This window comes from Crotalus tigris, unplaced genomic scaffold (genome assembly GCF_016545835.1).
Source record: "Crotalus tigris isolate CLP2741 ecotype Arizona unplaced genomic scaffold, ASM1654583v1 scf7180000017585.4430047, whole genome shotgun sequence".
Lineage (NCBI taxonomy): Eukaryota > Metazoa > Chordata > Lepidosauria > Squamata > Viperidae > Crotalus > Crotalus tigris.
Window position 1 is genome coordinate 702,272 of NW_024096493.1, and position 72,089 is coordinate 774,360.

The window sequence follows — 72,089 nt, forward strand, 5'->3', positions numbered from 1 at the left end:
GTTCACAGCACATATTTTTGGGGTGCCCTGAGGGAGAAACATCTGCTGCTACCTAGGATTGAACTCTCAACCTTCCGAATGGAAGGTGAGAATCTTTACTATGCCTCTCTCCCCCTTCCTCAACCAATATGGGGGGGGGACATGATGGTGGAGCTTATGAGATCTGGGATCCCCTTTAGTCTGCTTTTTAAGAAGGTTTGCCTGAAATACACAAATATCTCTCTCCATGTGTCCAGAACATAAATCAAGGGCTCAGCTCTCTTTGATCTAAAAGGAAATCAGAGCACAACTCAACATATCTAAATAAGGTGAGAGAATAGGCAGGGAGGTCTCCTGACAGACTTGAGCAGTTTTTGAACAGCAGGTTGTCTGAGCTACCTGATTACACGCAAGATAATAGCAGAGTAAAAATGCCGCAGCTGATTGTTGGAACCCAGAATTGGTCTTGAATATTTAAGCAATAATAATTGTCAGTACGTTCGAAGCAGCAAATGGCTCCCATGTTGAGGCTGCACATTGGTATGTTTACTGAGAAGGAGAGTTAATGATAGGCATTATATTGCAAGCAGGAAGGAAATGAAAGAACCTGGAAAATGTTTCTTTTTAATGGAATTGTTAGCGCTGAAAGGAACGCTGCAATGGGAAAGGGGGAAGATGAGGGTGAACCGACTGCCTCTAAAGTTTGTGAGGTAATAAATAATGTCATTATTACCCTCTTTACCTGTTTGAGCCACTTACACTTTCTTCAGTTGTCACTTATCCATATGTATCAAATGGGGATGGATGAGAATTTCACATTCTTTAAATTTTTTATATAAATTTACGGCATGATATTCAGGGGTGAGTGGATCCATCAAGCTTATCCCACTTCCCCCTAAACCAATGTTCACATTTCTCTCACAGTGTCCATTTACCATATTACATGGAGCCCATTAGGAAGTACCTGAGTTGTAGGCCAGAAATGGATATAATATTCCGGCAAAATGGAACAGTTAACCAGCTCTTGTAGTGCAGCAAAAAAAAAAAAAAAAAACCTTCATAAATGTCTCCATTTAGTCAACAACAGTTGAATTTGATTTGTGAACACATGTTTTTTCCAGACGTATGAAGAGACTACAGAAAACGTAGTTTTTTATTATTCAGACATGTATTCTGTCATGGCCCTCCTGAGTGATCTGGGATTTAACTTAAACTAAAGAGAATAAAGAGAAAAAAATCCTGGTGGAAATATTTCAAAATGCCCTCTGTCCTATCAGCACTAGTGGGCACCAATTGCCATCAGCACAGTTTTCTCCTTAATAGTTTTTTTTTTTTTCTGGTAGCAGCTGGCATGAGCAGAAGGGTTGAAATCTATTTTAGGCATGTTGGCCAGAATAGGATCCTCAATTATTCCGGCCAAGTCAACTTAATGGCAATAATTAAAGAACTGGCATGATCCTTGTAGATTGTGAAGGTTAAGGGATATCATGCTTCATTTCTGAATTGTTGTTTATCTCTGGATGTGAAATGATGGCTTTGATTTGCATAAATAACTCAGTTCAATCAATGGTCATACTGAAGTTGTTGAGAAAGTCCTTCCAATTGACTAGTAGGCCATTACAAATATTCCTATTCCCCAATAGTTTGGGAAAAGGTCTGAAATTTTGTCACATTTATCAGTGAGCCTCAGCGAGGGCAATAATGAAAAGGGGACTAGGCCTGACTATGGCCAACGTTTTTTTCCCCGTTGTCCTGTTTAAGGTTAATACTTCTTCTACTGTATAAAATATTTTTAATTGGCACAACACTCTTTGTGTAATTCCCAGCTCAAAATGGTAGCAAAACCTTGGCAGTGCACTTGGAAGAATTCCTGGGGTGAATTCAGAAAGTGTTTTGGGGGGATTTGCATCCTTGTGGTTGCAGCTTTTTCATCATTGTTCTGGAATGCCTATAGTTTATACTCTTCCCTGATTGATCACATCCATTTCTCAATGTTATGAAGGGGTCTCAGAAACAGGAATTTTCCCACCATGCCAACTACAAACATTTTCAGAGTAATTTCAATTAGCTGGAAAATAAAATGGGGGAAATTGTTCATTTTACATGGAAAATATAGAAAGCTAAATTCTGGGTCTCAGCAATATAATCTAACTTGGGCTTGATGACACATTCCATATGTATGAAAGAAATTTCTCCTTTTTATTTACTGTCAAATTTTCTCTTCTTGCCAATATCTGTATCAGGAAGGTAACCTAAATATTGCTTGTTTTGTGTAGCACCCATTTCTTCTTTGTTATTATTAATGTACGTAAGAGATCAAATTCTTGGACTAGTAGTTAGCAGTGTGCTCATGGATAATAATAACAGGAAGCATAGAAACCATCATAGTGATTTCAAGGTTGCAGCACAATAAAACTCTCTCAAGGATATATCTACCAGTCATACTAATAATTCCTTACAAGAATTCCTTGTTCATTTATTTATAAGCACAAGTATGTGAAGCTTGAGAACAGTGAAAAGCCCTCTGTCATATGTTAAAACCTCTATGCAAAGTGTTCAGTTGATACTGTAATGATGATATATTACATTTTAATTATAATCTATTACGGTTTATTTTAGATGTTGCAAGGACAACTGCTATTATAGTCATTTCTGGTTCCCGTCTCCAGCAGTATTAAGCACACAGAGTTGGATGTAGACTCATTCATACTTATCTGGAACCCATTGAAATAAATTAGGTTGAAAAATTTGATTTAAGTGAGTACCAAGCTCTACCATTGACTTTGCACTGAAGCTAAAACATACATTGGACCAAAATATCACAGCAAAGGAGAACTCATCTTGTAGCCCAATATTTTGTACAAAAAGAATCATTACCTGGTCATGCAGAGACCTTGTTTGTTAATTCCTCTCCTAGGAGCAAAAGTAAAGAGGATCATAGGAACTGGGTCTCAGCATGATTAATGATTTACTTGGAAGACTTAATTCACACTGGAGATTATCTGCATGTTGGAGGAAGGTATTTATTTTATCATCGTCTTTGATCACTGCATCGGTGTGTCTTCCCTGCAGGAAATTCACACAAAAGACCCACAACCTTGAATTTAAATATACAAACCACACTGTAGGGCTTTGCAGAAGCCATGGGCTGCTTCAGAAATAATCCACCTTGTTGGGTTTCAACAAGATAATTCTGATTTGTTCCCAGTTCTGGAGCATGATTTTTGAAAAAATAAAGTTTCTTTTCCTGGACAAGATAACAGAGCATTTAAGAAAGAAAGAAAGAAAGAAAGAAAGAAAGAAAGAAAGAAAGAAAGAAAGAAAGAAAGAAAGAAAGAAAGAAAGAAATGGTTCCTTTCTGGGATATGTGTGCTTCTATGTTCCATTCTTTAACTTTTGTTCCCTCATACAGTCACCTTCCCAAATTTCCTAGAGGAACTCTGGGCAGATGGCCTCCTGCATTTCCCTGTCACTGCCTAAGAAATACCATTAACCCGACTTATCTAAAAGGTTGCTATTGAGGTAATTACAGCTGGTCCTTGACTTAAGAGCACAACTGAGCCTCAAATTTCTGTTGTTAAGCAAGGCAGTTGCTAAGTGAGTTCTGCCCCATTTTATGACCTTTGCCACAGTTGTTAAGAAAATCACTACAATTGTTAAATGAATCACACAATCATTGAGTGAATCTGGCTTCCTCCATTGACTTTGCTTGTTGGAAGCTGGCTGGGAAGGTTACAAATAGTGATCACATGGCCCTGGGGTCAGTACAACTGTCATAAATACATCCCAGTTGCCTGAATTTGATCACATGACCACAGGGATGTTGCAATGGTTTAAACTGTGAAAACCGAACAAAGGTTGCTTTTTTCAGAGCTGTTCTAACTTTGAACGGTCACTAAACAAATGGCTATAAATTGAAGACTAGTTTTATTGGTGGCCTAATCGCAAGGACAGACCGGTTGGTCTTTAAATCCAAGACACCCCCTTCTCTGCCTTATTCACTAAGGCATTTTATGGAGCTTTATACTAACATTTGTTTCATTTTTATTCTTCTTTTAGTTTCCACTATGGCATCTAAGTCAACAAACTGGACCTCCAGAAGGGCAGGAAAACCAAATGTTGCATTGCAAGTGAGTGAAAAATTATCCTAAATTACTTCATCTCAACCCAGGTCCAAGTTTTACTGTAGGACAGGGGTCTTCAAACTTGCCTCTTTTATGACTTGTGGACTTCAACTCCCAGAATTCCTCAGCCAGCTTGCCTGGGAGTTGAAGTCCACAAGTCATAAAAGGGGCAAGTTTGAAGATCTCTGCTGTAGGACATTTCATTGTCCTCTTACTTTGCATAAGCTGCAGAGTACTTGCATTGCCATGATGATGATAAAAAAAAGTTTTGTACATATCATTCAAAGAAAGTCATTCTTTGATTTTCAAAGAAAGCCATCACTTCTTTCCTCGTGTTTGAGTTCAGAAACTAGAGAAAGACCAGATATTTTGTCAGCAGTTATAAGTAATTGGACATCAAAATGGCTGTATTCCCTTATAAAGAGATCCAGAAATCCTTCAACATTTTAAATAATACTGCATTCCTAATCAAAAACTAAACTTAAGTAATAAAGAGCAGGAGCAAAAGAAATGGAATTCAGAAAAATATGAGCCATTAGCATCTTTATTAACAAAAATGAGAAATTAGGAAGCCTTCTTAGGAGAAACTGAGGCTTTATAGAAGCTTATGGAGTCAGGCATTAGTTGACTGAAGTTTCAGTGTGAAAAAAATATTCCCAAATTCATGGTCATATTCAATTACCGTATTTTTCTGTGTATAAGACGCTATTTTTTCCTGCAAACACCCTGTTCAAAAATCAGCTGCATCTTATACAAGTAAAGCATCTTATATATGGAAAAATAATGGTAACCTCTGCAGCCCAGGGCATGCCTGTGTGGGTTGCCAGGCTGCTTGGTGCAGGTGTCAAGCCCCTGTGGGCTTGTCATTAACGGGAGGGGGGGCAAGATCGTTGGCTGGCCAAACTTCCGGATTTGCCGGCTCAGCTGTTCGGTGCTCTGTCAAACAGCTGATTAGCGCAAAGAAACTCGCATGCCAGAGCATCTTATGCAAGGGTGCGTCTTATAGATGGAAAAATATGGTAGGTAATTACTAATTCTGAAAGTGATGTTCTTTTCTTTTCTTTTTTTAACCTTTGAAAATAAGCTTCTGCATCATGGGAATTCACCTATCTTGTGAATTAACTTAGGGGCATTGCCTTGATATTGACATTTCCCACAATGTTTCCTGAGACATAAGATTCAGTACAAAAGCTGCAATGCAAACACTTAATAGGAGCTGCTAAAATGTTTTCATGCTGTGATGAGTGTTTTACGTTGAACCTGCAGTGTTTGATGTAGTTTCTCCTGTGGTAATATGGTTCTGATGTCTCAAGGCAAAAGCACAATTGATAGAAGTCCAAATGTCATCTTATGGAACTGAATAACACAAAAGCTTTTTCAGGGACCTCACCCTGGAAGAAGTAACATGACATATGAATAATCTGGTCCTAGTTCTCTTTTTTGGAATGCAAATCACAGAATCATCCTTCTAATAGGAATTATTCAGTGGTGGGATTCAGCCGGTTCACCCCACTTTGACAGAACCAGTAGCTATTTTTTTGTTACCCAGGCCCAGAGTGGACTTCTGGAAGTGGCATCCACACAGAGAACCGGTTGTTCACATATTTGAATCCCACCACTGGAAGTATTGCCTTATAACATATTACTCTATAGAAGATGCAAAAAAGTAAAGAAACCTGGTTACTTTACTGTTAAATTTCTTTCAGCAGCAAGAGATTGTTTTACCAGTTCTTACATTTTAGGCTTTGGCCACAGATCATCATGTGATATCTTCAGGATGATCCTTCAGTCTGGCTCCATATATACGTGGCAGAGACTGCATATATAAATTGATTTTGTTGCTACTAATAATTAGTGCTAAGGGGGCACAATGATAGAGTAATTAACAGAAAGCTGGCAGTTTGAAACCCAAGTACCATATGACAGGCTCCTGTTCTTGCCCCAGGTCCTGCCAACCTTGCAATTCGAAAGTATGCAAATGCAAGTAGATAAATAGGTACCAAATTGGTGGGAAGGTAATGGCATTCTGTGGACCTTCGCCGTATAGCCATGCCAGCCACATGATCACGGAAGCTTCTTTGGACAATGCCAGCTGTGAATTTAGATGAGACTGCCCAATAGAGTTAGACATGACTGTCAGGTGAAACATTTTAAATAACTACTGCCACTTGACACATATTGGAGAAGTATTCCATATACTGCTACCACAGGTTTTCTTAACATGGCATACCTTTGTTTGGTCAAAAACTGATGGGTTAATCATGGATGTCCTTCCTGAAAGATTCAGTATAAGGTCTTACTGGATTCTGTATAAGATCATTAGATCATATAGGCTAGATCTACATATTCGAGTTTCCAAGGTTGCATGCTTGCCTACAGCCTCAAAGTTCACAATTTGGTTCTCAGTTCTCCCATAAAATCTCACACTAACAGCAGTTCCTTGACTTTCTCTAAATATAACTTTCAGTATGCAATAAATTCTATTAGTCCCTCTACTTTTCTCTTAGGGAAATTGGCAAGAGAGACATGTGAGATTAGTTCCATTGTTCATTTATAATGCATCAAAACCATTTCAGATCTATTGACATTATGGAGCAGTGAATCAAAAGGTACCACGCAGCCATAAATAAGCATGCCAGAACCACTCCAGTGAAATGGCCTTTTTTCATTTCCTTTATAACTGTGTAAATAATTAGTTGAGGATTAATGTTTTCGCACTTAATCTCTGTCCATTTTTTTTCTTTAAAAGTTACTAAAGTAATTCCAGATGCCCATTGTTTCGCAATTTGGCAGTGGCTGAGTCAAATGGGCAAATATATTGTGGCTTTGGGTCTATATGCAGTTAGAAGCTATCACCCTCACTCATTTGCGGCCTTACTATTGAATTCTTAAGGAAGATGTGGAAAGCCGGTTGATGCCATCTCTGAGGTTTCATCCCTTTTAGCTTTGCTCTGATCTCCTATGAAAATATAAAGAACTTTAAAATAAAATAAAATAAAGGACAACTTTGTTTATTCTCCCATCTTGTATTTTATTTGGTTTTTTCCATAAGAAAAAAAATCTCATTACACGAAGAGTATGATTTCTGAAGAAACAGGAAAACAGAGAGGTTTTTTTTTTTTTTTTTTGCTTATTTACATTATATGATCTAATCACTCTTAATGGTATATAGAAAGCAAAACTTCCATCAAGGGCACTTTCTGGATTTCCTAATAAAATTGATTCCTTTTGAATCCATATTGCAAGATGAGATTAACAGGCTTTAGTGGAACCAAAATGGAGAGGAGGAGGAGGAGGAGGAGGAGGAGGATCATCTTTTACTGTATCTCAGGGCCAGGTCACCTACTGGCAGAAGAGTATTGTTGTTTCTGTGTGGATTTTTTTTTTTAACTTTATAACCAAAGGAAGTGACCAGAAAGGTCAATCGCCAAAGTGAAAGGGGTTAAGATTTTCTGGCTTGAAAGAAGAGGGTTAAATTAAAGTGTTCAATTTATTGAAAGTCTTAAATGTTAATGTTAAAATTTTGAAAACCAGAAACCTGCATATTGTGATCTTCCCACTCCTATTGGGACGAGAGCTCAACATTATACAAAATGTTTTCATATATATAACAGAATCCATAATTCAAATATTCACTGGAGAGAGGGGGAGGGAGAGAGGGAGGACGAGGGAGAGGGAGAGGGGGAGGAAGGGAGGGAGGGAGGGAGGGAGGGAGAGGGAGAGAGAAGAGAGAGAGAGAGAGAGAGAGAGAGAGAGAGAGAGAGAGAGAGAGAGAGAGAGAGAGAGAGAGAGAGATTTCATTGAATTTATTTCTGTCTGGCTCCTATCATTTTCTGACAACGGAAAAGAGTATATGGGGAATAAATCCATTCTCCTTCCTCTAAATAGTTTTCTCCAATTTCATTCACATTTTCAGACCTTTAAAAATCACCATCCTTGCGATTTTGCATTATAAAAAAATGCACAAAGTAGCGTACATTAAAAATGAAAGCAACCGTATAACAGAATTTTCAGAAGAAGAAAAAAGCAAGAAATCATTTACACAATTTATCAACATTAAGAGGAAAGCAGAAAAGTACATGGTAAAGGGGAGAACCAAATATATCAAGGGTGTGGATAAGGTTCTAGAAGGCAGTATTTTCAATATTAAGCAAAAATCAAGAAAATGGGGGCATAACCTCAAACTGAGTGGAGGGAAGTTCAAAAGTAATGTTAGAAAGTATTATTTCACAGAAAGAGTACTGGGAACTTGGAAGCAATTTCCAGAGGAGTTGGTAGTCTTCAGTTATTAGTAACTGAAGACCACCAACACGCTTGGGATAAACACAAGTCTATCATGTGATTAGAGAAAAAACTCTCAAAGGGCAGACTTTGTGGACCACAGTTTTCTTTGTTTCTATGTTTCTATATTGCATAATCTTGTGCCAGCACAGAAAAAGCTCTGCTCATGTTCAAGGACTGGCTCTAAATTTGTGAAAGTCTATCCTTGGCAGACTTCTTTAATCTTAAAGATGAGAGATAACAATTAGTTATCTGTCCATGTTCTATTACTCCCCCTTTTTATGCAACATCAAGGCCCTGCATTGTGCACCTCAAGAAGGAAGGGCACCCAAAAAGGATACCCTCACTTCATTCACAGAGCACTTTTCAGCCAAAAGATAAGCTGAGCAAATGCTGAAGGTTCCTTTTATTTCCCTCTCCATATTTCCAATGTAATAAGGCTACATTCAGAGCATTAGCAAGAAATTAACAAGGCAAGGAACTCCCATTACTTTACCCCTTTGCCATCATTCAGCCTCTCTTAGTTGGACAGACATATTGGGCAGCTGGGCTAAGGTTTCTTTTTATTTTCTCCCTAATTATTTCTTTATGGGGCAATGAGAAACAGGGTGGAGAGACTATGTCAGTTTCAGTTTCTCTGGGTGTCTTGTTTTTGTGAATCAGTCAAATTCAGTTTTTGTGACTGTTCCTTAATAATCAATCTGCAAGTTTGCCCTAAAAATCATATGCAATTCTGAAAATATAGGGGTATGGGTTGCTGTTTGCAATATGGTTTCTACAAATAATTCTTCAGTATATAATAAATGCTTTCTATGTTATAGTCAAAAGTTTATTCTGAAATTTCAAAAAGTGAGGATTCTAAGGCCCTAGTAAGGTTTGATTAGTGGATCACTTCAAAAATGCAAAATAAGTTCTCATTTGCGTCTGAGTGAAACAAATGTCTCTTCCATCTTTATTATAAAGGATACTTTAAAAATAACAAGTTCAGTTGTCCAATGTCAGTCCCTAGCATTTTTACTAGGCAGCATGGCAAGGAAGTTTTTAAAAACTTGTACTATAGAGATTCTTTTAAGAAGTTTTTATCCTTGGCACTTCACATTAATAGCCAGCCTGCCAGATGCATTAAAAATCTCACTGGCATTAATGGAGTGCATTGCTTCAGAGGAATCCGGCAAAAAAAAAAAAAAAAAAAAAGTGTTGGACAGAAATGAAAGCAAGGTCTTTGCTTATTGGCTGAGGCCACCTAGAGCTGTCCATGGTGCCAAATGGCAAAACAATCTGGATCCAGACGCTTGCCTTCAGGGAATGGAGACTAGTGCAAAGCTTATCTGAAAGTTAAAGACTGATGGGATGAGACATGCTGTTGTGCAAGATTGCATTGTAATACTTCACCATATTTGAAGAAATGAAATACTTGCCTGGCTTGTTCACACCTGTCTGGGTAATGTCATAACTAATCTTTGACCAGCCAGCTACAAAATAGATCAACCAATAGGCTTCCTGTTCCAACATTTCTTTCTGAATTGTAACACTGTTAGAGGAAGATCTGCTAAAAGAGATGGAGCCATGGGGTGTTGCTGTAAGGCTGTTCTCTTGGACTGAAGCCCTAAAGAATCTCTGTGGGAATTAAAACTAGAAAGTAAAATCAATAGATAAAATCTGCCAAATGGATTGAAGTGGTGACAATGAGACTTTTAAAACTTTTGGACAGTATTAACCATTAAATTTTCTTTTAACTTTAATGCATTATAGATCTGTCACTTTGTCAAGTCCAAACCATGCTCAGGATGGTTGAAGTGTCATAATTATATTGTTCACATATTGTGCTATATGTATTATGTATGTTAACTAATTGGTTGATTAAGTGCCTTCAATTTGATATCAACAGCCACATAGATAGCCTTTCCCCAAGACAATCTTCCTAACTTGCTGCTTCAGGTCTTCTTCAGTACACCCATAGCTGCTCTTATTAAGTCCATTTGTCTTGTTGTTGGTCATTCTTTTCTTTTTTTATTTCCACCTTTCTTATCATTCTTCAGATATCTAGATATTGACACAGTATGCCCAAAATATACTGGGCTATTTGTGCCACAAGTGTCTTGAATGAGAATGTTGGGTTGATTAGTTCAGTTATCAATTTGTTTGTTTCAGTGACTAGCCTTGTTATTCTCAGGAGTCTTCTTTAACATCAAAGTTCAAAAACATCAATACTTTCTACAACTTTTGCTTCCACTGAGAAAACTACTTTTTGTACAATTCAGATATATGCAGGTATAGACAAACCCTGGAACTGGGCTTCACTCTTCTAAGTGCTAGCCTGTGGCATATTTCTTGACTGCTGGTTCCTTCATAGTTGATTTTCTTTCTTCTGTTCAGTCATGTCTGTTTCTCAGAGACTGCTTGGATAAGTTCCTGCAGTTTTCTTTGCAAGTTTTTTTTCAGAAGTGGTTTGCTATTGCATTCTTCCTAGGGCTGAGAGAAAGTGACTAGCCCAAAGTCACCCAACTGGCTTTGTGCCCAAGATGGAATGAACCCATTGTCTTCCAGTTTTTAGGCTGATGCCTTAACTTCCAGGCCATAACTAGCTTGCAGAAGCTGTCCACCAGTATTTTCACTGTCAGTTCTAAGGCTGATGTTTTACCTGTTCTTTGGTCTTCTTTATATTTAATTCTATATTACATTTTTTTATTGAAAAGTTTTATAAAAGTTACAATATACACCCCAAAGCCCACCCACCCTAACCCCCTCCCCCCTTTCCCTCCCCCACTTCCCAGAGCTGAGTACAGGGTTACAAATATAATAATCATACTCTAACTAACATTAACCAACTATATAAATAACCAAGTCCATAATGCGCTTTAACTCCCCTTTAACATAAATATAAACAAATTAAAAGTAAACATAATAATATAAACAAGTTAATATCCTAATTATTAAACAATACAATATCCAAATTGTTAAACAATACTAATACTAAAATAATAATAAAACTAATAAAAATTTTACTATAATAAACTATTAATAATAATAATAATATTCTAAAATTTACTCATAAACTAGATGGAACTTTTTAGTCCCATATTTATTCTGAATATAATCTATCCATCTTCTCCAGACCGAAATGTATCTTTCCTGTGAGTGATCCTTCAGATAAGCAGAAATGTTAGCCATTTTTGCTAAATTTGACACCTTAAGCATCCATTCTTCTATAGGTATATTACATTTTTTGACTCCTTGACTTTCATTACTAGAGCTTGCTGATACTTTGCATTTTCAGCTGTTAGAGTAGTGTTATCTTAATATAGGCCATTGAAGTTTATTTCTCTTTTAAAGTGCCATGAGAGGGAAGGACTATTTTTTGGGGTTCCATCAAGTGGCACAGCTTCTGCAGCATCTCAATTCTATGACTAGATTAGATTGGGAAGTTAAAAAACTGGGAAAAATGGCAATTGCAAACTACTTTCATATTCTTCCAAGAAAAACAAACAAACATGACTATGTCCATGTAGTCGCCTGGAGTTGAATTAACCTCAAAGGAATCTTTAACTTTTTATTAATATAATTTATTAATTGTTTTCAATTATCAACAGTGCTATAGTCATTGTAAAGCTTATGATAGAACAGTATTAATATTTGCACATTATATCTTAGAACCCAAAACTATTAATGTCATAGTTCCAATAGATGAGACCAAATAAATCAGAACTCTGAAGGTTGGCAGTTTCCTCAAAGAACATGTTTATTGGCTACATAGTATTGGCACAGTCAAAAGTGAAACCAAGTCTGAAATTCCCTCCACAGAGTTACAATATTACAAAGTTAAACTCCCCACCCCTGTACTCTGCAATTTACTACATTTCCCAATAGAATAGTTTGGCGGGCTTTCTGATAGAATGCTCAACCCCCCAATTCAACCGACAGAAATGACTTTGGTTCCCATAGGACATATTGTTTAGACTACAGAAAACCTCCACTTCCCCCTCCCATTCTTGTGGCAACCTAGAATGAGCAAGATGGCTTCACCAGGTTTGTTGCACAGTTGACAATTTACCATTCAGTTCCTTAAACTGGATCTACCCCAGGAGTTCATTACATAATCTGTGGCAGTTATTGTCAGTTCACACATTTCACTAATATAGAATATGGGTAGGGTTTTTTAAAACTTATTTGCCATTAAATTTGACCAATATGGTTTTAAGATGTGCCTCATGATTTTGCAAGTTATTTGAATCCAACCCTTTGCAGCTTTGTAGCTTATTCAGCAAATCAAAATCATGTATGAACCCAGTTACTCTTTCTTGTCATATTTTGCCTTCTCTCAAGAATACTTTTTATCGTCATTGGAACATTAAATGGTGTCTCAGATTCTTCATCCAAAGAACTCTTTATAGATTTAAGCTTGATTGTTAAACATATGCATCTTTTATGCTCTAAAATGAAGTCCATCAGCAAAGCTATTCATTGAGATTGAAACTATTTTGGCTGGGTGCATGAAATATTTGTCTTGCCATTTTCTCTAAATATGCCTCTTCACAAAGTATTAAAAACACTTTTCTTAAAAAAAATCCCTATGTCAGTTTTCTGGCATCATTCTTAACATGATGTTGAGGTCCTTTGCATGGCATAAAAGTAATCATATTCTCTGTGGGTCAGTGGACATGTTTCATTTGCAGACTTTCAGCTGGGGAAAAAAACACTGTCACTTTAATAACTATTTCTCAAACTAAAATATGTGATGGATTGGGAGGAATTCAGTGTTTGTGAATTCCAAATTTCTGCCTACTGTTCACAAATTAAATACAAATGTGAGCAGCAGGAGGTTGACTTTTAGAACAGAGAAGTGTTGCTACACATTTAAGAGATGGCTTCTTGTCAATATTTTCTTGGCTTTCTGTGCTGTATGCCTAAATTATAGACTGGTAAGTCCTGATTTGCTGAATTCTTCTGGTCTTTCGAATGCTGGAGCAAAAAGCCAGTTATGCCAGGCTCAACTCAGTGCATGCTGTCTTAGGAAAACCTTCCCAGAATGCACTGCTTTCTTTGGCATGCATTTTATTCCCTGAACAGAGGAAGAACAGGTGCATGCTTTTCTCTCACTAGAAAAGCAAAGATGGCATTGGACTTTTGTTCCCATACAATTATATAAGGTAAACTCTGATCATGGATGTCTGCAGTAGGATGAGAGGGAGGGGGAGTTAAGATGGCATATGACATTGGGCATTGTGGACAATCCAATCCAATTACAATGGGCCTAGCAGGCATATCAAAAGGGGATTAATTGGAGAGTTATTTTCACTAGGTACAAGTTCAAATGATTGAAATGCACAATGATTATCCAAATCTAAGCAATTAAATTCTAAGTTACTTCTGTTGGATAGCGGCACAATGTTGTCTGTAATGAATACTGTTGTCAAAGTAACACACTTCTTATTCTGGAACTCAAGTTACAGGTTGGCTGAATTCCCTTGACCCAACTTTAGTGGATTACCTCTGACAGTCAATTATGATCTCAGGGACAGTAATGTTGATACACTTCTGCACAGTGGTGGGCAAGGGACAAAAACGTGTGTCATGATTTCATGGTGCAAACCCTGTGAAGTATGCAAGTAAAAAAGACAGGCTTGTATAGTGAGGTCACTGCAAGTGTGCCATGATTTTACTATCATTATAACATGCCATGGAATCCTACAGCATTAATTAGCTGAAATTTGCCCACTGGATAGGGTATTCAGGTTCAACCATGTGAATTTTCACATAACGTTAGTTGTTTTATACCAGATTGGGATAGAAGAAAGAGTGGAAAACAATAATTTAACAGTCTGCAAATAATATCACCTATATTTTATAGAACCAGAACATTGTCCAGGATTCAGAAGCATCTGCTTATGTGAATGAGGAAAAATGAGGCATGATCTATATAACTTAAACTTGTAGACTTGGGAAGGAGAAGCATGCTGTATTTTCCTATGACAAATGTGTATAATTCTTCTTCTCCTTCTGCAGACCACATAAAAGAGAAGGAAAGAGAAAAATTATAGAATTGTGAATTTGGAAGGGACCAAAGGATAATTTACTCCACCTCTCTTCACTGATCAGGAAAATCTTTGAGAGATGATTACCAAGCTTCCTCATAAAAGTCTTTGAAAATTGAGAACCCAAACCCAGCAGAAATGGGCTGCTCTAGCATTGTAATGGTATGTGGGAATTACCTTAGGAAACAGAATCTTCTTCTTCTTCTTCTTCTTCTTCTTCTTCTTCTTCTTCTTCTTCTTCTTCTTCTTCTTCTTCTTCTTCTTCTTCTTCTTCTTCTTCTTCTCTTCTCTTCTTCTTCTTCTCTCCTCCTCCTCCTCCTCCTCCTCCTTCTTCTTCTTCTTATTCCTCTCCTCCTCCTCTCCTCCTCTCCTCCTCCTCCTCCTCCTCCTCCTCCTTCTTATTCCTCCCTCCTCCTTCTCCTCTCCTCCTCCTCCTCCTCCTCCTCCTTCTCCTCCTCCTCCTCCTCCTCCTCCTCCTCCTCCTTCTTCTTCTTCCCAAGTGTAGAATCACTGAATAAATATTCTCATAAATCTATTGTACATGACGACAGTTTATATTGGCTGCAGATATGGAACTTTTCTAAATTCAGTTTCTTTCTATCTCAGAATTGCCTGCCCTTTTATTTTATTTTAGGTGACAGAATTCTTCCTTTAAAATGAAGGAAGTTAGCTTGCAATCACTTGCTTTCATCACTGTTTGGGAGAGATAGAAATAATCAATTGAAGAAATTTGCATTTTTGCCAGATGCCTAGAGTTCTTCAAGCTGCTTTAATAGATTATAAATATATATTAAAACTCAGGCCATTATGCTGGAGTGAAGAGGATATGGACTGTAGGCAAAACCCTATTATAGTTATTCACACTTTCAACAGTCTGACAGATCAAGTCTGAAGTGCTGGTTCTGGGTCAAGTCATTGTTTATCAAATGGTACCAAATAAAAAGGAGGACACAAGGGATTTTTTCCCATTTACGTACCTTCTTTTTTACTATTGTCCTCAACATTAAAATAAAAACTGCCTTGAATATTTACCTGTTCCAGTTTTCAAAAATGACAATTTTGAATGGATCCCCCCCCCACACACACAACGACAATTAGAATATTGTTAGAATACATTTTGAAAATACTTGGAAAACTACCCTTCAGAAGTTGTGTTGGAAATCTTGAGGACGGACAAAGAAGAGGAGGAAGAGACTCTTCTCCTTTAGAGGACACTCCCTGGGGCTGGCTTCTTCAGTATGGATACTGTATTTCTTGGTTTGAACTAATGTTCCTTAATCTCAGCAACTTTAAGATATGTAGAGTTTAACTCCCAGAATAGCTAGGGAATTCCAGGAGCTGAAGTCCACACATCTTAAAGTTGGTTCAGCTGAGAAAATGTGTCTAAATCACCAGCCAGACAACTGACCAGTCTTAGCATAGAAAATACAAGGTGGCAAAGGAAAGAAGAACTCATCAGACAAATATTATTCTTTGCAAGTAATAAGGCTTATTTTGCATTTGAGTGTTGGGGAAAGGGGGGTATTAAAATCTGCCATTTTGAGCTACTGTTTGCTGAAATTGCTTGCCTTGCTTGCTCACACAAGTCATTGCACATTAATGTGATTTATTATTGGGACATTTGGATTTACTGATTAATTTCATTTGAGTTTGGGTTTGGTCTGTTTTGTCTGTTTTCCATGGGTTTTAATTACAAAGGAGGCTTCCACACTGATGGCAAAATTTAAAAAAGGATTTATGGTATCATGAGTCAAATTCTGCCTTTTGTACTTCAAGAAAGTAAAGAGGGAAGACATTATGAAATATGTTTTATCACTTGCCCTCCTTTTGTAGATACCCATGAATTCAGACAGTTAGTCCTGGCCAATTAGTTAGAAATGAAACTAATGAAATGTCAAAGTCACTAATTTATTTTTTTCAGATATTGAATCATGGGTATTTGGGATCTGAACTTCCAGTTTCAAACTAATAAAACATTAAAACGTCTTCAAGATGAGCTCAACCAAAGATGGCTTAATGGATATATCCATGCAGTTTTCTTCATAACAATAAAGAAGTGTTTGGTTATTGTCTTATTTCCCATCTAGTCTACAACATTTGTGTTGCCTAGAAGAATCTCATCCAAATATTAATCAGCACTGATTCTACATAACCTATGTAATTGATGCTACTTAACTTCTTTAGCCAGACTAAGACTAACTAGAGTTAACACTTATAGTAGTTCCTGAGTTCTGGATCTGATCAAATTACTACTGAAGGACCATGTCCAAAGAATATTTTGGAGTTTCTTTGGTCAACTTATTATTATTAATATTATGACTAGTTGCTGGAAATAAAAACATATTAGAACATACTATAATAACTTCTGAAGCGAGCTGATACATTGCACAATAAAATGACTCTGTTTATTGCCATCCTAAAATATGTCTGGTATGTCTTAATCATTATTCATAAAAGTTAAACCAGTTTTATTACTATGTAGAGATCTCTTTCATCACTAAGAATATATTTTTGAGAAAATTACGAATCAGGAGAAATGCCAACACAAATTCTGTTAAGGCACTCATTGCCATCATATTTCTTGATTAATATTACTTTATTAGCTGGCAGCTTAATTTGCCTACATTTTTCATAAACTGTATGAGACATAGGATATTGGCAATTAATGGAATTTTACATTCAGCTTAACTCCTAGTTCATATGTATGCATGTATGTGTTTGCATATATGAGATTTATAACTGAGGTATACAAATCCTTTCCTGTTTTGCCAAAGGGCATAATTGTGTCACCTTTGTGGGTGGTCCGTCACAAACAACATGTCAATGTTTTGTCTGGGAATAGAAGCTCATAGTAGCAAAGTGCTGGTGTAAGTTCCCACTGAAACCTGGAATTGACATAGATAAAAATATGTTAATGGCAAGTAGATCATTGCAGAGGACTTCCTTATGTTGTGACTCCTATTCTAGTTCTTTTTATCTCATTAAACTTCACTTGGCAACTGGCTATGGAGAGCTTTGAAATTTTATTTATTTATATCCTGCCTTTTATTATTCTTACAAATAACCAAGGCAGCAAACATATTCCACAAACAACAACAACAATAATAATAATAGAGTTGGAAGGGACCTTGGAGGTCATCTAGTCCAACCTCCTGCTCAGGCAGGAAACCCTACACCATTCCAATCTCTTCTTAAAAACTTCCAGTGTTGGAGCATTCACAACTTCTGAAGGCAGGTTTTTCCACTGATTAATTGTTCTAACTGTCAGGAAATTTCTTCTTAGTTCTAGGTTGCCTCTCCTTTTAGTCCTCCTTCTATTTTCCCTATAACAACAACTCTATAAGGTGGATTTAACTGAGAGAGTGACTGGCCCAAGGACATCCAGTTGCCTTTCATGGCTAAGATAGGATTTGAATTCACAGTCTCCCACTTTTTGCTTGGTGCCATAACCATTAGACCAAACTAGACCAAAGTAGTCCAAGCTTGAATACTGAGTCTATCATAGCTCCACTTTCTGTTATTTTATTTATTAAATTAATATGCCATCAATCTCACTATCCAAAGAGACTATTAATTATTTGTTATGAAGCAGGAGCAAGGCTTATTTTTGTATGTGGTAAAAATTCCTCCCAGAAATACCTTTGTTGGTGTCTGTGTACATTATAAAAATATTATTCAGTTTTGGTCCAGAGATTCCAGTAGGATTGCTAAAGAATTTCCTAAGGAAAGTTCTTACTAGATCGCAAAAGCTATGTGAATTCAATCACCCTTACCAGCAACCACTCTGCTGGTTTAGCTTTTGGAACTCCAAGCTAAGTTAAAACTGTGTAACTCTAAACCGCTGAGCTCCGGGTGCTTCCTGGAAAACCTCTGCTGTGATAAATTGTACAGTGATGGACCCCAGCACCCTTGTTTCATTGTTCTGTTATTAAAGGACATTTTAACACAGGTGCTAGCTTGTTTTACATCTGGGTATTTGAATTCTTCCAATAAATTCTTGGATTCATCTGAAAGTATCTTCTATGGTGCTTTATTTGCATAAATCAATTAATTTTGCATACCTTAAACGCCTTACTGAAAACATGCACATAGAAGTGATCAAAAAAATTCTAACATAAAGATTCTAACTGGCAGACAATTGGCTACCAAGTCAAGTTCAGGATTTGGTTTTGATGTGTTAGACCAGGGGTAGTCAACCTTGGCTCTTTTATGACTTGTGGACTTCAACTCCCAGAATTCCTGAGCCAGCTAACCTAAGCTGGGTCAGGAATTCTGGGAATTGAAGTCCACGAGTCATAAAAGAGCCAAGGTTGACTACCCCTGTGTTAGATCTTAAGTATATGTGGCAGTCTGTTTCCTTCACTACAGGCCTGACTGATCACTGAGATGATTAGAGGAAATCAAACTGCCTTCCTGTGTGAGTTATTTGGGGAGAGGAATTTCCTATGGTGGCACAAGTTCTTAGAAATTGTAATGGGCAGAAGGAATAACTTTGAGGTAGAGGAAGAAGAGCAGGACAACACTCAGATAAAAAAAATCTGAGTCAGAGGCATAAATGTAATTTGAGACAGCATCTCAGGCATAACTCTGTCTAGTTTTCATGAAAATAAAGGGAGGAAGCACATGCAGGGAAGATTCCATTACTGTAACCCTATAATAAAAGTAATATTAGCTTATATGTTTTTGGTCTCCAAGTGCGGTCTGCCTTAGAGGGTTGGCATCAATCTTCTACTGCTTTAATTGAATTTTAATAATGGTATTGACAACCAATGTTTCTGAACACTGGCAACTTTGAGATGTATAGATTTCAACATACCAACTGGTTGGAGAATTTGGGGAGTTGAAGACCTTGAGAAGGAAGTATATTGGAACCAGTACAGAAATGTATTAAATAAATAATAATTATATACAAAATTCAAACATACCATACCATGGAACATTCAACTGTCTACTGGAAAATTAAGTTTTTCTTCCAGAATGTGCCAGTTCAGATATATATAAAGGTAGGTCCTATTTTTCTGGAAATAAATCTTCTGCAAAAGAAGTAGTTTGTAATTTGTGGTTTTCCTCATCTTAGGGAAAAGCACTCTTTCTATCCTGAAGTAGCGGGAGTATATTTAACATGTATGTGAGGAAAAAACCTTCTCTATGATTTATCTTAAATACTGGAAATCCCTGTAAAGACTGGATTGCCTTTGTTGATTTACTATGAGTAAGTGTATGTATATGTGTATGTGACACTATGTGTCTGCGTATATATGTGTACATACATACATACTGTATACACACACACACACGCACGCACACACACACACACACGCACACACGCACACATACACACCTTGGCATGTATAAACGAATTTAGCATTACCAATCACTTTTGCATTGATATCCATGACTTTTAAAATCAGATGTTCTCCCTGCTTTGCCTCTATAGTATAGTATTTGTATTATCATTCTTCTGCAGAACATTGTTTTTTAAAGGTTTAATACATATAATACAAATGAATTATTTAACTATTTAAAATGAGTGGGTTAGTCCATTGAGGTAAAAATTTCTGAGGAATTCTAAATCAAAATCACTGATTACATTGTGCAATTTCTCCAAGTGTCTAGCCTCAAAATAGATTTTTTATAGATAGATTGGGATAAATGAAAGCAAATTAGGCATCAATGAATCTGATTTTCATATTTTTTACTCTAATTTTAAATTTGCTTTATTCTATTTCCTTAACAGATGTGAGAATTATCTACATTTTTCTAGGCATTCTGCCTTAATATAATACTTTTATCTTTCATTTTCATTCTGATATTTGTTTTGAGGCACTTTATGATATGATTGCTTTTACTGTGTTAGCCAGAGTTGTAGCTTTAATTGGCCCTGTAACTTTCTAAAATGCTAACACATGTGCTGCATAAGACAGCTCTAGAGATGAATCGGTTAATTAATTAAATAATTATTTTTGTACGCGCGTCTCTATCCAAAATCTGGAGATGTATAAATCCTGTCAGATAAATAAATTTATGTTCATCTGTTGCTTTGGAAAGTTTGAATATATTTGCATTAAAAGTATAAATGGAACAAATTGGAATAAATGGAACAGGGATGGGCAATTAATTTTCCCCAAGAGGCCACATGAGAAACTGGAACTGTTGCAGAGGGCTGAATCAATATAACCTGATCTGATGTCCTCAAACTCCATCACCTCAACTCTTCAGATTGCTTCAGGGGAGGAGAGGACCACTGTGCAGGTGCAGAAATATATTTTCCCTCCTCACCCTCCTATGGCTGCCATCTAACTGAAGCAATGCACAATGACTCAGCTTCTTCTCCTGCCTCCTGTGGCATACTTATTTGCATATGATTTCTAATTTTTGATTGACCTCATGTAGGCCGGACAGGAACAGGCAAGGGGCTGGACATGCAGCAGGAGGTATAAAATACCCAGGTCCGTCCTAGCAGATGCAGCTCTCAATTTTGGTTTGTTCCCATAATGTGTAACTTTGATCTAGTGATTATGGCTCCACCAGATGAGGTGAGACCTTACTAAAGTAGTTTCTTTTGGTGGTTAGGTTGTGCTATTCCTGGTAATTGCATTTTGATCCACTAGATGGGAAGAAAAGACCTGCTTGTTCTCCCACATTTTAGTTATACATTTTAGTATATGTTTAAAATCCTAGCTGATTTTAGGATTTCATTTTCTTCCTAAAACAGATGCTTTTGCTGGGTTTGTGCTGGAACTATTTTCTGATGGTTTCTGATGGCTTTATATCAATTCTTTTCTAAACCAGTGAATGGCCTTGAGTCAACATTTCATTTTATGGATGCCTTCCTGTTGCAAACCAGCCAAACAGCTATATTGATGGGCAGTATAAATGTTATAAATAAAGCAGCCTTACAATCCTGCAACCAGTCCCACCGGATAGTAGAAATGCAGTAAAGGTCCATTGCTAAGATTATGGCCACTAGAACTGAGCTGCAAAAATCCAGACAAGCCCTAGATGGCAGATTAACCCAGATTTGGTAGTCCAAGTTATTTTTTTCCCCTTCCTTTCAATTGTGTCCAATTCTTGGAGCGTCCCTGGATAAATCCCTGGAGTTTTCTTCACAAGATTTTTCAGAAGTGGTTTGCCATTGCTTCCTTCCTAGGGGGAAAGAGAAAGTGACTGGCCCAAGATCATCCAGTCGGCTTTCTGGTCAAGGCAGAACTCAGCAGACTCCCAGTTTTTATTCTGATGCCTTAATTAGTACACTAAAGAGGCTCTCCAGCCCTGGTGGGGGTAGCATAAAGGATGAAGGTAGCCCCTCTTAAACAACCTGAGTTCTTAGCAAAAAACATTTTCCACTTTGCAAAGATATGGCTATATTTTATAGTACGGTTTCTTCACAAACTATAGTTTCTGTGTGTTTGGCGGGAGGCAAGCTTTGATGTAGAGCTCTTAATGTGAGACAATGCGAATGACATTTACTAGCAATCTTTTCTCCCCATTAATGAACGGTACTTCAGGGAGTGTAAAGGCAAGAGGCATATAATTTCTGAACTATTTAAATTGCTAATTAGATCTGTACAGGAGGTGTATTCCTAATGCAGATAATTACAACGGCTCCTAAGTGTTTGCTTTACAGTTGCTAATTACTGCAGAAGCCAATTAATTGCTGTTGACTTTTTGTATTCTTTTGCATATCACCAGTTAATATTTACATTCATAATGAAGACAAAATTGGCAAACACTGTGTCATTTTGTAATGAACAATTCCAGTGTCTAAACAATGAGCACATTATCTCATTTGTGCCTGAAGAGTACAGCTGATTAGCATATGTTCTGTGCACATTAGAACAATGTTTCTCTTTCTTCTAAAGAGAGAAGCTGTCAGTTGGGTACAGTCGCTGCAGGTGTGGTATTCCTATGGTGCTAAACAATCTTGTTCACAATACATTATAATAAGTTCCCACACCCAACCTTTACTCAAGTAGGTAATTTTACCAATCCAAAATGGTTATATTTTTTCAGAGGCCTTTCTGGGTCCTAGTTTAAGTCATTGTGAAGCCACGAATATGACCCAAGGTCAAATGAATCTACTTTTCAATCTTCTTAATGCTGTTTTAGAGACACAGGACTCATTTTATCTCCTGTGAAGAGCTCTTTCACATCATTTAAAAGAATCACCTCTGATGGGCAGAGTTAAATGTATGTGGCTTCTTGTTTTTTACTGAGTCAAAAATCCATTGGGTAAAATCCTCCATGGAACATCCATATAATTAGTCTCTGTTCTCATGTTGTTCATGGAACTGCATTCCCTGTGATGCTAAATGACACTCATTGAAGACACTTGCTTTTGAGAAAACTTACATGAGAGTGGATTGCACCCAACAATCTATCAACACTGTCTGTTAATTTTTATGGAATGCTGCCAGAAGGGGTTTATTTATTGTGTAGGTGCTTCTCATTCTGCATGTGTTTTCTGTTTCAGTTCATACAGTACATTAAAAGTTGTCAAAATTGGTTAGAGATAATAAGAACAAAGATGATGTCATGCTTTCCTGGAAAATTTCTTCTCCTTGACTAGACCACACATGTATCTTTCCCGTGTCAGTTCAATGATGCAGAAAAACTGTGACAAATCAACTCCCTATGTAATTACAGAAACTAAATGGGCAACATCCACTGACAATTACTGGGTTGTTTATGTGCATTGCTCTTTGATTTCCCTGCCCCTTCTCTTCTTCTCAAGTGCCAGCCATTCTTGTTTTTTAACATTTAGACTGCACATTTTTCAGACAGGTCCAACTTCAGTATATCCCAGATCTGGAGTATCACCATGCTGGTCCATGCTGAACTATGGTGGATTAGTTTGGTAGAAGGGCTCCCTAGATTCTGTTGTGTAGAAACCCAAAAGTTGCCCTTAAGGTAAAAGCTTTAAAAATGCAACTTAGCAACCTTGCCATTCTGATACTGAGTTATGGGGCAGGCTGTGCATTTTATACCTCTAATGTTTCATGATCTGATTGCCCTTGGCAATGCAACTCAAGGTCACCTACAATATCTGGGTGTGGCATCCTGAGCATTAAATATTGAATGTGATAGTAGACAAAATTTGTTAAACACCATCAGTTAATTAAAATTCAATTACATTGTATTTCACTGTTTTGACTAATTTCCAGTGCTATTTGATTGAGACTCCCAGTATGCTACTCAAAGTCTAATGACACAAAAGACTGTACATCCTTGATGTACAACATTAAAGACTAAGGGTCTAGCTCCAGTTCTGTCTGAAAGCTGCATGGAGCTTCTGATTGGAGGAAACTGCCTAGAATTTTGTTATGCTTTTCAACCAGTGTAGTATAGATAGCTTTGGAGATAAGTTTATTATATGATATGAATATCTGGAATTTATAGTACTGGCATTTTAGCTTGTGTTTTATGATATTTATAAACTTGTGAAGCTTTTCATCCAGAAATAAAGCACAGGAATTTATACAGCAACATAATAATAATAATTCTATCTAATGCAATTAAGGCCAGAACTGAAAACTCATCAAATGATTCAAAGTGCAGATTGCACAGAGATATAGAAGAAACAGTAGTTCACTGGAATGCCTGTAAAACTTATTAGGTGCCAATAATGAGAAATTGGTGGGAACATATAGTTGAAAAAATGGTCAAAATGAGCAGGTTAAAATATTGCTGGATTCCCAAATACAAATTGATAAAGTCTTGGCTCATAACAAATCAGATTTAATAGTGGTCAAAAAAAAAAAAAGAAAGTGTGAATAATTGATGTGACAGTACTAAGGGACTGTACAGATAATCCTCAATTTATGACTACAATGGAGCCTGCCCATTATAATTGTATATCATGATGGACATGAAGCAGGTCACCCACTTAATTTTATGATCCTTTTCTTGTGGTGATCATTAAGCAAATGCATTGTTTGCTATTGGGCTTTTTTGCCCAAACCCAGAAGCAAACATGGGTTTTTGGCAAAAATATCATAAATCATGGTCACATGACCAGTGTACACTGCAAACAGCCATAAATGCAGGCCAGTTGCTGGGCGCTCAAAATATGGTCAAATGATTGTGTGTGGGGAGTACAGCTATTTGTCCTGTTGAGGCTATAAGTAGAATATTACCTGTACAATAGAAGACAAAGCATTGGAAAAGATGACAGAATATCAAGGTTTGAAAACTGAATGTGAAAGATTATGGCATAAACTGGCATGATGATCCCAATGGTTATTGGCACACACTGGGTGCTATACCAAAAAAAAAAAAAAAAAATTGGATGGCTTTTAACAGACCTGCACATTGACAAAATCTCCATCTGTCAATTACAAAAGACCACTCTGCTTGGATCTGCACATATAACAGGATATTACAGCATCTTAAGTTCTTGGGAAGAACTGAATGCATATCAAGGCCAACACAGTTAAGAATGGGCTACTGTGACTTCACATTGTTGTAATCAGATAATAATGCAATCCCAAAATGTGTGGAGCACCACTTCAGCACTGTTGGCCTTGACACCATCAGTCAATTACAAAAAGCAGCTTTACTTGGAACAGCTTTTATCCTGCAGTGACACCTTTAACACAATCACCACAACAACATCTGCCTTTCCCAAGCCCTTGTGAAGGATTCAGTGTGGATAAAAATGCCAATCTAAACATCTGTCTGACTGTGTGACCAACCTTAATAAGTTCATTTAATAAAAAGCATCATTTTCATAACTTTGAAGTATGTTTCTGTCCCCATTGTTCTAGCTGCTAGCATATAGGCAATGAACAGAGCATTGTAAAATGTAACCACATAGGAAATGATGGAAGAAAGAAAGATTGTTGGCTGAACAAGTACTATAAAATGACAATTCAGTACACTGGAGAATGAAGACCCTATGCACAGAAAACATAGGTTCTTGTTCTCCAGAAGTCTCCATTAGCATCTAAAACTGTCCAGCTATCTCTATTTATATTTTTCAAAGCTGGCACTTTATATGCTCAGAATGACTTTATTACAAATGGTGAAATTAGCATTTCTGAGTCAAGCTTAAATGTCCTCATCCCCAGTACTCTTCAACATCTTCATCAACGATTTGGATGAAGGGATAGATGTGGAACTCATCAAATTTGCAGACGACACCAAGCTGGCAGGAATAGCCAACACTCCAGAAGACAGGCTTAAGATACAGAAGGATCTGGACAGACTTGAACACTGGGCACTAACTAACAAAATGAAATTCAATGGTGAAAAAAGCAAGGTTCTACATTTAGGCAAGAAAAACCAAATGCACAAGTACAGCATAGGTGGCACCATGCTCAATAGTAGTAACTGTGAGAGGGACCTCGGAGTCCTAGTAGACAATCACTTAAATATGAGCCAGCAGTGTGCGGCAGCTGCCAAAAAGGACAACACAGTGCTAGGCTGCATTAACAGAGGGATAGAATCAAGATCACGTGAAGTATTAATACCACTCTTCAATGCCTTGGTAAGGCCACACTTGGAATACTGCATCCAGTTTTGGTCACCACGATGTAAAAAAGATGTTGAGACTCTAGAAAGAGTACAGAGAAGAGCAACAAAGATGATTAGGGGACTGGAGGCTAAAACATATAAGGAACGGTTGCTAGAATTGGGTATGTCTAGTTTAACGAAGAGAAGGACAAGGGGGGACATGATAGCAGTATTCCAATATCTCAGGGGCTGCCATAAAGAAGAGGGAATTAAGCTATTTTCCAAAGCACCTGAAGGCAGGACAAGAAGCAACGGGTGGAAACTAATCAAGGAGAGAAGCAACCTAGAACTAAGGAGAAACTTCCTGACAGTGAGAACAATTAATCAATGGAACAGCTTGCCTCCAGAAGCAGTAAATGCTCCAACACTGGAAGTTTTTAAGAAGAGACTGGACAGCCACTTGTCCGAAATGGTGTAGGGTTTCCTGCTCGAGCAGGGGGTTGGACTAGATGACCTCCAAGGTCCCTTCCAACTTTACTATTATTATTATTATTATTATTATTATTATTATTAGCTATTACTGATCAGACGGTCCCTAAGCTACATACAAACTATCAAACTATCTATCAAACTATCTTCACTATTGTAATATGCTGAGAAAAAAATAGAAGTCAATAACTGCAGCTTAAAATTTTACAGCTTAGTATACAGTCAATCCTTGACTTATGACCACAACTGAGCCCAAACATTTCTGTTGTTAAGTGAAACATTTATTAAGTGTGTTTTGCTCCACTTTGCAACATTTTTTTGCTACAGTTGTTGAATGAATCACTGAAGTTGTTAGTAAACCGGTTGTTAAGCGAATCTGACTACCCCATTGACTTTGCTTGTCAGAAGTTCACAAATGGTGATCACATGACCATAGAACACAGTGACTTTCATAAATATGAACCAGTTGCCAAGCATCTGAATTTTGATTACATGACCATGAGGATGTTGCAAAGGTTGTAAGTATGAAAAATGGTCCTAAGTCACTTTATTTCATTCTATTGTAACCTTGAATGGTCACTAAATGAATTGTTGCAAGTCAAGAACTATCTGTATTCACAGTTTCTAGTTTAGCAACAACTAAAGTGCTTAAACCCTAGATTAAACAAAGCCTTTTAAACTTGTTCTCAATTGCCTATTTAACTAAACCATCAGGTCAATGGTTTTTCGTCCTTCACATTATGTAATCTGTACTTCATAATGTGAAGATATGGCTATGTAATCAAATTAATATATGTGTAAGTGTTGCTGGCTTTATCCCCAGTCTAGTGAGCCATCCGACATTTCATCTGTGATATATTCTCACCCAAAATGTGTTTTTGTTTGGAATTTCAATTGATAGATGAATGGATGTGGCAAAAAACCTCTACAAAATTGCTCAGACTTAGCAGAAGAAGATTTGTAATAACCAGCTGGCTAGAATTTTGTTGGCAGAGTTTGTCCATTGCAAATCAACAGAGCCAAGATTTAGTCTTCTGTTAGGTCATCTGTTTCATCCTAACTGAGCACACGCTAACTATTTATAGGCTTAAGGAAATTATTATTCCTTAGCACATCTGAAAACATGTCACTGCTGGAGTATATATACCACTCATGAAGGAAAACTCAAATGCCATTTCTTCTGACATCAGGTGGAAAAAAAATGGTTGGGAAAACATTTTTTGATTTTACTTTTCCACAAGAAAATAAACTTAAATTGCATGGCTTCCTATTCTGCATTCCTAAAAGCAGACTGTTAAAGAAACATGCCATTCAACATTCATCAATGGAGAATGAAGTCATTTAAAAAACATATTTGTGTAGTAATGAATGTATGACTAAATGGACTGTATGATATTCTTAAACCCAAGTAATGCCTATAATTCCAATATTTCAGGATACATATTGAACTAAACTCACCTACCTGTAAAAAGCTTTAGTAAACAGTCTTCTTGTTTTCATGGCAAACCAGAAGAATTGCTTTCTTCCTGATGTTCTGGAAGATGAGCTATTTTGGCAACTTCAGAATCTCTTGTGTATCCTTATTGAAATGAAACATCGGTGTCAATCAAACCCAACACATAATCCAAGATGTTATTAAGCAGTGTATATTCTTTTATTGGACTACATGTCAATTAATTTGGAACTGGATAACAGAACAAAATTACAAGAAGACTAGTGCCAAATGTTAAGTATCTTTAAGAGATACTTTAAGAAAGCAGAGCAAAAATGGAGATATAATTCAAAGACACATACATAAGACTATGGGCCAAATGAGATAAGCTGCTAAATTAAACCCAATTAAAGGGTTTAATTTTTAACAGTTTAAATAATAACTGTTTGAAAAGCAACATAATTGGAACTATAGCACACGAGCAAGTAATATATCCTTAAAAACGCTAATTTATAATTGCCTCCTTTACAGGTGCTATTAATTCTTATAAAGGAAAAAACATAGTCATAATGAAAGTTTCTAAATGTTCATTTTGAAATGGTGAAAAGAGGCCAACCTTCTTTATATTTTGCCAGTATTAATCTTGGGGTATCTTTCTTCTCTGGTCATCTGTATGATGAGCAATCTTATCTAATAGAAGAGAATATTTGTAGCTCAGGCTTGAAATGTGAGCTCGTTTATTACCCAACTAGATAACATCATCAGTTCTTATGAACACTGATGATGCTAGCCAGTTGGGTAATGAAATATCTTCAAGAAAACAATCAAGCTTAGAGAACAAAGGTTCCATACAATCTTATCTAGTTTGGCCCAAAAAAGTAGCTTAAGCAGCAACATGCAAGAATAAGACTGAAGGAGGCCAAGCTACAATGTTCAGCCATGTATTGGAACGAGCTCTGAGTGAAGTTACAGAAACAAAAATCATATGGTCATACCATAAGCAAGTGGTTTTGTACAATCTCTAATAGCCATTAATCTAATCAGTAGAGGACACTTTTTGTATTTAATGTTCCATTGTAGATGTATTTTTGTAGACAATCAGATCATTTCAAAATGTTTTGGACTTCAATTGCTATTAATTTTGTGGGAGATCTGGTGACAAAATTAGTGGATGAGAGGAATGCTGTGGATATTATTTACTTGGACTTCAGTAAGGCATTTGACAAAGTAGACACAACCTATTGTAGGTCTACTTTGTATCTACATGGAGGCAACCTTTTCACTTTCATAGGAAAACTGAATTAAAAGGGAGAAAACAATTTTAGAGAATTCTGGAAATTTCTGGAAACTAAGTGAATCAAGTATAGAAATGAGCAATAGAAACATAAATTAGCAAGTCTTTAGAGAGTAGGTAAATATTTATCACAGTTAGAACTGAAATAATTAATCTTGTGGTTAATGAGTTTAATAAGAGAAGGACTAGGGGTGACATGATAGCAGTGTTCCAATATCTCAGGGGTTGCCACAAAGAAGAACACCTGAAGGCAGGACAAGAAGCAATGGATGGAAACTAATCAAGGAGAGAAGCAACCTAGAATTAAGAAGAAATTTCTTGACAGTTAGAACAATTAATCAGTGGAACAACTGCCTCCAGAAGTTGTGAATGCTCCAACACTGGACTTTTTAAAGAAGAGACTGGACAATCATTTGTCTGAAATAGTATAAGGGGGTTGGACTAGAAGGCCTCCAAGGTCCTTTCCAACTCTATTATTCTATATTGTATTTTAACCCAGTTCCCAATGGTCTGCAGATATGGAGTTAGAGACCCCTGTTCTAGAGGACATTTTGTAGGAAACCTACACATTTCAGCTACCTATGTGAAAAAAATACAGTTCAAGGAATCCAGATCAAAGTATGTAAAAATGCAAAATATATTGAGGTCTTCCAGTGTTCTGACTCATTATTATTATGGATCATCACACAGTCAACCAGAAGTTCAGACTATATTTGACATTTTGTCTACCTATCGAGTCCTTACCAAGGACCTGGGATAGGCAGATGTGGATGTTTGATGGTATTACAGATATTTGTCGCAGGATGGTAGCAGTTCCTACTAAGGCCGCCTTTTGCAATTGACTAATGGAGAATTTGCCAATGCCAATGGTGTTCAAGTGGTGCTCCAGGTTTTTGGGGATTGCATAATAATAATAATAAAGATCAAATGAAGAACAGAATAGAGGCATGGGAAGACAAAGCACTACATGGCCAATACATTAAAAAAATAGCTCAGAAAGCAGATAATAACAAGACCTGGCAATGGCTAAGAGCAGGAAAATTGAAGAAAGAGACTGAGGGACTAATTCTGGCTGCACAAGACCAAGCCTTAAGGACAAATGCACATAAAGTCAAAATTGAGAAGACAGCAACAGACAGTAAGTGCTGCCTATGCAAAAAAGCTGAAGAAACAGTGGACCACCTGATAAGCTGTTGCAAGAAGATCGCCCAGACTGACTACAAGCAGCGGCATGACAAAGTAGCAACAATGGTGCATTGGAAGGTCTGCAAAAAATATCATTTGCCTGTAAGCAAAAACTGGTGGGATCATAAAATAGAGAAAGTCATAGAAAATGATAAAATTAAACTGCTCTGGGACTTCAGAATTCAAACAGACAAGCACCTGCAACATAACACCCCAGACTTAACAATTGTCGATAAGAAAGACAAAAAAGTCTGGATAGTGGACGTGGCAGTGCCTGGAGACAGCAGAATAGAAGAGAAAGAACTGGAGAAGATAACAAAATACAAAGACCTACAAATAGAAATAGAAAGACTGTGGCAAAAGCAAGCAAGGGTAGTACCAATAGTAATAGGCTCCTTGGGTGCAATCCCAAAACAACTGGAGCACCACTTGAACACCATTGGCATTGACAAATTCGCTATTAGTCAATTGCAAAAGGCAGCCTTATTAGGAACTGCTTCCATCCTGCGACGATATCTGTAATACCATCAAACATCCACATCTGCCTATCCCAGGTCCTGGGTAAGGACTCGATAGGTAGACAAAATGCCAAATCCAGTCTGAACATCTGGCTGACTGTGCGATGATCCATAATAATAATATCTAAAATATTTGAAGAACACCAGGTTTCCTATCTTTTTCTAAATAAATATCCTAGAACTCACAAAATCAGCCAATAAAATGACCTTGGTTTAATTGTATATGCTATCCAGGATCTTTTGGAAGGAAAGATGACTGGATTGTTTAAAGAACATAATATTATTGCAATAAATTTATATATTTATATAAACTTGGAAGTCCCTTAATTTTGAAAGAGGAAACTTCTTTTTAATGAATTGATAGGGAAAGTCAAGAGAATGAACTTTCTCCAGAATTATTGGGGTTCTTCATAGCCATAGTGTTTGGTAATGTCAGGAAGCATACTACTAAAATCACTCCTGTAGTTAATAACCAATAACAAGGATGCAGCTAAATTAAATGTAGAACTACTTCTATCAGTGGGTGAAGTGAATCCAAAGGGAAAAAAGACACAGAAGTTCTTCATTAGGTTGGGAAAAGAGGAATGGAGGGAAAAAAAAGGTCTGCCCTGAATTATTTGCTTTATTCACTTTGCTTTTGACTTCTATATTAGAAAAGGTTTGGCATATAGAACTTGGTTATAGCTTTTGTTTTGGATTAAACTTATAAACTTTAAAGATACTGATTAATAGCAATTTGCTAAAGGACCTTGTCCTCCTTGCTTAAAGAAGACAATAATTAGAGAGAAACTTCCTTGACTGAACAGCCTTGAGAATTACAAGAAAATCTCATATATACTCTTTTTCATCAATATGATTGAAAGGTGGTAGATTTAGACCTTTAAGTACAATTGAAAATACTTATTAGCTCAATTAATTTATATCAGGTTTACAACTGTTTCTTAAAGCTGATTTTATCAAATTGCTAAATGACCCATATCAAGGTTGGATAATAGCTGCTATACAATAGCTTTCAATATGATCAAGGATTCTTAATTCTCTCACAGATTTGGCCCTTGAGGGCTGCTATATTATAGGAGTGCTATTTTTCCTGTCAGGCTGAGAAAATGAAGATTTCTATACCATAACCCAATTGCTGGCCAATTGCATCCTGCTGGATTCTGTCCATTCCCACATGTTGTTTCACATTTGTATTAAGTCACTGCTAGTGTCACTCAGAAACATTGACAATTTGGAATAGTGGCAAATTGACAACATTCCAGTCTATTGATCTGTACAACTTAATTTTAAAAAAGTAATGACTATTCTTAAATATTCTTAAATATCACGCTGATTCTGACAAAGTCAGAGAGGAGGTGAACAAACTGAAGTAAATCTAGCAAGGCTTTTGTGATTTGGCACATTAGTATCTGATGACACTGTTCTCCAAAATCCCATTGATAAGCATTTTTCACCTGAGTGTTTAGATAGCAGTGATGGTAGAGAATGTGTTTTCAGGGCATGGTGAGGCCCTATGGGAAGCTGTAGAGGCTATGTTCAGCAAGTGCTCACTAAAATCAAGACTGTGTAACAACTGGACTTGGCAAGGATACCACCAAGATGAGCAACAAACTGGTCCTGAGGTGAAGAAGTACTTTCTTGGTGAGCAAGCCCTTGTTTGAGCAGAAAATATGAATGCAGGCAGAAACAAGGCAAAATCTTCATCAGTTATATGAGCCATATTAGAGGACTTAATTTACAGAAGCTTTTTTTATATGGAAGTATCTTATCTGATGTTTCATCTCAAATATATTAGGAAGGTGATGATTTAGAAAAAGCTTTTTGGAGGAACACAGACACAAGTCTAATAAAAATAAATAAGGGATCTTAACCCTTCTCTAACTTTCTTTGCCTGACTTGAGAACTGCCATAGCCACCTAGTTCCATGCAGGTACGCTATGATGCAAAATGGGATTACGTTTGCAGAAGGAGGAAATCTTTTCAACACAGTTTGCACTTTCTGGAGCCTGATGCATGTGGGGCTGCGAGCTGCAAACTAGCTCAGAGGAAAGGGCCAAGAGTTTTGTTTTCAAGGCAGGCATTTTCTGCAAGATGCTCCTTTATGGGACTCAAAGAGGGCTCTCTTCCTTCTGATGATTTATTCTGTCTGTGCACAGTCTTTCTGCATCAGCAATGGCCGAAGCTGTACTTCTATTGATTATTGTCCTCTAGGTCTCAAGAGAACCACTTGTCAACTTGTACGGACTATGATGTTTATTCCTACAATAGGGGGAGAGAGGGAAAAACAGAGACTTAGCTGCAGCAAAACATTTTCCAATGATTTAAGGCCTTAGTATTCTAACAACTCCCCGTTATAATGAGGTATGAGGCTTTCCCCTTGGAGTTTTCTGGATTTGCCCTTGAATTATTTATATCCGGAACAGATACCTCATTAAAGCCATTCCTAAGTCTGCCAGGATAGTTAGAGGTGGGGATCATGTTCACTCCAGTTCACAAAGTACCCTGTGCAGAATGTGTCACCATTTTTGAATGAGGCTCAATTCATCCGGTAAAATGGAAAGGCTTTGGACATCAACCAGAGACAGGCACAGATGGTGCTCATCTCGAAAAACGATGATAGTTCCACCAAAGATGAGCCATAGTGTTTTCCTCAAAGGCTGGAATTCATAAACATATAGATAGATAGACAGATAAAGAAAGATAAAGATAAAAAGAAAGGAAGCAAAAGAGCCCCAAACAAACAAGGCTCCCCCCTGTTTTCAGAATATATTTCTATGTGCACAAACAAGCAATATTTCTTCCAATTTTTCCTCGCTCACCCCCTTCTGTCTCCTACTTTTCATTCTCCTTTTCTCTTCCCCTTTAACAAAAAGAAACATTACATGTTTGAACAGATAACAAGGGGTGCCATTAGGATACAGAAAATTGAAAACCGAGACTGCAATAAAATTGCAGACCCTGGGGAATTAGTAATGGTTTCTTCATGTTTTCATAGAAGACTTCCTTTTTATTCACCTAGCAAACACTGTTCACAAACAACGGTGAAGAACAAAAGCCATGATTTATATTTCTGGACAGGTATACACACACCCCTGACCTCCTGCTGCCTTCCTCGCCCTCCGCACCAGAAGCAATTTATGGAGACCGGTCTAAATAAACATTAAGGAGTCAAAGCCACAAACTGACAGCAAGGAAAATCAATGGCTCCAGAAACCAGCTCGTCGGATCAATAAAAGAGATTAGGCATCACAAGCGAGTATAGGGCACTTACAGGTAAATGTGGCTTACACTTCATCTGACAGGGTTCTCTTAGCACCAGGATAAAAACTGTCATATAAACAAAAGCATCCAGAGTAGCCAGTGGAGATGTTCCTGGGCTGCAAACACCAAGCAATGACCTCTGAATGAAGGGGATTTACGAAGCAGCTGCAGGGAATTTCCAATTGCTTTTGCAGAACTGCCTTGTGTACCTAGGCCTTTACTCTGAGGCACTGCTTTATATACTAGATTAATAGAGGCCTCTGGTCTTATCGTCCTCTCTCTTTCTCTCTCTCTCTCTCTCTGTGTGCGCGCGTGCATGCGCATACACATACGCACGCGCATGTGCTTGTGTTGCTACCTCCAGGTATAAAACCTTCCACCTTGTTCTGTGAACTGGGCATGTAGAAAAATATAGTCACCAAATTTCCCTAAAAAGGTCATGCAAGCCAAGAAAGAACAGAATTCAGAGCTGGCCAGAATCAAAGGAAAGATTCCCAGCATAGCATCTACCCAGATTTATGTGGCTGGAAATATCTTTCTTTTTTTCTTGCCACACTGATCAGCAGAAGAACTACATGCACATGATTTTCCCATTGCAGGACTCTTGACACATTCTGCTTTCCTTCCTCACTGAGCCTGTAGCTCTTCGCCTTTTGATGGAAACTTGGAAAACTAAGAACTTTCACACTGCACTTGGTTGTTGTTATCAGACGGAGGAGGAGTAAGAAGAGGGGAATGAAAGGAATGGAGCTGGAATCCATGTTTGGTCCTGAATGTGACATGCATGAATAAGCTCCCTCATCCAAGAGTGTCTAAACAGAGTGATGAAGAACAGGGTAAGGTTTGTAGATTTAGATTGCTTATAGTAAGGCTGAGATTTGTCTAAGTGTGTTAAGGGATAAAAATTAAGGTGACCAACTTTTTTACAACGAAAAGGACACAAATAAATTGAAGAAAAAAATATCGTAAATAAAAGAAATATATTATTCATTGCAACAATAATACACAATACACTATAATATGATAAATGCATAATAAAAAACATTTGTAACAACAATATTTTATATTGTAATTATGCTTACATCCTGCGCCCGTGCCAAAGCACCAGCTGCACCTGCTCCGGCCCCGGGGGCAGCCCGCCATTGACACACCCTGCCTGCAGCCGCCCTGCCAGCACCACTGCCCATCCTGCACAGCCCTGTGTAGAGCAAGCCCTGCGGCTCCCACAGTATGGGGGGAGCCGGCCACCGCTGCCCCTCACACCCCCGCCTGCAGCAGCCCCTCCCCCCTGCCTCTTGTGCCCGCAGCCATTATTGCCCTAGCAGGGCATAAGATCAAAAGAAAGTTACCGTGGCATCACCGTTCCAGTCTCCTCCAGGTATCTTTGGGACTAACTAGGAGATGGTGTAGTTGGGTAGCAGGGAGGGGTGCAAAGTTCCTGCCAATTCACCTTCGCTGCAGACAACTTACATGTGCAAAGTTTGCCGGCCGGATGTTTTGGCGCGCTCAGCAGCAATTCCTGTTGGCTTTCGAAAGCCAATAGGGGGAGTAGCACAGCTCATGCAAAAGTTGAAAAAAAAAACATCAAAGAAAGGTGCCAGAATGCCGTTCTGAGTGTTCTGTGAGAAAAAAAAAAAAGCCCTGCAGATTAGTCTTCAAATATCGAAAAGGAGGACATGTAGGAGGATACTTTTCGAGGGAGGATAGAACTCACAAAAGGAAGACTGTCCTCCCTAAAGGAGGACGGTTGGTCACCTTAATAAAAATACATGTGTTGAGAGCAATTAATCCACCTGAGCAAGGTGTTGATCTCGAAGGCCTCCAAGGTCTTTTCCAACTCTATTATTCTGTATTTGGGATTTAATTTCTAAACGGAAAGATACAGAAGATACTCCCAGCACCCTAATGTGCTGGATTTATGACTGTGTGTTTGTTCAGAATAATACACTATATGGATTAGAAAGCATTTTCAGGAACTGTAGTCTTGATTTGTTTTATTGCCTCAAAGAGAATAGCACTTATTTTTACTTCCTCAAGAGTTTTGGAAACCAAAGAGATTATATCGTATTCATAAATGAGGCACACGCTTGTTTGCTTTGGATTTTTTTTTTCTTTTAACCACAACTGATTTTTGAGAATGTTGCGGTTTAGGAATCTGGCTGAGAGCCTTGGAGAAACTTCTACAAGTAAACAGCCAGTGAGGTATGTAAATTCCCAAATAATTTATAGTGCCTTGAAATAAGCCCCAAATCTTCAATCAAGGATAAAGCCTCCGCATTTGGAAGCCCCTGAAGCCATATGACCGAACAAAGCAATACTTAATGAGACAGAATGAATGTACTGATGAAATACAGACCTGCATTTCATTTTTCATTTCATTTCATTTTCAAGATGGATTACAGAGCATCGGTTTGCACAAGGGCAGTCTAGGCGCTTCCATATCTAAACATGAATGATCACAGCGATGTCTCTGTCTTGGTTTTGGTATGATGAAGAATGCCTTTTTTTTCTTCAGGTGTTTTATTTTTAAAAAACAAGTCAGTGCAAGTTGACTGCAATGGTAGGGCACGGTGTTTGTGGCTTTATTTAGCCTTTCAATAGAGGAGAACATTTGTAGCACAAGGAGGTCCTTAGTGCTCTCTGAACTTGTGTTTTCTTACAGAGGTTTCGTTACCAAACTAGGTCACATCATCAATACACTGATGATGTCACCTAGTATGGTAATGAAATGTTTGCAAGAAAACCACCAAGCTCAGAGAGCACCAAGGACCCCACAGTATTTAGCTTTTCTTTGGTGGCTATATTTTAACTTTTAGTAAAGAATAAAATATAGAATAAAAGAGGACGGATTGCTAATAGATTTTAAGATCAGTGAGGACAGCATATGGTGTATGTTGTATATCTGTTCATTTGTAAGATTGGCCTGTCCTGTTTCTGCATCAGCATATAATGCAAAATGAACAGAATCAAAGCAGAATTTACAAAGTGCTCCCTTTAAACTGCATTCTATCTTTCAAAGGAATTCTATGTGTTTTCTTTGGTATGCTGTTTCAGTCAACAATTGATTTACAACATTTGAGACTTCCAGCAAAGCAATGATGGACTAGAGATGGTTCCACTGAGAGGATCCAATAACCACAGTGGAACAAAAAGTTCAAATTCAATGTGTGGAAATCCTTTTAAAATCATTTTAACCTAAACATCCTTCAACAAACGGTAATTCTGGATTTGTGTGACCTTAGTATCTACTACTTTGAGTATTTATTGAATTAGTATCTACTATAGTAAGAATTAGTATCTACTACTCTGAGTATTTATTGCTTTGTAGGTCATCATCTTTGAGGGGACGTAGAGCTTTAGAAGACAATTAAAATAATAAAATAAAATAAAATTACAGGCCAAGAGACAAATATTTACGTTAGGACCATTAATAGCCATTCTTTTTATTCTTTTCATATTAAAAAATAATTCCCTTTCCCTTCCCTTCCTGTTCTCAAGAAAACAAATGGAACAGGCCAATGCTATGTATGTTTAATTAGAATTAAGCCTCACTTAGCTGAAACAGGGATTTTCTAGTAAGGTTTATTTCAGACTTTGTCTTATTTTTAAAAGAAAGGGAAAATACCCATCTGGAATCAAACAATAAGGTTTCTTCTCACTTATTTGTTTGTTTGTTTGTTTGTTTGTTTGTTTGTTTATTTTCCTTGAAAAGTCTCCCACACTTCACTGATTTAATAGGCTTGGTGTTTAAGGGGAGGGAAGGAAGACCTGTCTTTCCAGATTCTCCACCCCCCCCCATCTTTTCTTTAAATTAAAGAAGGGTTTTATATAGTCAGCAAAGAGACTCCTCTGCCTCTTTCTTTAATTTCTTTACCCACTGAAACTTGATCACATCTGGAGTTCTCAGCCTCTTTTGGTGTGCCACCCTACCTCCTGCACCTTGTTATAAGCCTCCCTTGTATGAAGCAGTTTTCCATGTCAGCCCCGGAGGGCACCTGATTATAGGTTTGACCTTTTGCAATTCTGTGCATTTCCCACTTAATCAGTGCTGGAATGAGTTGCTGCTAAGTAAAGCTATAGAAGCCCTTTGGGAAAAGGGAAGCCATCTAAAATAATGAGTGTCTTCCCCCTCCCCCTCCTCTTCTCCCCCCCCCAACCCTGCTTTGCCTTTTGAGCTCTATTGGACCATGATAACTGTCTTAATCTCTGAGCTACACAAAAGCATAATGTGGCATGTGATGTTTGCATTATTTGCAGGAGTGGGCGGGGTGGGACAGGAAGGTCTTAGGGTAACCCGAATGGAAAGGACGTTTTGTGGCTCCATGAGAAATCTTTCCTTTCTCCCTCCCTCCTTCTGCCACTCCTGAAGCCCCCTTCCCCCCCCCCTCCTTGTGCTTTTCTTGTTCTGCCTGATAACATTTGCTTGACTGAGAGGAGGCCTTGTGAAGCTTTTAAGCTGTAGCACCTCAGAGTTTGACAGAGTAATTGGTTCCCTGTTGCCTGGGCAATAAGACAAAAAAAAAAAAAAAAAAAATGGGTTCCTGTCTCCATTTTTGTCTTGTTACAGTAGCCCAGGTGGAGATTTAGCTATAATCTCACAAAGTGCTCCAGTTTGGCCATCAGTTCATTTCTCAAAAGCCGAAGCCTGGGCATCCAATGAGTCAGATTCCCACCCCTGCTGCCTCTACCCCCACCATCACTGCTTCCCCTCCCCAGTTTTCTGTGAAACTGAACAGTATAATAGATGTAATTAGACCTTCAGCAAAGGGACCAAGTGGAGCAAGCAATGAGATTCCTTCTTGGAAAGCAATCATTAGGTTTCCACAAGATTGAAACTACTTTTAACAAGGTTTGGGGCTCAGGGATTATGAGTCTAAAGTGTCCTTGGCTTCCCTAGGAGAAAATGCTAGCCAAAAAGCAAATCTACCATTATAGTTGTTACAAATGAAGGGCAAAGAATACTGACCATTTTGTTACACATATCACAAAGCACACTATTTCTTTATTTATATTTTATCTTTTTATCTCTTTAATTAATTTTTATTCTGCCCATCTTCCCTACAAGGTGACAGGGGATGGCTGACAAGATTATAAAACAAGTAAAAAAAATTAAAACGTTAAAGCTATGCAACTTAAACTATTATTAAAAATGTACTAAAATTGTAACTGTATGTACATGCATATGTATATACATATGTTCTTCTAAAGCAGTAAGTCAACTGCTGAGAAGTATAAATACATGTCACATTTATGTTTCTTTCCTGGGTTTTGCTCATTAAATCAGGAAGAGGATAACTTTCTGCAATGCCAAATTGTTGTTATTATGGCTGGTTGTACAATCACCCAGATGTTTAGACTGGATTTGGCATTTTTGTTCACTATCAAGTACTTCCCAAAGACCTGGGATAGGCAGATGTGGGTGTTTATTGGTGTTAAAAGCATTGGTGCAGGATGTAAGCTGTTCCAAGTACAGCTGCCTTTTGCAATTGACTGATGGTAAATTTGTCAATGCTAATGGTGTTCAAGTGGTGCACTAGTTATTTTGGTATTGCACCCAAGGCACCTATTACTATTGGTAGTATTATTATTTTAAAAAGTGCTTTATTTTGTTAGGATGACTTAACCATGTTTAAGCATTTGAACTAATTCACCTGACTAAAAGCTCTACTGCTATAATAGGACCATTTATTTTTATATCTTTGAGACAAAAAAAGGAAGGGTGAGTCAACTTAAAGCACTTGTTAGTTTGGTGCTTTCAGTAAACTACCATCACAACAAGGTTTTATAATAAGGAACTCATCAGACAAGTTGTAAATCTGATAGCAATAAACATTTTTACTTCCATGTTCCAGGTATTATTGGTTTCTTTTAAAATAAGTTGAACATGTTGCATCACCAAGAAATTTAGTAAATTTAGGAAACAGACTATTATCTTGGAGTTAATTTTTATTTAAGCATACAAGTTTATAGGGTATGAATTGTAGTGATTGCCTCCTTGTGGAACATCATCCCTTCAGAGATAAGGTTGGCCCCCACTCTGTTAGTCTTTTGCAAGGCCCTGAAGATGTGATTTGGCCAATGGGATTGGGGTCACCAGAATGGGATGGAGCTCATCAAGTAGCTCATCTAATTGTTGTCACCAGGACAGTGGGGGAGGGTATTATTGGTTTTTGTATTGGAGTTTTATTCTTATAAGCCATTCAGATCACCAAGAGTGAGTAGGGCAGTGATGGCAAACGTTTTAGAGACCGAGTGCCCAAAAACTGGCCCTGCCCCTGCTCTGCCCCCCCATCCCCTGCCCCACCTGCCCACAGGACCACTCATCACCTCCAGGGCCCACCGCAGATTGCCCAGGCAGCCCAGCAGCATTATGGCAGCCACACTTTCTGCCTGTGCCCTGCACCATCAACTGCATGATGGGGTGTGAGGGCAGAGTCTTGTCTATGCTGCCTGGCTGCCATGTTCTTGGCTGTGTTGCTCTGTGTGGGCCACACTCAGGGGCGACTCTCCTTCAGGGGGGCTGCTGGAGAAGAGGGGGTCACGGGGGAAGGCAAGGCTGGGGCAACAGCACATGTGCCCACAGAGAAGGCTCCAAGTGCCGCCTTTTGCACCTGTGCCATAGGTTCGCCACCACTGGAGTAGGGCATCCACATAATTTTTTTTATGAATAAAAAAACCCCAAAGTCCTTATGGCTATTTCACTTTAACCACTTTAAGCTGAACACTCTGGATTCAAAACAATGGGCATGATGGAAAGGATGTGGGTTCTGGCTCATAACATCTGTCGAACATCAAAACAGTCTTGATAAAGGAATGGATTCCTTTCAACTCTCCATAGCCTTCTTCACTTTAACGTAAAGTCCTTTTGGGTTTATGAGGACACCCGGAAACCTGAAAATCTGCTAGGGGCATGGTGACAAAATGACAACCTGGGCAAAGCTTGCTCATTCACAAATTGTCTGCTATAATGGATTAATTCAGTTTCAAAATATTCTTTTCCAGCAGGTAATCTGATAAGGACAATCCCAATTTAAGCACTTTCAAGCAATACACTGGGTTCATTCTTTTTATATTTTGTGAAAGTATTGTGGGGTTCAAGTCGTGCCTTGGGGGGGGGTTCTGATCCTGAAAACTAGTACTTTGTCTAGGAGCATGCCAACTTTACCTTACTGATTTTTAATTAAAGAATTTTTACAAAATTAAAAAGTCAATTCAGCAGAAAGCTCAGTTGGCCTCAAGAGAGATATTTTCAGATATCACATCAGGGATTCTAACCTAAAGTTTTGGGGGAACAATCTAGAGCATGCTAGATAATGCTCATTGAAGTGAAAGAGGGATGGTAGGAAAGACAAATCTTGCTGTATGAATGGAAGTCCACTTGCATAATTTATGGTAGCATAAATATGCCCTGTGTGTGCACATGATCACCACTCCTTTCCAGAAGACAGGTATGGATAACAGCATTTTCTGCTCACCTCCAACTCACCCCAAATATGCCTATGTTTATGTGTTCTGGCACCTCAAACATTGTTGTCCTGCTTACATGCTCCATAATATTTTCTTCTAGGCAAGGCTCTCAGGTTTGATCGGTTACTGTAGAGGACAGAGAAGATGACTTTGACTGACATAGGCAAGATTCTTCACCCAAGCAACAAACATAAAGGCTACGAGAAACAGAAAATATGTGGAGAAAGCTCAGAAGACCCTCCCTAATTCACATGAATTAAGAAGTGGGGGAGGTACCACACAATCAGACTTGCAATGTTCTGTTATTTTAGCCATTCTCAACAAACATAGTTTTAGCCTTCTGGTGAAGATGATGCCTGTTCTGATTTATTGGTAGGGCTGGGGCTACTGCCACCTCACCTAATGCTAATGCCATTGTCAAGGCCAATGTTAATGCCACTAGCACTAGTACTAATAATGCATTCCTTTGTTGCATTTTCCCAGATTTGGCTCTATGACCTTTGCTGCAACCATTATTCCAGTGGTGTTCTAATAATGTGGTGATTATAATTTTTGCATGATAAACAAAACATCATTGGCTTGAAATCTAGCAGAAATATTTTTCTTAATTACTGTTTGTCTGAAACATACCTACATTATATTATATTAAAGGAAAATCTGTCTACTAAGTGCATTGTTGACATGTTGGGACCATTTTTATTTGTTTTTAATTCACCTTCAGGTAATGTGATAAGATTCCTTTTCCCAGTATTGTATGGGTTATTTGGGAGCTGAAATGAAACATTTCTATCTCAGGTGATAGCAAAAGTGATGAAAAGGTGTCCTGTTTTTTTTTTTTTTAAATGGATGGGGTAGCTCAGGGAAAGAGAAATAGTAGTTAAAGAAAAAAAAAATCTTCCTCCAAATTTAAAACCAATGCTCCTCCATATCTCAAGCAAATGTTAGAAGGGGGCACTCATATTAATGCTGTAACAGAGATTAAAAAGAAGAGGGGGGGGGGGAAGGAAATTTTATGAGATAGATGATAGATAGATAGATAGATAGATAGATGGATGGATGGATGGATGGATGGATGGATGGACGGACGGACGGACAGACAGACAGACAGGAGAGAGGGGGTGATAGAGGGATGATAGACATATAGATGATAGATAGATAGATAGATAGATAGATAGATAGATAGATAGATAGATAGATAGATAATATACACACACATGCATACATATACTCATATATTCCGATGCTTGGAAACAGGTTTTTTTCAGGAAGTATGTATGTCCAATAAGACTTACCCCCAGAAAGGAAAGCAACTGTCATTTCTTTACCTGGCATGAACATTTGGGAAAAATCATCCACTAAGAAATCACAATAGCTTGCAGTCAAGACTGAAAACCTGGCCAGCTGCTATCAAAACATCCCAATCTAGTTCATAGTCCACTTAATAGTGCAGGACAGGAACAGCTCAGGATGCAATGAAGAAATGCGCTCAATATAATCACAATGAAGAAATGCTGGTGTTTGTTTAGTTAAAGAAAAACATTTGAAGCCCAGAACTTTTTGGGATGTCCAAATAAACAAGAATGAAGATGACAGAGTATAAGAATTTTTCTGACATCATCATAGTATATTTGGGGTTTTCCAAGCAGGGACAATGTCATTTTTCTCCCCTGCACTTTCTCCTAGCTAAAAACCGGGCAGTTGATTTACTTTTTTGCTCTTTGTAGCCTTAACCTCACAGTTCCATAACAAGTGCCCCAACTGCAAAACTAACTTGCAAGCTAATATCAGGGTTTCAGCTTCTCCATGGTTTCTGATTACAGAAATTTTAATTGAAAACAAGGGTCTAACTAATCCATCGGTTTCCACTAGTTAAAATGAGCACAGCTCTGGAATAAAATCCATTAGCAGGCTAGCTCCCTCAGGGACTATGAAACTGAATAGCTTTCTTCTTCACAATAAAAAGACTTCTTTCTCATACCTTGAGGCTGCATCAAGTCAAGTGACATTAGCGTGCAAGATCAGTGTAAACCAAAGCCTCCTGCACATCCAGCAGAAGGTGAGAAGCAACTCCATTCCTTACCAACTGCAGATTTGCATCCCGATAGGGCATTATTTTGTCATTTCCCTAGGTCAGTGTTTCCCAAACTTGACAATTTTAAGGCATGTGGACTTCAACTCCCAGAAATCTGCAACCTTTTGCCCCTAAGGTAAAGTGCTCACAGTAAAGGAGTGGCAAATGAAAAATGAAAATGAAAACAAGTCTTTGGTACACATCCAATTTTCTATTCTCAGCATCCAGATATCAAAAAGGAATATTATCCTACAATATCTTAAAATGCTTCCCCCCCCTTCCTTTATCTTAAGGTACTTTAGAATTACTGACAAAGTTCTTTTATTGGTGTTTTGAACTAGCTTCATGGCTATGAAGACGCTGAGAATACTCCTGTTTCTTTTCTGTTTTTTCATCTCTCTCTACCTCTGTCCTGATTCCAAATCCTTACTCCCAGCCAAAACAAAAAGCAAAGCAACAATAACTCCATCAAAAGAGGATGCCTTCCCTTGGGATTTCATTGAAAATTGGGAAACAAAGCAGGCTGCAGTTGATGAGACAGAACAGCCAGACACCTTTCTCAGTAACTTTGTAAAGGTAGGAGATGACCAGGCTGAGCCCGAGGCAGGGGTCAAACACATCATAAGTCACGAGTTACTGCACACCCACAAGAGATCTAAGTTCCAGCCCACCTTGAATGTCTTTTTTATCTCCTGCTCATTTCCCTTGACTGTTAGTTGGTCAGATTCTTTCAGAGAGCTTAAGCTTGCAATAAATCTTTATACTCATTTGAACTGCCTGAATCTCCTGATTTCCCTTGCTCTTGACATTATTCAGAGGCAGCCTGCAGGATCCAATGTTCAAAATGACAAAAGCAACAGTGTGACCTTGTCATGCAAGTTAGATCCCTTGCATCAAAGATACGTGATTTCACCACACATGCACCAAAGGGGCAGAATTTACATTAGGGCACCGTTTTCATATTTCCTCCCCTTTGACTCCTCTCCATGTTGCTATGTCTGGGATCAAGTTAATTGCAGTACCATCAAATGTTACCTCTGCAAATATCATAAAAATATTGCCGCTATTTGTGTCAGGGGGAGGGAACATTCCTTTTCTATCAAACTAAAAAAAAAAAAAAAGAAGGGCAGAAAAAAATGTGGGAGATATTTTCAACATAGGATGACCTGAAGACAGCTGAAGAAGGGGAGAAAATGATTTGCAGTCTCCACTGCGATATAGAAGTTAGTTAGGGTTACTTAGGAGAAAGCCCAGCTGAATTCAGTGAATGGATTTTTTAATTGAGTTCTACCCTTGTTTTTCTTCTGGTTCCTTGAAGTTTTTCATTATGTATAGAACAGAGCTTCTGTTTAGCCTTTCGAGAATACATGATAATTATGAATGCCTGAGGCATTTTACAATAGATTTCTAGGAAAATCAAAACTACCTTAATAGCTCTTTTTAAACAAAGGAGAGGTAGGGGGTTTGAGCACTAACCATTGCAGCAGGAAACTATCTGTCCCCATTAGCAAGTCTTTAATATTACTACTACGATACGTTATATTATTTCATTTACTGGTATTTCTTTTTTTAAAAAAATGGATATTACTAATGCTGTTCATCCTACAAACTGTAATCAGGGGAAAAGCTCAAAACATCTAGACAATACATTAATTCCCCTATGTAGAATTATTTTAGCCGATGAGAGTGAAAAGTTAAATTTGTCTATATTGTGTTTCTATGGAACAATGTCACGAAAACAAGCATCTGTCTTGTGTTCTGACTCATAAGCTGAAGCATCAAAACTCATTTATTCAAAAGGATATTCAGCTCTATATGGATACTGAAGTTTTTAATAGGTGTGTGCATTGACCACAAAATTCAGTTCTGACCAAGATTTAACAGTGTGAGAAACAGCCTGATTTGGTTGAACTGCTTTTGTTTAAAAAACAATAGTAAGTGTACTTCATTGCATTATATTTAAAGCTAATTTCCCATTCATAGGATGGCTCCTTTGTGGATAAAAAGCAATTATCAGAAAAGGGCAGAGATGCTTCTTGTCCATTACTTTTCCCCAGAAATCCCTGAAGTTCTGGAATTAACTAGAATTTCTAGAAAATATTTTTAGGGAAGGTGCAAAGATTTCTAATTTCTATTTGCAGAGAAGAAGACAGTAGGGATGCCATTGACGCATGCAAATAAACAAAATATGAAATGAATCTTCATATTTTCAGAAACATTTCAAATTGCTATTTTTGCATTTGCTTTGTGATGGATATATCTCACATTTAAATAATTTTATTTTCAAAACTTTGTCTTGCTTTTCTGGATACAAGAGCTTCCAAATTGGCTAACTGAATTAACATAACAGTATTCAGCAACAAACGGACAGCTTTCACGATCAAAGCATCTATTAACCTGAACCAGCAAAGTCAATGCAAGTAAGGATGAATGTTTGTTCTCCGAGCTTGTAGGTTGGTTTTCAAACATTTCATTATCAGGCTAGGTAACATCTTTAGTGGAGTTTAGGGGAAGTCAGTGTCAGTGTTCTTCTGTTTATAAGGGCTTCAGCTGTGGGTATATCAAGTGAGGGTCTTGTGATGGATCTTGTTATGGGTAAGGTGTAAGTCATCAGTGAGAAGCTTGTGATGGCTCTTGTGATAGGGAGGTTACATCAGGTCCACAAGGTATTTCCATCGACCAACACATTGACCTACAACAAGCCTACGAACCCCTCAGAATCCAAATCAACTGCATAGCCAACCAGAGACAGCACTGACCCTCAGCCAACCCATGCAAGCCCCCTCCCCACCACCAGAAGCACCTCCCAATGACCTGATGTAACTTCCTATCATAAGAGCCATCACAAGATTCTCACTGATGACTCGCACCAGACTCATCACAAGACCCATCACAAGACTCTCACTTGACACACCCACACCTGAAGCCCTTATAAACAGAAGAGCACTGACACCGATATCCCCCAAATTCCACTGAAGATGTTACCTAACCTGGTAACAAAATGTTTGGAAACCAACTTACAAGCTCAGGGAATGACCCTTCACCCAAGTTACAGATATTTGCCACTATTGTAGACAATGGAGACAAATCAGATCAGAATGGGACAACTCACCATGGCCAATTCGCCATAGCCTACTCACTGCAGCCAACCCGCCATGGGACAACTCACCATGACCAACTCAATAATGGACGACTTGACATGGGACAATTCAACAATTCAATTTAATTATTTAAAATAATTTTAAAAATATTGATTTTTTGTCATTCACATTTCATTTTGTCCATCCTTTTCAAAGCTTCCTTTCTTTAATGATTCTACTCTACCATTTCTTTGCTATTAGTATAACTTTTGTTTCACAGTGAGTTGTCCTCAGTGAGTTGGCCATGGTGAGTTGTCTGGCAGCGAGTTGGCTGGAATGAGTTGGCCGTGGCGAGTTGGCCACAGTGAGTTGACCATGGCAAGTTTGCTGTGGTGAGTTGTCCTAGACTCGATCAGATTTTCAACACACTGAAACTCATAAATATTACAGCCAATCATCAGGTTATAAGAAATTCCAAAATATAGGATTGTCAAGCAAAATAGCCTTCTTCGGATAGCCTAACAACTCAAATAATAGGCTTTCTATCAATGGACAAATTCATTTAGGATTAGATAGTATAGGTAGTTATCGACTTACAACAGTTTGTTTAGTGACCATTCAAAGTTACAGCAGCATTGAAAAAAATGACATGACCATTTTCACTTTTATGACCATTGCAACATCCCTATGTTCATGTAAGCAAAATTCAGACCCTTAGCAACTGACTCATATTTATGATGGTTGCAGTGTTCTGGGGTCATGTCCTTCTGATAAGCAAAGTCAATGGGGAAGCCAGGTGACTGTGCCACTAACTTTACAACTGCAGTGATTTATTTAACAATGGTGGCAAAAAAGTTTGTAAAATGGAGCAAAACTCAATAAAGGTTTCAGTTAGCAAGAGAAATGTTGGGATAAATTGTCATAATTTGAGGACTACCTGTATATTTGGTAGAGTCAATCTATGTTGTTTAAATCTAGATAAATCTAGTGTGTGCTCCAGCCTGTGTGTGGTATTTATATGGTGCCTGTTGTGTGTGGCTTTTTAGATGTTGATTGTGACTTTGTCAAGAGATCTAGATTTTCGAAGCTTTCTCTAGTTTTTTTGGAAACAGAACTGTTTCTGATAAATGAAGATAAATTTAAAATCTCCAAAATTATTGATGTATGGTCAGTGTTAAAGACCAGAATAGTTTATAAAACCACAACATTAATATAAATATGAATATCTTATATTTTATTCTATTGGCAGTTAGTAGAAATGTGTGTTCTCTGATAAAAGATGCAAGCAATCCCAAAAGAGTTTTTCCTCTTTTTACATGTGATGTTTTTCCTTCAGAATCCACTGAGAAATATTCTCTTGAGACGTTTGTCATGGTACTTCCCCATTCTGATTCTATCATTTGGTCCCCAGCGCATTTATGACTTTAAAGGCTGCAATAAAATGTTGAATGGGGCCAGTTATTAACCAATGTTGGTGAAATAAAATCAGTAGTACATCAAACACCCCAGGGAAGGCCTATGTAAAAAGTTATTTCTTCAAAAGGCACTGAAAATGCAGACCAGAGAATTCTTTCCATGTAATAAACCAATCAATAAAAAAAATATTTATGGTTCAAGTCCAAACACAAGAAAAAAGATCAGCAATGCAGTAATTATAAAAAAAGGCATACAAAACTGCAAGAAACGATTAACAGATAACAATGATGCAAGGGAACAAGATAGTTCCTAAAAGCTATAGTTACTGATAAAAAAAAATTGCCACTTTTCTGAAGGTTTCAGAAGAATAGTCACCCAAGTGAAGGGTAACAACCTCCTGGTTGCCAGGGCAATTAGCATTATTATTAATAATTGTAGGTATTAAATACATCATTAGGTGTATAATGTATATTCTAATAGCACAGGTGAGATGGATTCTACTCCAAGTCTGTATAAAAACAAATTCACTTTTCAAATGGGACACTCATTTATTTACCAATTGTTTTCCTAATGCTATAAGTGATGCCCCAGCTCGACCCAAGATAATCTCTTGTGAGGACCGTACAAAATGTTAAAGAAATGTCTAGGGACAGTCCATGAGAGGGCTTCCCATATACTGAATAAGAGCAGAAAGTTAAAATGTTGCTTTGGGTGTCCACATTGTACGACAACCTGAACATTCTGCACCCCCAGTAAAATCCAGGTGTTCTAACAACTCTGCAGAAGATTTAACCTTTTGATTTCTTTCTCAAGTTGAAGATCAAACAGATTCTTAGTAACATATGACAGTCATTATATTCATATAATAGTTATACAGTTATATGAAATGATAAAGGTACTATAAATCTTCCTGCTCTTAAGTTTTATATTTTTCTTCATTTCAAATAGAATAAATTCTACTTCTTATTAGTTGTTATTCCACATCTTGATTTTTGTAATAGTATAGAACTCAACAAGCTTGATATATTCAAAGGCTGAGCAGTAATTTTACACCATTTTATATTGTATAAGATTGAGACCCGTGTCATACTATTTGTTCTTCTGCACATGTTGTGAAGTTAAGCTACCATTCCACAAATTTTATACTTCCCTTGAAATTGCAATATTTTGTACTTTAAGGTTTTACAACAGTAAACTAGAAAGAGTTGGAAGGGACCTTGGAGGCCTTCTAGTCCAACCCCCTGCTTAGGCAGGAAACCCTATACCATTTCAGACAAATGTTGTCCAATCTCTTCTTTAAAACTTTCAGTGTTGGAGCATTCACAACTTCTGGAGGCAGGTTGTTCCACTGGTTAATTGTTCTACCTGTCAGGAACTTTCTTCTTATTTCTAGGTTGTTTCTCTCCTTGATTAGTTTCCATCCATTGCTTCTTGTCCTGCCTTCAGGAGAAGAATAGTTTGACTCCTTGTCCTTAGTGACAACCCCTAAGATATTGAAACACTGCCATCATGTCACCCCTCATCCTTCTCTTCATTAAACTAGACATACCCAATTCCAGCAACCATTCTTTATATGTTTTAGCCTCCAGTCCCCCTATTGCTCTTCTCTGCACTCTTTCTAGAGTCTCAACATCTTTTTTATATCATGGTGACCAAAACTGGATGCAGTATTCCAAGTGTGGCCTTACCAAGGCATTGTAAAGTGGTATTAACACTTCACATGATCTTGATTCTATCCCTTTGTTAGTGTATCCTAAAACTGTGTTGGCTTTTTTGGAGTCTGCTGAAGTCTGATTTGTATAATGTTGAGCTTATGATTCTTTCAGTCTGATATGTTGCAGTCCATAGTCAGAATAACCTTAAATGCAGTAAATCAGTGAACTATTTCGTCATTTGGCTATTGTCTGTGAGTGGAAGCATTTTATTCAATTATTGTTCCTTGAATTATGGGGTCAATTTCTTGTTTTCCTCTCCTAGGGATCCTGGATATAGGAAATATGCTACAAATAATTAATGGACAAGTGACACAAACCAGGAGCAAACTACAGACTTTTGTTCATCTTCTCATAATTGCTTAAGAAAGTCAAGCTACCACATAAATCAGATTAGACTACAATCCTTTTGTCTATCTGTGAAGGTAACTCAATTGAACTGTATGGGGTACATTATTGAATAGATACCTAGAATTCAGAATAAAAAAATACAGCTGTTTCCATTCTATGTCAATTTCATATACAATTAGTCACAAATCTTCTGTTTCATCTCTCAGTCTCCTTCTATTGATTTAAATACAATTTTGCCTAAAATACAAATTGACCCAAAATGTGCATTTTGTCAATATTTTACCCTAACATGCTTCTTTATAAAGTTGAAAACAGCAGTGCAATATTTGGAGGGGTGCTTAATTCACAAAATTACTGTTTTCAGTCCTTATATAAATCCTGAAAGTATAGGTTAAGGCTGCACATACAAAAGTGCAGACCAAACAAAATTCTCTTCCATTTCATTATAGGATTACAACAGTCTGAAGCTTCAGGTAGCAAATTTATTGGGACAATATTTTTTATAATACCAATCCAAAGATGTATGTGATATTTTCATGAGTAGCTTCCTCACATACTAAATTTTTTTAAAAAACAAAAATCTGTGTTCAGAAAATCAGCTAGGGTGAACTTATAAATTATTGTTTTAAAAAATGTATTACATTCCAAGTGCAGTTACAATGCAATGAAATTGTAATTCCATTCCTTTTAGATCCCTGAGAATTCCCCCCCCCCATATATAGGGGGAAAACTAGATTTTGTTAGAATTATTAAAACTAAATTAGAACTTCATGTGGGTTTTTCTGATATACAAAGCAAATCTGAATGAGATAGAGGTAGAGACAGACAGACAGACAGAGATAGAGGCGGATAGTGATAGAGACAGAGACAGACAAAAAGATGGATAGATATAGATATAGGTATAGGTGTAGGTATAGGTATAGGTATAGATATAGATATAGATATAAATAAGGTAGATTAGATAGATAGAAAAAAAGATGTGAAAAGAGAGAGAGAGGGAGACAGGGAGAGAGAAAGAGGGAGAGAGATTAGACCTGGCCAAATTAATTCCAATTGTTTCATGAACTTCTCACACAATTGTCCATTCCTATTCCTTTTAACTATGTGGATTTAACTGAAAGAAAATAACTTTTTTCATAGTGACTCATTGTACAAATTCAGAAGAGGATAGATATGTTTTCTGACAGCAGTATAAAATCAGAACCTACGTTTACCTTTCAGGTGATTATTTTGGAATGTATCCTCTTCTCTAATTGCAACTATCCATTATTTTCATTCTTATGTAATAATCCAGTTCTAATAATACCTCTATAACTCCTATTCTGAAGGTAATGTTGGCATGATATGGAAAAATAAACTGTTCCACATCTTCCATATGCTGGTGAATGTACATCCTTGATCTTTATTTTACACACAATGCTAACAAAAATGAAACACAACCATACTACCACCAGCATATATGGAATCTCTACTGTTACATATGCATAGTGTCTTCTAATGCAGTGATTTTCATCAATATGATCTTTATTCTTAATATATACTTCTCCAAATGAGTTGCTACCCCCACTGTGAATGCTGAAATACTTTCTCAGCATCACTGCACATTGAAACAGCTTTTATGATGTTGAATAAGCAGGGCAATCTCTTCGGAGATTAGGTTTTTAGATTAGAATAGTTATGTTTGTTGTTTGTTTTAAATTTCTTTAGGAAAGATTGGGTCGCTTGTATTTGGAAAAGCCTAAAAGAATAGTAAACTGCTGAGATTTTTTTACTGCTTCTTGCAAAAGTGCAAAGAAAGGAACTTGGTTTGTTTTGATGAATCTTTCTTGAAATTACAAAAGGTAGCCACTAATTATTTCCATAAATAGTAAGGATACATTATTTCTTTGGTAATAGTTTCAACTTTTATTGTTCAGTTTGATGACAAGAATTATTTATCTTGAAGACAACATTAGTGATATTTTCATGGATAAAGAATGTCATTCAAGGCGCTTTCTCTCTCTCTCTCTCTCTCTCTCTCTGCCTTTCTAATGAGGAATAAGAGGCTCAAATGATGAAATGAGCAACACAATATCACAATACAACCTACAGTCCTTTTCTACTTGAATCCAAACACTGCAGATAAGCATGTAAGGGGCAGAGCTTGTCCTGTGATATCTAAAACACTTTTTATCAATCTGATAAACTCTAAACCTATTGCAGATTCCTATGGTTTCAACTAAATTCCAAGAATAAGGTCCTCTTGCCATGGGATCAAATCATGGGTAGGCACGAAAACTGCAAAAATGTGCAAAATGTACAGTGAAGTAGAAAGCAACTTCTTTCCTTAGAACAATAAAGTAATTTTATTGAGAAATATTACAGATAGGAATTCCAAGGAATCCTAATCATAAAGTAATAAAATTTAAGCTTCTTCTCCAGGTAGGAAAACTTTGGAAAAAAAAATGAGGAAAGCTCTCAGCCATTATACTAATTCAAACATTCCTACTATCTAGTAGGCATCTTGATAATAACTTGTTTTAAAGATGAAATATATAATATGGAAAAAAGCGTAGAGGTATGTGAATGGGTTTTTCTAGATATATATAAGTAGTCTTTGACTTACATCTGTGATTGAGCCCAACATTTCTGTTGCTAAGCGAGACATTTGTTAAGTGAATTTTGCCCCATTTTGTGACCTTTGTTGCCTCATTTGTTAAGTGAATCACTGCAGCTGTTAAATTAGTAACATGGTTGTTAACAGAATCTAGCTTTTCCATTGACTTTGCTTGTCAGAAGATCAGCAAAGAGGATCACTTTTTTTTCAATGCCATTGTAACTTTGAACGGTCACTAAATGACCTGTTGTAAGTTGAAGTCTAGCTGTATTTATAACAGCTTTTATTGGTCCTTATTCTAAATAAAAACTGATTCCCTCTGCCCTCTGCAGGAATAATATATCCTTTCGCTTTTGTACCTATAGGGTTAACGTGGAAAGTTATTGCTTGACAACCATGTAGCAGTCAAACTTCATCACCTTCAGCAGAAATAATTTATGGTTTAATCTTACATGCAGGCATATTAAATTAGCATTACTCATCAGAACCCACTTATTAATAAAACAGGCTGAATTAGCCACTGGAGAATCATATTTGGAAATTCAATGACAATTTTACATTTTTAATAAAGGTTCTGAAATATTATTGCAGAGCAGGTGGTGTGAAGCAACGTGGTCAAATTTGACATTCATTAATATTTGAAGCCTGGAACGTGACAAAGGTGAAAATTGATACTGATTTTTCTCTCCCTCTAATATTTGGATGAGTTCTGAAAAGTAAATAAAATGAGATAACGTGACAGATCAGCTTGCACCAATTTCTTTGATTCCGCTCTCTGAACACACACGTATATTGCTATTTTTTTCTTGGTCATGTTTTGAATAATTCAACACTCATAGTCTTACAAGTTCAATGCATTACAAAACACACTCAAGCTGGGTTTCAATCATATTAGACAGAAAGCTGAATTTTTTATGAAGGATTATTTAAAACAAAATACATCTCAGGCCCCAAAGTTGTGGAAACCAAACAGTCCTGAGAGTTCACTGAGGAAATGTCAACACTGTGGAGAATTTTTTGATTTGAAAAAAAACTTTAGAGCGATCCTGTTTGATGTATATTAACCATATCGATATTAACAGCTTTCTGTTGAATTTCAAGAGTGATTGGAGACCAGCTTTATTATCAGCTGTGGAGATGAGAAAGGTCTGGATGTATCTGTACACCTGCTGAACTTGACCTGCTTTTGGGAAACTTCAGGTAACCTGGCTAATCTGCAAACTTCATTCCGGCAATGGTGCTTCAGATTCTTTGAACTTGGGACACCAAACAAACCAGCGAGATGTGGCTTGCATCACTCCCCTGCAGTTCAAACTCCACAATTCTCTTTGTGAGTGCTTCTGCAAAGTAATCTCAGCTCTACTGGCCCTGGAGGGGAAAATAAGTTGCAAACTTTTAGCAGTTGGATGGATCTTTCTGTCCTTCTATCACAGTTTTGTCACCGAAAGTCATAGAAGTTGACTACAAGATCTAAAATAGACTGGCACTCTACAAGTTGTGGACTACAACTTCTTGATAATTGTTTGTACCAGCAATTGGGAATTGGTTCAATTATATTGAAAAAAAACTTCAAGTTCTTCTTTCATAGGGAAGAATTTTTCCACAATCTCTGCTCTTCTGCAAAGAATGGGGTTAGATGAAGTCCTAATGAGAGACATCATGTTTATCATAGAATGCAATATCTGAACAAGCTTGATTCAGTTAAGCACAAAATTAAATGAGAAGAGAATCAATATGTTTACCCAAATTCTGGTAGATCATACAAGGAAATATAATAGGTCAATGTTTGGAGGACTACTTCCTGGGTTCATTCAATATGGGTCTTGGCTGAAACTCTACAAAATTGCTGCCTGCGGCCTCTGATGTTGACAACAAGGTCTAAAACAGAGTGACCTCTCAACCCTGTTGTGATTTTGAACATCTGGATTTGCTCATATGTGGTACAGAAGCTCCATCTTCCTTGCATTATCAACAGCTTCCTCTATCTCACCCCAAATGTTAAATATGGCACTTGCCCACCAAATGTTCTTTCCTCTCACATTATGCAGCTTTTCCCTTTTCAGAAAAGAAAAATGAAAACGTGAAGTAATCTTATTATAATATGTCCGTTTCCAAATCTAACAGAGCCCAGTGTATTTTTTTCATAAGAAGTTTCCTGTTCCACATTCACAAGCATAAATAAGATTTATTGGCTCAGGTCTTGTCAGTTTTCACAGTTACTTAACACTTGCAGGTTGTGAGTTCCTCTGACTAAATGTATAGAGTAAAAGGTTGCTACTCTATGTATCCTAGGAGGGAATTTCAATCGACAGCAACAAGAATGAATGAAAACCAGAGAAATCAACACAAAGAGGTTCTGCAAGATATTCTACTTCAGGGGTCCCCAACCCCAAGACCCATTATTGGGCCATATATGGAGCTATAGGTGCTTGTGCGTGTACCTGCCACTCACACAGAAGCATCCCTTTGGCCTCCCATCAGGCCACCAAGCTGGAAAGATTGTGGACCGTTGTTCTATTTTAATTAATGAAAGATATTACAGAAAGTATGAGTTATTTGAGATTTTGGACCCTAATTCATATTATCTATTTTTTCCTCACACTTAGATGCAAAAACAATGGAGGTCTCATTCAGATTCATTGAAAGTGATTTTTAGAATTGTCTGTCTTGAAGATGCAGCACTTACAAGTATAATACCAGTCTCACTTATACCAGTGTTTCTCAACCTCAGCAACTTTAAGATCCATAGACTTCAACTCCCAGAATTTACCAGCCAGTCATGGTGGGAGTCGAAGTCCGCACATCTTAAAGTTGCTGAGGTTGAGTTTTACACTACCTATATTAAAAAAGTACTATAGATCATTAGCTTGTTTAACTGTGAAAAAACATACCTACCCAGTGGTGGGATTCAAATATGTGAACAACTGGTTCTCTGTGTGGATGCTGCTTCCGGAAGTCCATTCTGAGCCTGGGCAACAAAAAAATAGCTATTGGTTCTGCTGAACTGGTGCAAACTGGCTGAATCCCACCACTGTACCTACCCATATTTAAATTATTGTACAATTAAGGCAGCCAATGTATGCCTAGCTAAATAAATCAGTGGGGCTCTTTGAATTGAATTTTTACATTGCATGCTTATTTCATTACCTGTGGTATATTACTCCACTGTTTTCTGGGAAGTTTAGGATTGCATGAATGGACCAGTTTATCCTCACAAGAGTAATTTAAAATAGGTTTTGGCTGAAATTAATCTAATTATACAGGTAGGTTTGGAACCCAAGGCAAAATTTTGTGGCCCCACAGCCAAGAGGGGGCCCAAATGATTATTTGGACCAATGGTAGATGATAAGGATAGCAGCAAAAAGGTTCTGATCAATTCTTTGGTTGACATGGACATTCTTAGACTCAAATGAATCATCATTATTCTCCATGATATCTTTTGTTGTATCTTTCCCTTGTCCTTCCTGAAACAAAATGATGCTTAAACTGGCAGATAAAGTCTTTAAGACATTGTCTCCATTGTCTAAAGCTACTTACTGTACTTATTTCACTTGATGAGTTCATTGATTTTAATGTTGGCTTTATCAGCTACGTTGTGATAAGAATCAGACTATTCCTATATGAATGGGAGTGAGTGTTCCTGTACCTCAGGCTGCCATTATAGTCACATAACTCTTGAAATTACTTGATTGGCTATTCATTGTAATGTGAGTCTACCTTTCCAGAATATTGCTTGTGTTCCTAAATTTTGTACAACTGGGTCTCAGCAAAACATATTTTCCCCCACTACTATGAAATTACTTGGCATCGGAAGGTTGACAAATACAGAACTCATTCTTATGCACATTGCACATGAGAATTAGAGCAAATTTTAATTTCAACCAAGATATAACAGCATAATTTCTTTTGGCTAAGAGGGGCAAGAATTCTTTTTATTAACCTACGCAACCTTCACTTCACCAACTGAAAAAAATACTTAGTATGCTTCAACTTTAATTCCCTAACCCCAACACTTTAATATTAATAAATCCGCGTATTCTAGCAATTAATACCCAGATCCAATAGAGAATCCAGCAGCTAAGACCAACACTTATTAATATGCTTCAGAGTCAGAAAATAAAACTTTACAATGAAAAATGTATTGCATTGGTTCTAACTTTGATTCTAACTTTCCCACATAGGAAGCCCTTTCTACAGTATATTATTAACTATGATGTAATCTTTTGGCAGCGAACTGGGCCTTGTACAAAGGTACAAGTCATGTTTCATATTGTGCTGATAATACATGCTTAAATCTTAAAATACAGTAATTGAGAACTATGGATTCGGTGGTATGGAATATGGTCAGCATTTGCGATAAATGACTATAAACTGAGGAAAAAAAAGATACAAACCATATTTTTTACAAATCTCCCATCTAATAAACATACCCATTTCCAAAATTATACAGTACATAAAAGGCATTATTTTGAGAAGAGGAAAACATATTCCTGGGTTGTAAATGGAAATACAAAGAGCATATTTACTCATAAATCCCCATAGACAATAATAATTCATCAGACGTGGCACTGTTCTTGAATTGTATAAATTCTTGTTCACTTGTCATGCTCATCTGTTATTCCCTCTGTGTCTATCCAAAGCACACCCAATAAAGACAACTTACAGAAAGATAACATAAAGATCAAAGAACATCCCAGTTTTGTAGTATTCCTAGTTCTGTTACCCATTCTTGACATTTTCCTCTTATATTAGCCTTGTGCAGAACAACATAAACTCAGAAGTAAACGAATGGTGCTGACTTCTGAGTAAGTGAGCCCAGGACCTTGGCCAAGGCTGCTTTTGTTTTATGTTTTCACTCAGAAACAAAGAGATGACACTCAAGGAGTTGCACACTATTATAATACATGCCAACAGCACAATTGCTTATCAATTGGGCCATGTTTTTTTTTTTAATCCCATGACTTTATATTTAAAAATATATTCCTTTCTCTGCCCTAGGTTCCCTAGCAAGCTTGAGAACCTCAATTTATTTCTGGATACTTCCAAGTAATTCACTGGGACATATTTAAACTGTTCTCCATGCCAAATTTCTGATCTTTTGTGCTTCTCACCTGCCCTAGATTTTACCATATTCTCCTTTTTCCCTTAATTCTCAGCCGAATGAGAATTCTCTGCCCCTCTGAAGTCTTGTGGAAGGAATACATGGCTTCACCAAGTGCCTGTTGTTTGATAAAAATTGTTGTATGTCTCAAGCATATAGAGCACAACTTTATGGGCAATCCCATTTGGCACTAATGTGTCCTCTTCTTCAAAGCCAGCATTTAAAGCTGATATCCTGCTGGTTGATTCTATGTATTTCTTCCTGTAACTCTACTGAGCATCAGGGCTTGAATAGTTTCTAATACATATGCACTGTTGTCTAAATCAGCCCCCCTCCCCACCTTTTGGGCACCAAGGACTGGTTCCATGGAGGGGAGTTTTTCTTTGGACTGGGAGGTGTGGTTTTACACGCTGCCTGGATCCTGCACATGTGTGGATGGGGCTTCACTCTTGTGTGGCCTGGTTCTTGGTGAGCCAAGGACAAGTGCCACTCTGCAGCCAGAGAGTTGAGAACCCCTGATGGTCGAAAGATCAAATTCCTAATAGAGGATTTGACCACTATAGAAAACATCTGGCTATGTACATCTGAAGAATGCCAATATAGAACAAAGCTGGTTACATACTGCCACCTGATGGTCTGTATAATTTATTTTTATTTTTTGCCATTCCCAATTTTCACTTCTATATAATAAAGGAGACAGAAAACACATATGAGTTTCTTTCAACAAATATTGATTGCATATTAAATTACATTTCTCCATTTGCCCCAACATTCTATAAAGGAACACAAACTGCATTTTCCCTTTGAAACATAACTATCAGGATGTCTGATGAACTAATTTTCAAATGCATAAACTTTGTGTTTCATCTTAGAATGTACCTAATCTCTACTGCAAATCATTTCTCAGATAACAATGTACCATTATCTGCATACAAATATAAATGCATGTTCATGTTCTTAACCAACACCTCTCTAATTTTACAAGCATTCTTTATACGTATATCCAAAAAATAATTTAAAAAAAACCAATAAGATAACACACATATATTTGATATTCTCTGATTCAAGTTGAAGCCTGTGCAAAGCATTCCATTTATTCCCCTGCATTCTTGTCTTCCATCATGTACAACAATGCCATATTCATGCAAAACATCCCATAATTCAATATATCAACTTCATATAACAATAAACTTTCTCTAAATCAACAAACACATAATGAACTTTCTTCTTCAAAGTCTCCCATTTTTACTCAAGTGTTCAAATACCAGTGGAAGTTAAGCACAGATTGGACAGCCTCAGAACTGTAAATTAATAATATATTCACACACAAATACTGCAATCTTCTCTTCCCTACAAGTACATGGTAGTGAATAAGAAACAAATATGTTTTTCCCCCCATCAAATTGTCTTTGTGTTTCAAACAAGGAGTTCTGGCAAAAAACAAAACCAGCACAAACTATTAAGTCTAACAATACTCAACTGAAACCAATACCAATAAGTTTTGCTTTGTTTCGTATATGGATCCACTAAAAGAACTAGTGAGCTTTGAAGATGTTACTTCAAAACATGTGAGTTGTGGTGGGCTACTGTAATAGAAATAGTTTAATACTTCATGCAAACTGACTCTTTTAGTCTCCCCACCAAAATTATCCAGAATGGAATGACATTTACACAGTGGTAGGATTCAGCCAGTTCACACCAGTTTGACAGAACCGGTAGGAAATTTTTTGTTGCCCAGGACCAGAATGGACTTCCAGGAGTGGCATCCACACAGAGAACGGTTGTTCACATACTTGAATTCCGCCACTGCATTTACAGTATATACTCATGAATAAGCCAAGAATTTTAGGTCTAAAATATATTTCAAAACTTGGATTCTTCATATCTGGCCTCTTAGCCACAACTATCAGCTGTTCTTCCTGAGTCCCAGAGAACCCTCTGATTAGGTCTGGTTCAGTCTGAGGCAGTGTCACCCCATCTAAGACTAGAGGTGGATAAATATTGATACCAGAAGGCCCAAGTGCCCAAAGTCACTCGGTCTTGCTTAGGTTAAATCAAAGGCCATTGTGTCCCATCCAGGCCCTTACTACAGCATCCAGGCACTTAGACAAGACACCTACAGCATCATTCAGGCAGCCTGGGATGAAGATCTTCAGCATATCAATGATACTTCACCTCAAATTGTTGGATCATCCAATAGGCCAGTGTTTCTCAACCTTGACAATTTTAAGGCATGTGGACTTCAACTCCCAGAATTCCACAGCCAGCAATGCCTTAAAATTGTCAAGGTTGAGAAACACTGCAATAGACTCATATAGAAGTTAAATAAGAGGGGAAAGAGAATCAAGCCCTGGGCATTCAACAAAGAAGGGGCTGAGAGCTGGATTTTCCCCCTTCCAATAACACTGTCTGGAACTGAGCCTGGAGGAAGCAGGGGAATTAACACAACACTGTGTTGCCCTTCCCCAACTATGAAGCTGGTCTAGAAGGATACTATGATAGATGGTATTCAAAGCCACTGAGAGGGCAAGAAAAGTAAGGATGATGGACTACCAAGATCCTGCTCCTCCAGAGGTCATCCAAGAAAATAATCAATGCTGTCTAAGTCCTATACTCTGGCATGAATCCTGACTGAAATCATTCCCTTCATCCAGAGCACTTTGAAGCTGCTACAAGACCTTTTTCTCTATAGACTTCCCTAAAAAGGGATGCTGTCCATATTAATTGCATCCAGTGATAGTACCGTATATTCCGGCGTATAAGACGACTTTCTAAACACTTAAAATCTTCGCAAAAGTGGGGGGTCGTCTTATACGCCGGAAAAATATTACTCAGCAAGTTTTCTCTTCCCCCCCCCCTCTCTCTCACTCAAAAAGAGTCCTAGGGTTATTATTAAAACCAGCCGATCAACTAAAGATATCTCTGAGAGTACGATAGGCATTATCTGGCTGTTGTGACGGTAAGATTTCCTGGAGGTTTAATCCCCATTCTATAATGCTACATTGCAAACCGTCTCCTCTCTTCTTCCCTCCCTTTTGCATCCCAATTCCTTGCCCACCCCTCCAGAACTGCGGATTGGTAGTGGCCATCCCCTGATTAATTCATTCAAAGGAAGTAGAAAGGGATGGCCCATGTAATGGGGAAGGGGGGAAAAGAATTGTAGGGTGGTTTTTTTATATAATGAAAACAAACCTAAGCATCTGCGTCCATTCGAGGCACTTTTCAGTGCTTCTTCATGCAAGCTTTTCAGCGTTTACCTCTCACTGCCGGTGAGAGTAGCTTGGGGAGGCGGAGCTTATGGGTCTGGAAGGGGAGGGGTGTCAGCTAAATTCCTCTCGGAGTTAAGAAGCAGGAATGGAGTGGGGACAGAAAACAGCTACACAATCCTTTTGCCCGAGCTTATGCAAGCAGTTTCTCCCCCCCCCTGCCTAAATAAACTTGCATGGTGCATTTGTGGTGTTATTTATGACAGATCCTGGCTGGTCAATCTGGCTCCCATCTATAAGTACTGTAGTGCACTGAGTTTTAATAACAAATTAAAAGGAAAGCATTTACTCCCCCCCCCATTACCTGAAAAGGGGGCAACTTATCACATTTATGGAAATGCAAGTTTTCGAAGGGCGAATGCCTTTCTTACTTAGCTTATTAACTGCTTCCTTTCCTTCTTCCCTAAACATTCTGGCTGTCTCCAATTTCATTCTTGGTAGTGTTGCTTTAAAAAACTGCTGAGAAGTCCTTTTGCAGGCAGGGCAATTTTCATCAAGGTGTGTGTGCGATTGACAAGGCAGAGCCTTTGAAAAACAGGCAGGCTTTCTGCTCACTCAGCTTGGAGAGGCTGTGGAGTATTCGCAGGGTGGAAGACTGAGAGGAGGAGATCCCTGTGTGCAGCCTGTTTGCTCCAAGCCAAAGCTTGCTACTGGGGGGAGGGCAATGGAAGGGACCCAGGGAGTCACACGCATGCCTACATGTGCACGCACACACCCTGAGCTACTCATTTGGACTTACAGGTGGCCAATGAGAACTCAGAAACTGTGCTCCCTTTCCCCCTCCCTCATGGAATTAGCTTGTCCATTTTTTCCCTAGGGCCTATACAGGAGTAGGCAACCTTGGCTCTTTTATGACTCATGGACTTCAACTCCCAGAATTCCTGAGCCAGCATAGCTGGCTCAGGAATTCTGGAAGTTGAAGTCCATGAGTCATAAAAGAGCCAAGGTTGCCTACCCCTGGCCTATAAGATGACAGGAAGGGTTGGGCAGGCAGGGAGAGCTGATCCACCCAATCCAAGCAGGCTTTGTATACAACAACCAGCTAAGGTTCATCGCTTGCTGTGATTGGCTGGTTGTTGTATACTGGGTACATACAGTACAGCACCAGTATCTGTACCAGTTCATACAGTACAGCACCAATACATACAGTACAGTATACAAATGTCCAATAGTCAAGACCCTATCATGGCTCCACCAGCAAGAAGAAGGAAATATGAAGCCAGTTTCAAACTTAAAGTTGTAAACTTTGCCATGGAACATAATAACTGCGCTGCTGCAAGACAATATGGAGTAACAGAAAAGATGGTTCGGGACTGGAAGGCAAATGAAAAAGCATTAAAGAGTATGCCAAGGGGTAAGTGTGCATTAAGAAGAGGCACCCCACATTGGCCAGAACTTGAAAAACATGTAGCAGACATGGTGAATGAGCATCGCCAAAACGGTTATGTAGTGACACGAAATAAAATACGTTTGTTTGCACTTCAGTGGGCCAAATCTAACCCAGATCACAGCAACAGATTTAAGGCCACTGCATCCTGGTGTACTAGATTCTTGGAAAGGCATAATATGGTACTGAGGCAAAAGACGAAAATTGCACAAAAATTACCTGCAGATCTTGATAGCAAAGTAATTAGTTTCCATCAATACATAATACAACAGCGCATTAAACATGGCTATGCATTAAGTAGTATTGGAAATATGGATGAAACTCCAATGAATTTTGATATGGTTGGAAATAAAACTGTCCATCAGAAAGGTGAAAAAACAATTTTAATTAAAACAACAGGACATGAGAAGTCCAGTTTTACAGTGGTACTAGCATGCACAGCTGATGGTGCCAAACTGAGACCAATGATTATTTTTAAAAGAAAAACAATGCCAAAACTCAAGTTCCCTGTTGGTTGTTTTGTACATGTGAATGAAAAAGGCTGGATGGATGAAGAAGGGGTAAAGCTATGGCTTGATAATGTATGGAGCAGGCGACCAGGTGGACTTATTCAAAAACGTAGTCTACTGGTGTGGGATATGTTCAGGGCTCATTTAACTCCCAGCACCAAGCAAAAGCTTGCAAGACTAAACACAGATGTGGCAGTTATTCCTGCAGGATTAACATCGTTAGTACAGCCACTGGATGTATGCCTAAACAAGCCATTTAAAGATCGCATTCGAGAACAGTGGAATGAATGGATGGTTAGTGGCGAAAAGTCATTCACAAAAGGAGGAAACATGCGTGCTCCACAATTGGATGTTTTGTGCAAGTTTGTCATAAAAGCCTGGAATGATATTGATGCAGAAACAATAATCAAGTCTTTCAAGAAGTGTGGCATATCAAATTCATTAGATGGTATGGAGGACGACTACTTGTGGCAAGATGAAGAGGAAGCCGAAGCTGAGACCACACCATCTGATACGGAATTCGATCCATACGATGACTGCCTTGCAAATGTATCACAAGATGTCATTGATATTTTTATGATATCAGATGATGAACAGGATGATTTTAAAGGCTTTTAAAGGGAAAGTATCATGCCAGCAAAACCTATAAAAATAGCTTGCAGTTATGATGGGCGTTGCTGACTCGCCAGGGACTTGCCCGGCACTTGCTCTCTCTATTGTTTGTTATCTTCCTCCTATCATCATCAGTTCCAGTTTGGTTGACAGCTTAGAAAACAAATAGCATGGCAGCTCCCATGGGTTTATTGTCTTATCCTTCCTTTCAGCTTTAGAGTGAATTAGGAAAAGTTTAATCACTTGCACTGTTTTATGTTTACATGTTTGATGACAAACAGCCTTATGTTTATAAGTGACAGTTTTCCTGCTAAGTACCTTTATGCCATAAGCATTTGAATTAAAATTACCATATTGAAATCAAATCTGATGTTTTTTAATTTTTATTTGGTGTGCGTTGAAAGAGGGGTAGTCTTATACGGCGAGTATAGCCCAAACTCTATATTTTAACTGGAAAAGTTGGGGGTCGTCTTATACGCCCAGTCGTCTTATACGCCGGAATATACGGTACCTGGTGGAGAGGGCACACTGTCAACTCCTTAAAAACCAGTGGGACCATCCTCTGCCTCAAAGAAGAATTGACCACTTCCTAGACCCAATCACACCTCCTGTCCTGGGCAGCCTTGACCAGCCAGGAGAGGCATGGATTTATCACAGAAATGGTTGAACTAATAGACACAAGAACCATGTCTACAAACTTAGGTTCAATAGTATTGAACTCTTCCCAAACAACCAAGTAAGACTCACTCCCCATAATATCCACTGGCCCTGCATCAAGGCTGGAATTTAACACAGAGTGAATCTGAGTAATTTTATCTGCCAGATGCCAGAATAACCAATCTGCCAGCAAATTCCTTACTGTAGCCCTCAAGATAGGCCCCAGAATTGCTCTCCCTAGGAGTGTCACCCAAAACAGGCCTGCTGGACACTATTTGGGGATACAATAAGGATAGACAACTAATTATGTTTCACTGCCCTCACTGCCCTCACTACTACAATCAGGTGGCATTCATGGTTCTAGCTTGGGTTTGTTGAGCTTCACTCTTTGTCATTCACCAGCAGCATTCTGGGCATCTCTAAGCCCTCTTGAGGTTCTTTAGCCGCTCCATATAGACTTAGACTAGAAGGTAATAGACCTTCTGAAAGAGCCCCAAGCTCTCTCTGGAAACCCAACTGGGTCCATCACTGGTCTGAGCCAGGATGATCTAATAGGTCCAGCCTCCCTGTATAGGAGAGTGGTACAGAGAATTGGATTTCTCTATTTTAGAACACTCTGCCACTGCTGCAACAGAAGAAATAGGTTGGATGTATGATCACTACTATGTGTCAAGCTCTGGATGAGCCTGACACATAGTAGCTTGGGACAGGCTCATACCTGCCATGAACTTCAAAGCTACCTCTAATTCTTCTCTCTGGGAAGGCAAATTGATGTTCCCCAAGGCCATAACTTTGGGGAACTCTAAGCAATCTGGTCACTGAGTCAAGAAGCTTAGGCAGGAAGGTTGCTATGTAGCACAAAGACTGGTACAATCCCAACCATCCCAACTGATCTCTCTCTCTTAGAGTCCAATTAACAAATGAGGTCACATACCCAGCAATCTGAGAAGCAGCAGTGTCAGATCCAAAACCAAGAAAGGCATGGGTGATTAATCCAAGTTGAGGTCTTCATTGTTTCAGACCTATAGACAAAATCTTGCTAGATTGGTCACCATCTGTCCATGGAATCCATGGGTTTGCAAGTCCCTCCATTTAACTCTCCATCCCATGCAAAAGGCAACATAGCTACATGGGTAAATGAGGGGAGGGGAGCCACAGTCATGTGGAATGCACACTTTTTTAAACAATGTACATACTACATGGAAATGGACAGCTAGTCAACCAAGATGGATTCCCCCTATTCTTTTTCTGCTAATCTTTAACATAGGAAAGACATATTTATGGCCTAGATCAGAGGCCCCCAACCTTTTGGGCACAAGGGACTGGTTCCATGGAGTGAGGTTTTTCCATGGACTGGAGAATGCACGGTTTTGTGAGCTGCCTGCATCCTGCGGATGAGGCTTTGCTTTTTTGTGCTGACCAGTTGCTGGTGTGCTGCAGTCCGGTACCGGTCCACGGACCGGGGTTGAGGACCCCTGGCCTAGATACCTGAACAATTTGCCTGTAGACATGGATTATGCATGGATAATTATAATGAAAATAATAATCTGTTTGTGTGTGTATGTGTCTCGCTGTGTGTTTGTATGGAGAAAGACTGATTGTATGAGAAGCCCTTATGCATACAATTTATCTTTTTCTTGATGTTACTGTTTTAATGATTCCCCCCATATGCTCTCTTTTATTAAATAAATAGAGAGAGAAAAGAATCCTACTACTATCAGATGATAGACACAGAGGCTTGGCCCTTTCACCATCTACTGATAGAAAGGCAAGGAGTGAGTGTAAACCCTTAATGGAAAATGGCCTCTTTTTAAAGATTATTTTAAACTGTAATATGGACTTCTGGGTCAGAAAATGCGGAGGAAGTGTCCCTGGCTGATCCTCCTGCCTTAGCATTTGAGATCCCTGCCTAATAGGATGAGCAATTCCATAGTAGACCAGCCCCAAAGCAGCAGCACATCTAGTGACATCTCTTAGATAGAACCCAAGAACAGAATATCTCATAGAGACACCCTATCCTCTAATCCCAATGTCATGGCTTCTGTTTCTGTCTCTCTCTGTCTCTCTGTCTGTCTGTCTGTCTACCTCTCTCTCTCTCTCTCTCTCTCTCTGTGTGTGTGTGTGTGTGTGTGTGTGTGTGTGTGTGTGTACACACACAGGATTAACAAGAGAAAGAGGAGAAGAAAGAAGAGAGAGGAAGAGGTCTTCATTTCTCAAATCCAACATAAACAAGGCCTGTGTTTATCCCAGGGGGTTAATTTGGTTGGACTTTGATCCATCACATTGTGCTGGGTGTTAATATTTTACTCCAAATGCCATATCATCTTTTATCTTTTATTTATAGTCATCTTCATATTCATTTCTCAACTGAGGCTGGCACTGCAGGGGAAGAAAGCATTGATCTTTAATGTCTTTTTTTTCCCTCCGCCTTTTTGTAGTGTGTTCTCTTTGACCCTTAAGAAACAGCAAAGGGAGAATGGGAGAGAAAGGAGCGGGCAGGGAGGGAATCACTGCACAGTTTGGGAATTCTTCAGAGGGAGCTGAAGACCAAAAGCAGCCTTTGTCCTCCCAGCAGGTGGCTTAGCTACAAATAAGAATATATCTATATGTATACGAAGAGTTTGTGCCTTTGTTTCCAGTGGAGAAATGGCCTGTGTAATCCGCACAGCAATTCAACTTTGAATACCAAATGGTGAAGAAATCAATGCAATGAACACCAGCCTACATTTACTCTTTCTTGCCACAATTTTGCAAAGTGTAAATGCATATAATTCATGGACTGAGCTATCAGAGATACAGGCATTTTGGAAAAGCAATTAACTCAACTTGATTTTCCTTTTGATTGAAACAATGGCTACAAGTTTACGTCATGTCATACATTTCTTCTTAGAAACTTGAGCATCATAGAAGACAAAATACTTGACCATGCCATCCTTTTTGATACACACTTCCACCATGACATCCCAGCTTTCTTATGTACTTGCAGGTTTAGCCACAGATGGCACATATTAGATGACATAGTTGTTCTGCTGTACTCCTTGAGCCACAGAGCCAATAAAATACTCCATAAATTAAGAAGCTGTTCTCAGATGCAGAAGGACCCTACTTCATACTGGTTTGCTTTTTAAATGGAATGGAGAAAGATTAGTTTGTCTTTTCCTTCAAGAAGTGAAATATTTTGGGATCACCTATAGATTTGCCTTTACACCAGTTCACATATTTACATATAATGATTTCACCCTTTTATTTTCCTTTATTTCACTTCTGTCCCTATGTTCCCATTGTATGGATCCCTGCTTTCATCAAATCAAGGGTGATCTACTTATGAATTTTCAAATGTTTCTGAAACAAAGCTCCTAGCAGTCCCCACCAGTCCAGCTAATAGTGAGGAATTGTTATGTTGATAACATAACCTCCATATCTGAAAATGCAGAGGATCTGTAAGCACTGATAATAAAAGTTAAGGAATAAAATGAAAAAACAGGATGAGAATTAAATATAAATACCAAACTAACAATAGCAGGTAGAACAACTAGCTTTAGAATTGGTGATAAACACATCAAACTGGTGGATAGTTTCTACCTTTTAGGGTCAACCATCAACAATAAAGGCACCAGCAGTCAAGAAATAGACCACAGTCTAACACTTGGTAAAACAGCCACAAAAGCCTTCAAAAGATATTCAGACACTATGCTTACAAAGATAAGAACTGTTCAGAATTGACATTTTAAAACTTTGATGTTGAAGGAGACTCCTGAGAATACCATGGACAGCCAAGAAAACAAATCAGTAGGTCATTAAACAAATCAACACAGAGTTTTCACTCCAGACACAAATGACCAGGTCATGTTGTCCTGCTTTGGACACATTACGTGAAGACCCAGCTGTATTGAAAAAGCTATAGTGTTGGGAAAGATGGAAGGGAAGAGAGGAAAAGGACATCAACAGCATTCAGTCACAATGGTGATGCACTGTTGGGAAACTTGAAAGAACAGCTTTGGGATAGATCGCCTTGGAGAAAATCAATCTTTGTGGTTGCTAGGAGTCAAAAACAACTTGATAGCACATGATCAATCAATCAGTTTGCATTTTACTTCTGACAGACAACATTCCTGAAAACCTTCTTTCTGGTTAATGCTAAACAAATGCTATTAACAATTAGAGGTCTTAGTTCGTAGGAATTTAAAATTCCCTTATGGCAACCTTTAAGAGTTATCCCGAGGGAAGAACAAAGAAAAGTGAGTGTTTCCCACAGATTAAAGGAGGCTATTGATGCCAACCCACATAATTCCACTGTACCGTAGGTATAAAACAATATTCAGAAATAGTACAAATCCAAGCATCTCTTCTTCTGCACAGATCAAGTTAAAAAAGGACATGGTGGGATGTACCTAACATAGCTTATAATCAGGGAATTAAATATTTGTATAGAAGAATGGAAAAATCCCTCCATAGAATAGAGAATTTTCTTTTAACTTCTGTTTGGAAGATAAGCTAAAAATGAATGTCCCATTTTGTATATAAAGGGAGATTGATATTGATTTTTATTAAGCAAACACTTGGTTACAAAGTTGAGAATATAACACAAACAAAAGATCACACACTTAAACTCCAAGATAACAATGAGTAGAGAGCCTGGCTCTGGGTTTTAAATCAGCTGTCCTCAACCTGATACAAAGCTGTTTTGTGATATCTTCCATAAAGCTGATTCATCTGAGAACACTCCATTGTTATAATAAGATAAACTTTCTCTTCATCTCTAGTCTGTCATTGCAATACCCATTTTCTTTGACATAAAGACTTTTAGAAACATAAATATCTGTATAGCCTAGCTTTATTCATGGATCACAAAAACACAGAATTTTTCTGTATGATGGGACATCAGCTGATATGTCAGGTTTATATAAAATAGAGTTAGGAATTTAAGTAAAGGTTGTCCTTGACTTATTGCAACTGAGCCCAAAATTTCTGTTGCTAAGCAAGACAGTTAAGAGAGTTTTGCCCCATTTTACAACCTTCTTTGCCAAAGTTGTTAAGTGAATCATTGCAGTTGTTAAATTAGCAACATAGTTGTCAAGTGAATCTGGCTTCCCCATTGACTTTGCTTGTCAGAAGGTACAAAAGGTGATCACACGATCCCGGGACATTGCAAACATCATAAATATGTGCAACTATCATAAATATATGCCAGCATCTGAATTTTGACCATGTGACCATGGAGATGCTGCAACGGCGGTAAGTGTGAAAACCGGTCATAAGCCACTTTTTTCAATGGTGTTGTAACTTTGAACAGACACTAAATGAATGTTTGTAAGTCTAGGACTCCTTGTATCAGTTTAACTTTCACGAGAAAGAAGATTTTAATTAAATTATATATATTATAATTTTAATTATAAAATTATATTTTAATTATACGTATATTATAATGTTTTAGTTATATATATATATTAACTATATTAATTTAGTGATAGATAGATAGATGATAGATAGATAGATAGATAGATAGATAGATAGATAGATAGATAGATAGATAGATAGATAGATATTATATTGGAGCAGGATCTCAAGTCACAATGAATTTTAAGATATTTTAGTAGTAGAAGAAGGCATTTTAAAAGCCAAGTTATCTTTGGAAGGTAAATGTGAAAGCTAAGTCCATTCCCAAAATAAACTGCCTGAAAATGGACTACTTAGTTACAATACAGTAAGAAGAAATAAGTAGCATCCATTCTGTTTACTCCAAAGTACATGACTTCGAGCCCATTGTACTACACAGGCAGAAGAAAAGGGCTTAAGAATTTAACATTGATCTTAGTATAAACTGGCCCTGTGTTTTATACCTGGCAGTCACTGGATTCTTTCTTAACAGCTTTCCTACTTCTTGCAATAAACACACTTTATCTGCTCTTGTGTCCTTGATTTACTGCCTGCATGTCTTCTGTTGAGAGAATCCTACCAGTGAAAGGGAAATGATGATACAAACACTGTTTACCTGAAAATGTGCTTGCAGCACTTTCAACAGCCTCTGAGTTAAAATAAGAAACAAGTAAAAATGGTAACATTGTCATGAAAATGTAGATGGCACTTCTGAAAACAAAGTGCTGTTTCAATAGGCAGGAGGTGGTGGTAGAATTATAATTTCTCCTTCATAGGATGGCTCAAGGTGCAAAGAGAGTAGCAATTCTTCATTTGATTTTAAATAATAGTAAAGTATAATAAAGCCCCAAATTTGATCAACCTATCTCCCCTTAAGCTTGTTCTGAGAGAATCTTACTGTTGAAATTGTAATATTTCACTATTCTACACTGACTGCAGAAGAAAAGTGAATAATTGGAATAGACACAGGGTTACAATAGAAAAATGCTTATCAGGATTCTTCCTTCTTCTTCCTATCTTGCAAATGTCATTTGCCTCTGAGTTAAAACTTCCCTTATGAGAAGATGGACCAAGCATGTAGCACCCCATGGAACAGATGATTGGATTATTAATGTATAGTTGACCATTCCTAACTATGAAGACACCATAACAATGAAATATGAGTCACATTTCCGCAGTGCAAACTCTACTCTTTCAAACTGGCAGGACAATGCTGTCTCATATTATATAAAAAATGGATTTTGTATTGCACATCATGCCTCAAATTTCATTACTTGCCTCCCTCTCCTCCATGCTATTGTTGACCTCACCCTATGCAAGGGGAAGTTGACAACAATTTGTTAAGAAAATCAGAACTAGGATGTTTCTATGAAGTTGTCTCTAAGTGAAGGGATGGCTTAGAAGCCCCACAAAACAACTCACATTAGCAAAGTGACATTTTTTAACCAAAGAAAAACACACTCACTTTGAATATTTCTTTCCATCTCCATTCAGTGGGAAACTATAAAGCTGGATAACCAGCTTAAAGCCTTTCATTATCTAAAGATTTGAAGCCAAGTCTCCTTGAACCCAGCCATGGGACCATGAACAGGCAGAGATCCTCCACCCTAGCTGAGCTTGCAGATATACTAAGGAGATTGCTGAGCCTTCCAATAGCTGAACATGTGATCTTCAATACGATGCCTCCTTAGACCTCAACAGCAGGACTTTGCTATAGCCCAAAAACAAATCTACTAAATTACAGTTCACAGACTGGAAGAGCAAAACAACTTTGTCTGATCAGCTGTACCCAGTTCAAACAAAGGTGCAACATACTACTCTCTAAACTGATCGAAGGTCCTAATTCCAAGAGAACAGTGGCTTCCAGATGCCAAGAAGGATGCTTAGCTAACTCAGTGAAACAAGACCAATAACAAGCAGCTATTGATAGGGACTATATTCCTTCTCCTCATTTCATGAACTTCTGTGCACTACTAGTTCCTAACAACCAGGACCATGCAATGGAAAGAGAGACATCCCCTCTGTCCTCTCACCCCAATCTATCTATTTCCTGTCTTGTGTACAGATTTGCCCTGAAGGTACAGTAGTTAGAATGCAGTATTTTAGTCAAATTCTGCCCACTGACAGGAGTTCCATCCTGATAGCGCTGAAGATCAACTCAGCTTTTCATCCTTCTGAGGTTGGTAAAATATGGACCCAGATTGTTGGGGGCAATATGCTGACATTTGTAAACTGCTTAGAGAGTGCTATAAAACACTATAGATGAGTATATAAGCCTAAATGCTATTGCTTCCCATTCCTCCTTCATGTTTTTACTCCTTGTCTTTTCTCCTCCGCTTCCCATCTATCTGTTACTTATAAGTTGGTTTTTCAGTCCTTTCTTATCCTGCTTCTCTTGTTGAAATCCAGATTCCCCAAATTGACTTTCCTTTTCTAGAT

At 37.9% G+C, this 72,089-nt stretch overlaps 1 long non-coding RNA gene across 1 annotated transcript; it reads right to left on the reverse strand.

Moving 5' to 3' along the window:
- Window positions 1-15,345: 15,345 nt before the first annotated feature.
- On the reverse strand, window positions 15,346-35,576 carry LOC120315951. Its single transcript, XR_005558831.1, has 3 exons — window positions 35,520-35,576; window positions 27,822-27,938; window positions 15,346-17,301 (listed from the first exon to the last, which is right to left on the reverse strand). It is a non-coding gene; the product is annotated as an uncharacterized LOC120315951 (long non-coding RNA).
- Window positions 35,577-72,089: the final 36,513 nt, after the last annotated feature.